Genomic DNA, 72,089 nt, shown 5'->3' with positions numbered 1-72,089 from the left:
TATATATATATACATATATGTAATATTTTTATAAAATAATATTTTAAGATTTTTAATGCCAAAATATAAAATATGAAAAATAAATTTGAAATATAGAAAAAGTATAATATAAATTCCATTCAAAACAAGATATAATTTTGTGGTGTTCTGAAAACAAATAATGGCCGAAGAAATTAGGATGAAAGAAATATTACATTAACTTCTCAACTTTTTGAAGAATTAATCACGGTATATTGATATTATAAAAAATTTAAAATTTCTTTACAAAATAGATGAACGAATATATTTTTCCAAAATCTATACGGTCTCATAGGGTTCTTTTCTTCTTTGGATGTATATGCTCTGAAATAATTATTATCGGGTCATCACTATTATTTTTTAAAAAAAAGAATTAATTGTGTTTGACATATGGTAAATTCGCCTAACTCATTTTTTTTTAATACATATGATGGGTATAACCCTTTAAAAAAGGAAAAAAAAAATTAATTCGAAACCAATAAACTTTAAAATTATTTTGTAGACTTAAAATATACCCAATAAACTTTATAACCTTCCATTCAAAAGCCATTTGAGCTAGCCCAAATTTATACTTAAGCCTTAATCATGAAAACTCATTTTGGAGTGATGCGTTGACATTTTTGTTGGGATTTTTTTAACAAATTTATCTAAATTGAAAACAAAGAATTGATAAAAAAAGAAAAAAGTGAAAAAAAAAAGGTGTCATGTTGATATTTTAACGGAAGATCAAACAAAAGTAAAAATGAGTAAAATTTATATAATTGAAAGATGAATGTATGGATGGATTAAATCTTAATTATGTATAAATATAGAATTCTTATTAAATTAAGATATTAAATAATAATTTTATTAATATAATAATATATAAATATAAAATAAAATAATTAATTAAAAATATAATTATATATATACCCAGGGCAACACGAAAGTCATTAAATCACATCAAGCTCGATCCCGATTTTTAAAACAAACAAACTTGATTTGATCTCAAATTTTTAAAAAATAGACATATATTAGATTAAATCGAATAAAAATTCTTGAAATATGGGTTTTTGTCATACCTACATCCATTATTATTTTTTTCATACAAAACTTATTTAATTTAAATTTTTAAAAAAAAAACCAAGAAAATGACAGAAAAAAAAAGAAAACTAAATAGAGATGGCCCTTGGATTCATTAAATTAAGGTCTAAAATAACAATTCTATTAATATAATACATATTTATAAATTATAAACATAAAATTAAATGAATAATAAAACATATATTTATATATATTAGGACGAGTTGAAATACTCTAAACTTTTATTTAACTTATAGACACCTTATTTTGTCTGAAAATTTTTTGAAATTCATTGAGTTTCAATTTTTAATTTTGATTGTGTATTTGGGCCTTAATTGAAAAAGTGAATTTTAGGCCCAAAGATTAAGTCCTAAATTTTCTTTGTATTTTAATTTTTTAGTTTAATTTTTGGTTTAATTTTTAGTTTTTTAATGAAAAGAGTCAAAGTTAATTGGTATAAACAATAAAAAAAATAAAAATAAAAAGAAAAATGTGGGATTTTGCATGAAAAATCTTGGATTTGATTCAACTCTTAGATTCTATCTCAGATTTTAATTTTAATGGTTGAATAATTTTGGAAAGACTTTGGGCTCAATCTATTGAAAAATAAAAGATTACACAAAGAATAAAATTTAGAGAGAAATCCTAAATTTGGTTGAATTAATTCTTTCAAATTGAAAAGGATTCAACCTCTATATAAGGACTTTGAATCTAAGATCAAAAGAGGAAGCATGAGAGAAATTCACTTTAAGATAAATAGGAGGTCATTTAAAAGAGAAAAAATTTGGGCAAAATTTTGAATTAACAAGGAATAAACAATCAAGCAAAAAAAAAATTGCCCGAACATCCAGTTGAAGTTTTTGGAAGGAAAGCTTAGATTTATAGTAAAAACATCAATTTGTGAAAAGTGAAAGATTGTTGGAACTCGTGATCCATTGAGGTAGTATTTACTTCCTTTTATTTTTGTGATTTTTGCATAACTTTTATAATATTTAATTGCCTATTCTTGTTTTTATATTTATTACATGATATTTATTGTTTTCATGAATTTGCATGAATAATATTATATTTGTATGATTATATATTTAATTGCATATTTCACATGGTTTATATATTATTATTTACATGATTGCATGATTTATATATTATTATTTGCATGTTTATTTGCACAGTTTATATATTACTATTTGCATAATTATATATTTAATTGCATATTTATTTGTAAGGTTTATATATTTATTTGCATGATTTATAAATTTAATTGCATGTTTATTTGCATGATTTACATTGTTAATTGCATGATTATATATTTATTTGCATGATTATTAATTATTTATTTGTGTGATTGTATGATTATTAATATATATTTTCATAGTTATTTATTCATTCATTAGTATTATTGCATGATATGATATTTTATTAATGTTGAATGATATCTAATTGCATGTTTTTATATTTATTTTGTGCATAATTGCATGATTATACATCATTACTAATATATTTATGTGATTATATCTGATTTCAAGATTATATACTTGCATAAATGGTTATTAATATATTTGCATGGTATTTTATATTATTGTATGATAATATATTTGTATGATATTATATATTTATATGATTGTTATTATTGCATGATAATTAGTATATTTGCATGACATTCTTGCATGAATATTTTAACAGATCAAGGTATGATATTATTACATAATATTTGGTATGATTTATAGTATTATATTTGTATGATAATTTTTGCATGGTATGATTTAATATTTATTGCATGATTGCTTGATATTTTGATAGAAATTTTGCATCACCATGTTATGATTTTGATTTGCATGATAAAACTATCTTTGATAAGGCTTAGATAAGATAACACATAATTAACTTCGTATCAATTTTGGTCGTAAATGGGTGCTAATACCTTCCTTACATGTAATTAACTCTCGAACCTTAGTTCTGTTGATGTAAACCAGAACCTATTCTTTTTAGGGACTCTTAGCTTAAGCTTAGGATAACCTTAAAAAGGATAAACTCATATAGGTGACTAATCACACCTAACTAAAAAAGATTAGTGGTGACTTCATGATTTTTGTGTCTAATGGGTAAGTTCTTCCAACTTGGATGTTATGACAGTTTGGTGACTTCACTGTGGATATTAGAGAGTCAAATTATTAGTTAGTTATATGTTATCTTAAGCCTTACTTTAATAGTTTTTATTATGTAATTATTTATGTAGACTAACCTATTTATTTGTGACTTCTTATTTGTTTGTTTTGTAGATATTATTTTTTATTTACACTTATTTATTTGATTACTTGGCATGTTCCTTTACACACACCACACTTGCATTTATGCATAAGCTCTACACCTGGGTTTTATCTTTTATTACGAGGGAGCAAGTACCTATACTCTCATGAGATGATAACTTTTGTGTGAGCTAGTAAAAATTTTCACTCAAATTGAACCGTTTCTTTTTGAGTCTATAATGGTGGGCAAAGATTAGGAGTGCCCTACTAGTCTATAATGGACGATGATATAGGGAACAATTTGGGAGCCTTTACATTATCAAGCTTTTGAACCCAATATGTACATGAATCCTAAGAATCCAATCCTAGGCTAGTGCCTTGGTTTCCTTTTGCTAGAAAATCCTAAATAAGACACATGATGGCACAATTACTATTCTTGTAAATTTATTCCTTGCATACTAACCTTTTATATTGTTCCTTGTATGTATTGTATGTATATATTATATTATGTCAACTAACATTTTTTCTCTATTTTATTTTGCATGCATGCATCATTAGATTTACATAAGGAGTGATTACCACAAAAATAATCTTAACAAAGAGAATCTTAATTACATCTATAGTGAGCCTATCAAAATTCTCTATGAGCCTAAGAATGAAGTATGAAGAAGCTCAGTTTAAAGGAGTTGATTGTTTGTCAGCCAATTATATAACTATTTTGCTTGCTAAATTTCATCTCAATCTCCAATGAAGTGAATAAAATAATGTCACCTCATTAATGAATAAAGTTTTTAGAAATATTAATTTTTGTATATTTATTTTAAAAATATTTATTGATAGTATATAAAATTTATATATTGATAATGTATTAAATATAAACTTATAAAAGATTTATATATATAAAGTAATAAATAAGGGTGACGTTATAAAAAAAGGAAAGTTGATATAACTTTAAAATTTCACACGAAAAAGAAAGACATTGAATTTGAATTATAGGAAATAGAATTTACCTAGGAAGCAAAAGAAAGTTTTGTTTTTGACTTAGCATTTATATATATGTTTCAATAAATGGTGTATGTCTCATCCTATATTCATAGAGTTAGATTCAAATAGTCTTTTATCCAGTAATTTTTTTTTTTAATTTTAACTTTTCTCAAATATTGTCTTGAATGCAAATATATCATTTCTTTCTTTTTCTATTTTGTATGAGAGAAAAGATTAAAACTCAACTCTTTAGGTTAGGAATACAAGACGTACCATGGAACCAAATATTTAAGTGCAACTATCATTTATGTTTTTATAACAAAAAAAATTAATTTCCTTCGTATTGTTGCCTCTGTCCAATCTTTACATGTTGCATTATGAGCTCTATATTATTTAGCAACAATATGATAATTTATAATATAATTCTATCAGCATATTGTGCTCCATATACTTTGATCGATTCAAATTCAAAGAAATACTTCTATTCTTTTGACATGGACACTATAAAAAAAAAATAGATGCTAGATGCTATATATGTTACACCATGAGAGCATATATAGGATGGGTGAATGAATAAGCTCTCGATGACAAATTCCAGGTGCAATTGCCAGTAAAAAAAAGGTACGAGACCCTAGCTCAATCATTACTTTTTAATTTTCAAGCGAAATATGACTTTTTAGAACTGAAAAAACAAAAAGAGGAGCCACCTGAATCATGAGTTTGAACAGGAAATATTGAAACTGACATCTTTGCACAAGTCCTTTTGTTAAAAAAAAATATCTTTTATAGAATTTTACATTGACAAACAGGCTTTGGTGCAACTAGACATATTTTATTATCTTATTACTCCATTATTGCTACTTACTACTTGGAATAATAAGGCCACGTATCTATCCTAGCTTGCATTTTTTTGTCGTGCTAATTGCGGGTAATTGATTAATTAATAGAATTATTTGCTGTGGTGCCTGCAATAGGAATTAGCTTTTAACCGGTAGCTTCAATCACATATTTGAATGTTTCTTTAACGTCAGGAGCCTTCTTCCCATGTGATCTGCTACTCCTTTCCATCCAAATATAGTAACTAGTAGCACACAATGCAATCTTCAATATTGTGACCCTGAGAGATTTGCCTTTTCTGAAGCTTGATCCTGGTAGCTCTCCTTTATATTTGAAAGTTGCAATATTTTATTCCACAATCTCCTTGAGTAGGAACAATAAAAAAATATATATTCTATCCTCGTTGGCTTTGTGTAATGCTTTATAATTTCATGAGATAGTATTATGATAATTCATTATGGTATATATATAGGGATTTAAATTTAAATTTAAATTTGTGATTTTTTTGTATAATAAAATCATAACATTTTATGATAAAAACAATTAATATTTTACAAGTTAAGTATGAATTTTTTATATCAATTGTGGATATCATAACAAAATTTTAAAATATCTTGATATAAAATTGGTGTCATCGTAATGATTTTGGAGTTTGCTAAACGAATTAAAAAATATATAAAAAGTCGTTATTAAAATTTTTTTAATTATAAGTGATTGGTTACCTATGAAAACTTATTATTTTAATAAAATATTAAAATTAATTAACATTTATTAAAACAATAATTTTTAAATCTGTGAAAAATAGTTTGGATTCGAGAATATGATTAAATGTAGAGAAATATTAGCATTCAGTACCCATTTTAAAAATGGTATAAATTAATTATGTATTATTCTTTAATCTTAATAAAAATGATCTTAATTTTGATATTTAAAATTAATTTCTTTGATTCCCTTTATTTATCACTATTTTGATTTGTTTAATTTTTAAAAAAAATTCTCTTTTTGATTTTTTCTTTAAATAAAAATATTATTTTATTTTTATAAAGAAAAACTGAAATCTTATTATTGAAAAATTCTAAAAATATTTCAATACGTTGATAATATTAGAAAAAAATTTCTCACATAGAAAATTTTCATGAATTACTACTTGGATTTATCTTATTACGAAGGTTTAGATCTATTTTTTTATGATTGAGTGATACACATGCTTTGTAAATAATATTCATGCATTCTAACATGTGACTTTATTCTTAAAAAAACTCTTTTATTTTCTTTTATTTTTTTCTTTTTTAAAAAATAAAAACTTTTTTATATTAAATATCTTCCTAAATACTATAATACTTTGATAACATTATAGAAAAATATTCTCACTTAAAGATTTTTAAAGAATCACTATTTAGATTTCTTTAATATCCCATCATCGAAAAAGGTCTCCATTTTCATCTTTTAGATTATTTTACTTTTTAATATATATATATATATTTTAAAATTTTAAACATACAAAAAAAAATAAATAACTTATCAAAAATATTAAAAAATCAAAAATTAAAAAAATTACCCCAAAAATAGCTTTTCAAAACTGGTCAATGGTTCACATATCTAGCTAGTAGTTTAGTCAATCGATTCAATGCAAGGGTAGTTTTTCCTAGTTCAACTGGCGATTTGGAGCAATTATTTTTTGTTTTCTCAATGATTCGACAGTTAATCCCTATTTTAGGAGCACTTTGGTCGGTTTAGCAAACGGTCTGACTAGACTGATTCAAGGCTTATTAACAAAAGTTGAGCACTGGGTCGAGCACGTGAACCCCAAGTCGGGTCTGGGTCCATATGCAACTTAGGTAAGTTTTTTTATTTTAGCTATAAAAGAACAAACTTTTTTTAGCTCATTTTCAATTTTTCCTTAAAAGAATCCAAATTTTTTTAAAAAAATCTAACAATAGCCGGCCACCTCAAACCAATAATAGTCGACCACCTCAAACCCCAAGCTTGAGAATAGTGAAAAAGTTACAAGTATTGGTATTTCAATTTTAAATTTGTTGGATGTCACCTATATATTATTGGGGACTACATAAACTGTTGAATTAATTTTGAGTTCATAATGATTTTCTTAATGTGAATGGCAAACATTGTAATTTACTCTTTTTTATATATATAAAGAAGATCACAGGTTAAGAATAAGGGAAAAAGTTGGAAATGCTAGAAGTTAAACTCCAAATTTACTAGATGTTGACTCTTAATAATGATGGTATAAATCAACTGAATTAAACTTTAAATTTAGTTTGTAATTTACTTTAAATTTACTTTAGGCCAATTGATCTTTAGATCAGATAACATGTCATTGGAGCTTGTATTTGAAGGCTATAAATTCAAAAGAGTTTATGTGCCCAATGTTTTTTTTAACAAGTAAATATAAGGTAAGGGTTCAAAACTAGATTACATTTATATATATATATATATACACATTTTATATATGCTAAATGTAAATACGAATGGGGGGCATTTAGTTTGGAGGAAAGTTAAATTACTAATCACAGTCTTACTTTTCATGATTTGATTCTTTAGTTTGGTTCATGTAATCTAATTCCTGAGGTTTTTTAATATGCCTAACAATGTCAAAAAAAGAAGGTGATAGCTATAAATTAGAAACCTATCTTTCTTTGAGATTTTTGAAGATTATTGATGAAATGTAAAATTTATTTCACTATTACCCTCAATAATAATTTTTTACGATCTATTTTACCCTTGAAAATTAATGTAATTGCATAATAAATCGAGATCCATTTTAACATACAAAGCTGTATTCCTAACCACATGATTGGACACTTAGCAATGATCATGTGTAATTGAATTTTTATAAAGTTAAATATTTATTTTCAACTGCTGAAGTTTTAGAAAGACAATGTTTTATAATTATAAACGTAATTGATCTTGTATAAAATAAAATAAAATCAAATCAAAAAATTTCATTTACACAATATTGTTATATTAAAAATGTAGTCATATTATATAATATATTATGAAAAAAATTAATTAAAATAAAAATGTTTTAAAAAGAAAAACATAGTAGATTGTTGAAAAAAATTAATTTTGAATTTTTTATAGTTTCAAAAGCACTACAATTTTAATATATGAAACATAGCTGATTGTAAAAAATAATAACAAAAAAATTTTGATATTTCCAATATCAACAATGTTTCTTTGTATAGAAACCTAGTAATTGATAAAACATAGTAATTAAGGGATGAAAAATGATTTAGGGAGAAAATGATCTTTACTTTATATTTAAAATTTAAGAATCTACAGAATTTAAGAACATTTTAAAGATAAAAACATAGTTTTTGTTAAAAATATAAAAAATATATTTTTCAAAATTTAATAAAGAATACATTTCTATGTGTTTTTTTATTGAAAACATGAAAAAATGTTTTCCAAAATTAAACAAAAACAACGTTTCTAAGATAAAAAAATACAGTTTTTGTTGAAAAGACTACATTTCTAAGATAAAATTGTATTTTTTGTTGAAAACATGAAAAAATATTTTCTAGAATTCAACAAAGATGAGATTTCTAAGATAAAAATGTAGTTTTTGTTAAAACATGAAAAAATAATTTTCATAATTCAAGAAAAACAGTGTTTCTAAGATAAAAAAAAACATAGTTTTTATTGAAAATATAATATTTCTAAAATAAAAATGCAATATTTGTTAAAAACATGAAAAAAATATTTTTCAGAATTTAAAAAAGATGTTTCTAAGATAAAAACATAATTTTTGTTGAAAATACGAAAAATATATTTTTCAAAATTCAATGAAGATAACGTTTATAAGATAAAAACATAATTTTTGTTAAAAAGACAACTTTTTAATAGAGAAAAACTCAATCTATGTTAAAAAAATTAAAAAAATAAAAAAAATAAAAAGTAAAATATCTTTACTTGATATTATTACATATGAAATCTAAAATAAATTTACCTAATATTATTATATATAAAATTTGTTTTGAGGGCTTCCCTTTAAAAATCCTCGATAGAGGGGTTTACCATCCCTTTCCAACTCTTATGTCAACCTTACCATAAAGGTCAATTCGTATATTTTCTCTACGTAAGGCCAATCATCGTTAGGATAGTAATTAAAATTGTAAAATTATATTTGTTGAAAATATAAAAAAATATTTTTCAAAATTATTTAGTTTTAATGAAGATAACATATTATTAACGTGTCACATGTTATTCACATATCAGTATTATTAATATTATGTGTTATTCACGTGTTATTATAGATAATATAATAAAAAAACTTTAAGTGATTTTACATTTTTGTGAATCATATACAAAAATTTTGCATTCCCTACGTTAATAAAAACTCAGAATCATACATTCCCCTTTAATATCACTTTTTTTCTCGAAATCCAAGAATCCATAAACCAATTGCTCCAAAAAATAAATTTTAAATATAGAGTAAACCTTGTATTGTTACATGGTAGACAACTGTTGGCTAAGAAATATAAAGTTATGAAATGTAGAATATTGACTGCGGAAGAGAGCTTACTCAGACAACACAAATTGTTGGGATTTTGTTTTAAGCATAAACAAATTTCACAATGAGATCAACATAAAATAAATCACATGTAAGAAGCAATATTTAACGTGGTTCGACCTAATTACTTACAACCACGAATAAGAGAAAATTCATTATAAACGTAGTGCAAATGGCAACTTCCCATGCCAATCTTTATAAGTCTCGGTCATCTTCTCAAGAATTCTTTTTATGTTCTTATTGGTTGTCTCAACTACCCCATTCATTTTCGGATAGTATGGTGCCGAGTTATGATGCTTGATCTTGTATTGAGCACATATTTCTTGCATCATTTTACTATTTAGATTCTTGGCATTATCTGAAATAATTTTCTCCGAAAGTCCATATCAACAGATAATCTCTCTCTTTATGAACTTACAAACTACAGATCGTGTTACACTTGCATATGATGCTGCCTCTACCCATTTTGTGAAGTAATCTATCATCACAAAAATAAATCTATGCCCATTAGAAGCCTTTGGGGTGATAGGACCAATGACATCCATCCTCCACATTGAGAATGGCCAAGGTGGTGCCATAACATGTAAAGCAGATGGCGGAGCATGAATCTTATCAGCATATATCTGGCATTTGTGACATTTACGAGCACAGTCAATGCAATCACTCTCCATTGTCAACCAGTAGTATCCTGCTTTCATGATCTATCTCGCCATCATATGTCCATTGGCATGTGCCCCACATATTCCATCATGTACCTCTTCAATGATTTTTCTTACTTCAACCTTACTTACGCATCTTAGTAATACTTGATCACAGCTTCTTTTGTACAGAACATCCTCATCTAGGAAAAAGCTCATAGTCAATCTTCAGATGACCTTTTTATCATTTTTTGTTGCTTGAACTGGGTATTGCTGATCCTTAATATACTGTAAGATATCATAATACCAAAGTTTCCCATCTTCTTCCTCTTTTACATTGGAGCAATGAGCTGGCATATCTTTAACATCTAGCTTGATGGGCTGAATGTCAGTATTATCATTAATTCAAATCATTGCGATCAGAGTAGCCAAAGCATCGACAATCAAATTCTCCTCTTAAGGTAAATGATCAAACTAGATATCTTCAAATTATTTTATCAGTTCTAAAATATACTTATAATATGGAACGAGTTTTGAATCTCTTATCTCCCATTTCTTTTTCATCTGATATATAACTAGAGCTGAGTCTCCAAACACTTTTAATGCTTTCACTATTCTATCTATAGCAGCTTGTAAGCCCATGACACATGCTTCATATTCAGTGATATTATTTGTGCAATTAAAATTTAACCTTGCTATTACATGGCAGTATTGTTCTTCTGGAGAAATCAAAATTACCCCAATTCCATATCTCAAGGCATTGGTAGCTCTATCAAAATACATTCTCCAACACTTTTCTTCATGCTCCCCTTTCTCCAGTTGGGAAATAGTCATTAGATCTTCATCAAAAAATTCTAATCACATTGATTTATATTCTTCAGTAGCATGATCTGCAAAGAACTCCGCTATAGCACCCCCCTTTATTACTTTTTAGCTTACATATATAATGTCATATTTCGAGAGCATTACTTATCATCTAGTAATTCTTTCAGACAAAGAAAGCTTCTTAAAGATATATTTAATTGGATTCAATTTTACTATGAGTCATGTGGTATGATAAAGCATATACTATCTGAGTCTTTTGGCAATCCACGTTAATGCACAACACATTTTTTCCAATGAGGAATACTTAGATTCATATTCTGTGAACTTTTTACTCAGATAGTAAATAGCTCTCTCCTTTCGGCCAGACTCATCTTGTTACCCCAACACACATCTCATTGAATTTTCACACACTGTCAAGTGTAAAATTAAAGGTTTCTCTGGAACAAGTGGCACCAACACTAGAGGGTTTGACAAGTATTGCTTAATTTTATCAAAAGTCACTTAACATTTTTTATTCCATTTTTCAGGATTATTCTTGTGGAGAAGCTTAAATATAAGATCACATTTATAAGTAAGCTGATAGATAAATCGAGAAATATAGTTCAATCTTCTCAGAAAACCTCGAACTTCTTTTGGTGTACTCGGAGGTGACAAATTTGAATGGCCCGTATCTTATCTGGATCAACTTCAATTCCTCTTTCACTAACCATAAAGCCTAGTAACTTCTCTGACTTTAACCCAAAGGTGCACTTGGTTGAGTTTAACTTGAGCTGAAATCTTCTCAACCTCTCAAATAACTTTTTAAGGTTGGCGACATGATCTTTATTCTCACAAGATTTTACAATCATATCGTCACATACACTTCAATCTTTTTATGCATCATATCATGAAAGAGTGTTACCATGACCTTGTGATATGTTATACTTTGTAACAAAAAAGTTCCTTACATGGTCACGAAAATAGTTTTTTTCATATCATCTGTAGCTATTTTTATTTGATTATACCTTGAGAACCCATCCATAAAGAAGAAAATTGAATGTTTAACCGTGTTATCTACCAATGTGTCGATATGAGGTAAATGGAAGTTATCCTTTGGACTAGCTTTATTCAAATCATGATAGTCCACACATATTCGTACCTTTCCATCTTTCTTAAGAACTGGTACTATATTGGTTACCCACTCTGGATATTTGGTCACTTGTAGAAATCCTGCATCAACTATTTTTTCACCTCTTTTTTGATCTTTAGTAGCATTTCAGGCTTCATTCGCTGCAATTTCTATTGGACTAGCTTACATTCTGGTTTTAGGGGTAATTTGTGCTCTACTATCTCTGTGCTCAACCCTGACATATCTTGGTAAAATCAAGCGAACACATCTATGAATTCTTAAAGTAAATATACCAAACGTTGTCTATCTCTTGATGAAAGTGAAGTGTCAATTTTGACATCTTTCTTATTCTCTTCATCTCCTAGATTCACTAAGTCACCTATCTCCTGATGAGGCTCAATTGGCTTATTTTCTTATTCAATCAATCTCATTAGGTCTAAAGATATAACATATTCCTCAGAATTTTTTTCATTGTCAAGTTCATCAGTGTTAATTGAATTCTCAAAACTAACCTCTTGATTGTTATCATAATTATCTTCATGTTCATTTAAGAACCTGAAATTGGATGAAATGAGATATGTTGGCAATATGTTTTGAAAAAATGGCAATAATGAAGACACAAGAAGAAATGAATGAAAATGCATCCTTCCTAATTTTTATTAAAATAATAAAAGATAAATTGTCCAAACAAAAAAGATCACCCCAATGCCTTGAGCAATAGCTATTGAGATGTTACAATTATATTGTATTAGTTTCAAAAGTCACAGGCACTTAAATGACACTTCAATTGCTCAACTCATAATCTGACGGACAAAGACAGACCCACTCCTCTTGATTAAACTCCACTTTATCTTCAATAACATTAATGGTTAACTGGGCAAAAGCCCTTTCCACGCTTTTTCTTGTATCTGGATACATGAATTCTTCAGGTCTAAAAGTCTCGTACAAGAGTGGGATAACTATTAGTCTTGCTATTTTTCCTGTTGGCCTTCTCTTAATCTCTCATTCTACTACCTCATAGCCTAGGCCTAACCTTTCACTATTGTCTATCACTTTAGGGGTTCCTTTATTCTCTGTAAGTTTTTGCCCAGCCCTAATCCTGGATACCAGCCCTTATTGACGACTTGGCTCATCACTATTCTTGAAAAAAATTGATTTTTAAGTTTTTCACCTATAGAATTAACTAGCTCAAAAGATCGATAGGAGCATTCTACTGCTTCTTCTGTAGCCTCTACATACAGAGTATTTAACGGTTAGGTCACTAGCATGTCTACCTTCTCAACTATCACTACTAATTGATCTTTTATATTAAACTTGATCTTTTACATTAAACTTGATCTTTTGATGCAAGGTAGAAGGTACAGTACCTACCATGTGAATCCATGGCTTTTCCAGTAGACAGCTATAGAAGGGAGAGATATCCATCACTTGAAACTTCACATTAAAAGTGCACGACCCAATTTGCAAAGATATCTCAATATCCTCTAAGACTTCTCTTCTAGTCCCATCAAAAGCTCTCACAATTATTTGACTATTTTTTATATGAGAGTAGTCAATAGATAATCTTGTCAAAGTTGACATAGACATGACGTTGATAGCAAAGTCGTTATCAATAAAGACTTTGGCTATGATATGGCTCTTGCACTTGACCGTGATATGCAAAGCCTTGGCATTGCTCTTTTCCTCCGAGAAAATCTCATCATCGCTGAATGAAATATAATTCGACATGACTAGATTTCTAGCTAGGTAGTTCACATATTCAACAGATACATTATGTGTCACATATAACTGATTTAATACTTTCAGCAGGGCATTTCAATGTGGCTTCAATTTTAATAGCAGTGATAGTAGTGAGATTCACGCTGGCATCTTGTTCAACTGTTCAACAACTGAATACTCATTATGTTTTATCATCTTCAGGAATTCACAAGCTTTTTTTTTTTGACACCGATTTCGGACGATCTTTCTCAGGTTCTACTTCAAGGTTATTTCATCTTTCTTCTTCCTTGGCTTTCTTTCTTCTAACCTTCTTCAATATTTTTGGAGTGTAGCACCTTTCACTTCGAGTAATGCCTCATACACTAGTTATATTAGAGGTGTCAGCTCTAGAGACATCCCCTTCTTGCCTCTAAACTACTGTATCACAGCCATATCTTTAGGGTACAGCTTTATCATCCTTATATGGAAAGAGAGTCAAAACTTTAAAAGTTATCAGCCTAAGAATGAGTTTGTCTATGATTGACTTTAGCTTGTTCCCATAATGAATTGTCACTGGCTTTAAAAATAGCTTTATAGGCTTATCAGTCATGGATACTTCAACACTTTTTAAGTCTTCTCATCTTTCATAGACCTCCATCTGGTATGAATCCAAGAGTTTTTATACCTCTTAGTAAAACTGCTCACAAGTTTTGATAGAGTGACCCATTGCCCCGCTATGATATTTACAACTAGTGCCCGACTATATATATTCCATGATAGCTGTGTGGACTCATTGGTTGTATCATGTCAGCTTTTCATAAAATATCAAATAACTGACTAAGAGGTGTCTTAATATCTGTCACTTTTTTCTTCAAATGGCGCTCATGTTTTTCACTTAAAGCATTCACATTATGATTAGGCAAGAGATTGCCACTAACATTTGATGCAGTCACCCCTTTTGTATCAAAGCTAATCACTTCATCCTTGATCAATCGTTGCACTTTATGTTTCAGGGTTGTGCAATTTTTGGTGGAGTGACCAACAATCTCATAGTGATAGTCACAATAGGCTGTGGGATCATACCACTTAGGGTAAGGTGGCTTGAAGGGTTTTAACTTACTAGGAGTAATCAAATGACTGTTGTAAAGCTATCGATATAATTCTGTATAAGTCATTGAGATTGGGTCAAATACAAGTTTTTTACGAGTAGTTTGTTGCTTCCGTGAACCACCAATTAGGTTAGCTGGATGAGTTTGGGGTCTTAGGGTAGGCTGAGTGTTATGACTATATGTGGTATTTTGAGGCCTAAGAAGAGGTTGATATATTTGGGGATAAGATGACTGTACAAATGGTTGGTATGGGTAAAGGGAAGTGTTATTTACAAGAGAGTAATATGAAAGGTATCCTTGTGGTGAGTAGGGTTGATAACCCTCAAATTATTATCTATCAAAGCTCACAGCTTGAGCTTTGGCCTCTTTCTTTTTCGAGACTCTTTTGTTAGATGCTTCACTTCTTTTCAACTTGCCATTCTTGATGGCACTCTCGATAATTTCTCTCAAAATTACCATGTTAGCAAAATTTTTGATTGCATTCCCTATCATTATCTCATAATAGAGAGGTTTCAAAGTGCTGACAAATAGCACTGTAGTCTCTTTCTCAGTCAAAAGAGGTTGTACCTGAGAAACTACATCTGTACATCTATAGGCGTATTCTTTAAAAGACTTATTTACCTTTTTCTCCAGGTTCTGTAAAGATAAATGATCAAGAGCCAGATCAATAATATGTCAATATTGACTGATGAAGTCATGAGCCATATCGCTCCAAGAGTGAATGCGGGTTCTGTCTAGCTGGACATACCACCTGGCAGCAGAGCCTGTAAAGCTATCTTGAAAAACATGCATTAATAATTTTTCATTATGAGCATGGGCTGTCATTTTCTGACAATACATGGTGATATGAGTTTTGGGGCACTTCGTACCATCATATTTCTCAAATTCTGGTACTTTAAACTTTGGTGGAATGACTACATCTGAAACTAAACACAGCCCAGCAGCATCAACAGAACCATAAAATCTAATCCCTTCTATGACCCGTAATCTTTGTTCCAGCATACTAATTTTTGGATTTTCCTGAGACTCTACCACTTTTGCTTTCTTCTTATTTTTCAAGTCATTTAGATCAAGAACTAGTTATATTGCCTTTTCAGTAAAGACAGGATTTACATAGCTATGGTAATGTCCTGGATTTGAGGCTGATGACATTCTAGGATATGTAGAATATGCGAAGTGTTATGGTGGAACCTCTTGTGCAGACTGGGTTTGAGGTGGACCAAAACTTGAAGGATATAAAGGGTCAGCCACTTCTTGTAATAGGAAAATTTATTGGCTTGTATTTTTTTCTACTCATTTTCCTTTGTTCAGCTTAGTGAGAGCATCTAGAATCTTGCTCAACTCATTTTCAATCTTTTTCTATGTTTTTTCTAGCTTTTCAAATCTGTGAGAGTTTTTTTGCTCCATTTGTCTGGCTCTGGCTCTTGTATTGTATCGATGGATAGGGTTCTTGTTAGATGAAGCTATCATTGAACCTTGAGTACCATATCTTAAAATTAGTAAATTTACATGACTATCTCATGGTTACTTTGTTAAGTGTAATGAGTGAGAATACAATGAATGAGAATACATATATGCAAAGAACATTTACCTTAAAGACGGTATTTAACTAAAAGATTTCATTTATTCCAAAAAAATTTTATTTACATTGAGTTTATCATCCTAGAATTATAACCATAAAATTGTTTGATCTATTCATACTGGGCCTTGGCTTTTTCAATGAAGTTTAATAGACGTTGCCTATGCTCTCCTACTAGGGTTACCACTTGTTTCAATGCCTCTGCCTCTTTCACCATCTCTCTTACTTTACATACCATTTTACAAATTTGGGTTGTTAGGTGCTTAATGTATTTCTATCTTTCTAAGTTCTCTCTTTTACCACACCAGACTTGGTATGATAATTCTCTATGCTCCCTAACCAATGCAGCAATATGGTTTTCTTGTTCATTCAACTTTTATCTCAGCCTGCTTAGATAGCTATTCAGCATGTTATTCTCTGTCTGTACTTGGGTACTTTCTTCTTCCAATTCAGCATACTTTTGCTTTAATCTTACGTTCTCTTCAGTCAACTCAACAATGGTTATCTCTTTGGCCCTTTTTCTCACACATAACCTTTTATGTTCTTGGTGTAGCTCTGCTAAGTCTTCAACAACTGTATCATGTTCTCTAGTAATCTTGTGAACTTTGGCTTCAAGACTTTCAGCTCTAACTTTCCATCGATCTTTTTCTTCTCGAAGCTTCTGAATTTCTTACTTTAACTTACCCTTTTCAGACTCAAATTATTTTGTCGCAAGCTCTAATTCTAATGGTGTCTCTTCAAGCTTTCCTTCTGTTGGCGGTTGAAAGCTTTCATAAGTGAATACCATTTTTTATCTTTGTTTTACTTTCCAAACCAAATATCCTAGAGTGACTTTATCAGTGAATGGTCTAGGACTCACTCTTCGAAGATTTTTCCATGTTTTAATCATCTCATTCATCCTTTAAAATACTTTCGACTTACTATAAGAAAAATTTAACTGATGAAGCCCATGCGTTATAGGAATAAACTGTTCTACCCTAAACTACCTTCTCACTATGAGTGGTGCATAATTTATCGCTCTTCATAAACCCAGAAGTGGGACACTGTATTATCCCCATATTGATACAATATAGGCTTACGATTTATCCATGGGGCCAACAATCTTACTTTGACACTGATCAATTTTTGTAGGAAAGTTATCCATTCCATTTTAGACTTTCGTTCTGACCACCCACTTTCACAGAATTTCTTGATTGGAGCTCGATTGCAAACATAAAGCTTCAAGAAAGCACATTTTCCTCATTCGAAATGACTTTTCATCCATAAGTATAATAACTGTATGCAGCCTATAAAGTGCCCTCCATTCTGACGACAGTAACTCAAAGATCTGATAATCTCTACTAATATTACCGTTGAAGGGTTACAGCCATTGATCACACTCTCGAAGAAGTCAACCACCACAATCTTAATATAACCTAAAACCTTTGGGAAGATTACCATTCCGTATATGGTTAAGGCAAATATATCTAACCCCCATTCTTCATTGGCATGTTGCACTAGAAACTCATGAAAAAACTTTCAAGATAGACAAACCTGTTCTTGTTTCTTCTTTGTATGAGAATCCATAACTTCTTTGTCTATCCCCATGAGTTGAGCCAAACCCTTACAAAATCCTGACTTGTGTTTTTTGACATATATCTTATTAGGAGCTTTAAGGTGCAAACCCAATAAAATTGAATATTCTTCGATGATTGGTGTCATATCAATTTCATTGAAGATGAAACACTTATATGCAGGATCCCAGAATTACGTTACAGCTCTGATTAGTTGATCGTCGACAACTACTGCAAGAAGGTGTGTTATATGCCCATGTCTCTTGTAAAACTACTCTTGTCTTGACGGACTTATTTTCTTCCATATGTCAACCAAATCCCCTAGATTATTTTGTTTGAAGAGGATAAATGTTTCTTGAGACAAGGTAGAATCATATCTGATTGGTAAACAATCCTCCATCTTCGGTTGAATCTTTTCTGACTGGACCCTTACTTCGTTGGGTGACTCACAAGGTGCTAATACAGATGAAGAATAAACTAGTTGAAGTCCATGAAAAATTTTTGTTGAAGACCATCTTTCAAGCAAATGTTCTTTATGAAACTTTATGATATGAGTATGAACCAATGCAAAAGAATGAGAGAAAAGGTTAGTATACCCAGAAAAAAAGAAATAAATAAATAGCTAAGTAAATTAAAACATCACACAGAATAAGAGGAATGAATCATATGCTTTTGATTAATTCTAAAAAGGAAGAGTGATGGCTCTATCTATAGGTTAGGCAGTCTTAAGGTTCACTATATGTGGTTTAAGGTTAAAGTCTAAAGGTTCCCAAATTATTCCTTACATCATTGTCCATCACAGACTAGTAAGGCACCCTAATTCTCACACATTACAGGCTACAAGCGAAAAAGGTTCAATTTGAGTGGGAGTATTTCGCTAACCACTGTGGAGGCATTAAACCTCACGAAAGTAATAGGTACTTTACTCTCTCCTAGAGGGACGGAGCTCGGGTATAGAGCTAATGTTATGCATATGCATATGAATGACATAATTAATAAAGTAAATAAACATGAATGAATAAAAGAATTTATACAAAAGATTCAATTTTATTAGGTTTTCGGATAACACAAATTTATTTGCTAGCCTGACTCTCAGACATTCCCAGTGGAGTCGCCAAGCAATCATAACGTCTAGATCCGGGGATCTATCATTAGACATTGACTTAAGGAGTCGCCACCAATCTTTTTTATCTAGGTGCGATTGGCCACCTAAAGAATCTATCCTTTCAAGGAACACCTAAGCTTAAGGGTCCCTAAAAGAATAGGTTTAGGTCTACTAACCAGAACAGGGTTCGGGAGTTCAGTTACGTGTGAGGAAGGTTATAGCACCCTTACAACGCCCATCGAAAGATGGTACCAGCTTAATTTTGTGTTATCCAATAAGCCTTAAAAATTTACCAAGTAATTAACTATTGAAAATTATTTTCAATTGACTCTAATACTTTTAGCAAAAAATTGAGAAAATTCTCTCACCTCAAGAGTATGCAAGGAGACTATTGTTTCATTTGTAGAGGCTCCATCGTCGGATTATTTAACATTAAAGAAAATTCAAGAAAATAAAAAGGAAAAGAAATAAAAATAATTTAATTTTAGATATAAATCCTTTCCTTTTCAAAAATTCATTGCTTTTGTACAAGAAAAATTGATACTTTCAACTTTTTCTCAAAATATTTTTTAGAAACTTTAATTTCGAGAAAAATTGATACTTTCAACTTTTCCTCAAAAATATTTTTTAGAAAAATTATTTTCAAGGAAAATTGATACTTTCAACTTTTCCTTAAAAATATTTTTTGAAGACTTATTCTCAAGAAAAATTGATACTTTCAACTTTTTCTCAAAAATATTTTTTAGAAAGCTTATTTTCAAAAAAAATTGATGCTTTCAACTTTTCCTCAAAAATATTTTTTAGAAAAACTTATTTTCAAAGAAAATTGATACTTTCAACTATTCCTCAAAAATATTTTTTTAAAAAGCTTATTTTCAAGAAAAATTGATACTTTCAACTTTTCTTTAAAAATATTTTTTTTTGAATTTTATTTAAAGAAAATAAATAAAATAAAAATAAAGAAAATAAAATAAAAAGTACTAAACAATTCTAATCTAATCAATAAATAATAACAATAATAATAATAATAAATAATAAATGAAAAAAAAACCTGAGAACGGCTCGGCTCAGCTTCGAAAACGGCTCACACTCGGGTCGCACGAGTGTCAAAAGCGGGTTGACTCTCGGGTCTGGTTGCCCGATTTCAAAACACGCGGATCCTCTGAGAACAGTAACACCAAAACGACGTCGTTTTCAGCGAGTATAAAAGGCTATCCCTTCTGTTTTTCCATTAGATCTCTCATCCCCTCTCTCTCTCTCTTCCCTTCCTTTTCTCCTCCCTCTCTCTAAATCAACGAAGAACTCCGGTTGAATCTCGTCAGATTCTGAAAAATGTCACCGAAATCTGGGTTTTTTGTCGAAAGTTCAACGGAAAGTTGATCGGTTTCTGAAAATGATCGTCAAAAAATGGGCAGCTGACCAGAAAATTCAAACTTAACCAGAAATGTCGTCGAAAAATTCAAACTTCGCTGAAAAATTCAACCGAAATTTGAAAATTTTTCAAAAATTTTTAGAAAAAAATTCACCAAAAAATTTTAAAAAATTTCCACCGATTCCTAGAGCTATTCTAACGCACAAAAACCCTTTTTTTAACTTTTGTTTCTTCTCTGTGTCTGCGTTTCTGTGTGTTCTGGTCTTTGTGATTCTCTCTATTTATAGGGATTGATCAGAAGAGTTTCTGATCAATCCCAACTCCTCCTTGGATTGGGATTCAATCCTTGAATCCAATATGGACTCTGATTGAATCCCAAATTCACAGTAAGATTCCAAATTTCCATCCAATCTCAACCGAAAAAAAGAAAATAAAATCAAATAAAATAAAAAAATGTTAATAGATAATTAAAAGAAAATAATTAGATAAATAAAAATATTAGTAGATAAATAATAATAATAATAATAATAATAATAATAATAGATAAATAATAATATATAAATAGATAAATAATAATAAATACATATATATAATAATATATAAATAATAAAAAATATATATTAATAAATAGTAATAATAAATAAATAAATAATAAATACACAAGATACAAAAAATAAATAAATAATATAAATAAAAATATAAAATACAAAAATAAAAAAAATGGGCCTACTCATTTGGACCAGGCCCAATTGATCCGGGCCTAAATCAAATTGGGTGTCTACACCTTTCTAGGCAGATTCATGCAAAGCAAGTAGGTTTTTTGAAAAATCTGACCAAGATCCGAGATGACGAGACTGAGAAGAGTCTCACGACAAGTTTCAGAGCAAACCAGTGATTGAACGTTCATCCGTAAGTGGTCGATGACGATCGGAGATGACGGCGATTGTGGCATTTCGTCGAAATCTTGTGGAGTTTCTAACCAACGCTCGCCTTTTCTTAGAGAAAGAGACAAAGCAAAAATTGTAAAGAGAGAAGAAGGACTTGTAACATGAAGAGGAAAGCTTAAAAAAAGGCTTTTATAGCTTTGATAAAATAGTGCCATTTTAGCCAAAGAAAATGGGTTCTCTTTGACCCGTTTCAAGGATCCGCATGTCAAAAACTGGGTGATCCTACCCGGTTGCTTGAACCGATCCCTGTCCCAGTCCAATTCTATGCCATTTAAGCTAAAAGTCGAGTCGTGGCGAGTTCTAGGAGTCGAGCTGTGAATTGCTTTGGGGTATTCTTTTTTCATTTTTGTTAGTTTACTCATTATTTATCAATTATTTTTACGAATGAATAAAAAAAGGTAAATAAATAAAGAAAATATTTCGAAAAAGATATTTTTGAGAAAAAATTGAAAGTATCAATTTTTCTTAAAAATAAAAATTTTAAAAATGATATTTTTTAGGAAAAGTTAAAAGTATCAATTTTCCTTGAAAATAAATATTTCAAAAAGATATTTTTGAGGAAAAATTGAAAGTATCAATTTTTCTTAGAAATAAAAACTTCAAAAAAATATTTTTGAGAAAAAGTTGAAAATATCAATTTTCCTTGGAAATAAAATTTTTTAAAAAATATATTTGAGGAAAAGTTGAAAGTATCAATTTTCCTTGATAATACAATTTTCAGAACAACATTTTTGGAGAAAAATTTGAAAGTATCAATTTTTCTTGAAAATAAAATTTTCAAGAACAATATTTTTTAAAGAAAAGTTAAAAGTATCAATTTTTCTTGTATAAAAACATAAGTTTTTTTATAAAACAACATAATAAAAAAGAGATCTCTATCAAAAGTTGAAGCATTATTCCTTCTTCTTTTCCTTTTTATTTTTTTTTTTAAATGTTAAATAATCCGACGACGGAGCCTTTACAAAAAAAACAGTAGTTTTCTTGTACACTCTTAAGATGAGATAATTTTCTTAATTTTTTGTCAAAAGTATTAGAGTCAATTAAGAATAATTTTCAATAATTAATTACTTGGTAAAGTTTTTAAGGGTTAATGGATAATACGAAATTGAGCTGGTATCATTCTTCGATGGGCGCTGTGAGGGTGCTATATCTTTTGTCATACGTAACCATACTCTTGGGTTTGGTTTCGTAGACATTAAATCTACCTTTTAAAGATACCTAAGTCAAACTTAGGATTTTTCTTTAAAAAGAAACAGATTCAGTTAGGTGATCAATCGTACCTAAACAAAAAAGATTGGTCGTAACTCCTCAAGTCAATGTCTAGCGATAGATATACTAATCTAGACGTTATGACACCCTATAACTAAGCATGAAAGGATTAAGAAATCCTTGATGAATGGGCTTTAGTTTAGGCCACCTCTCCATAGAGGAAACCAAGCCCAACACAAATGTCTATAAAAGGGTAGCAGACACTGCAAACTATGATATAATACATCACTTCCATTTAATAGCTAATAACTAATTCTAGACTATATCAGAGAAAAAATTGTGAGAAATGTCGTCTCTAATTGGTAAGGTTGAGACTGATGTAGAGCTCAAAGCTTCTGCCGAGAAGTTTCATGATATGTTCTGCAACAGACCTCACCATATATCCAATGCTAGCTCCGATAAGGTACAAGCATGTTCTTTACATGAGGGTAACTGGGGGAAGGAGGGTTCCATCATCTGCTGGAATTACGTTCATGGTAAGATTCGAATTTCTTTTTTTTTTTTTTTTCATTTTTTCCTTTAAAAATTGAGGGAAAGATGATTAATTTTCTAGTTGAATTAAGAGTAAAGTTTTGTTCCATATATATATGAACCATAAATAATTACAGATGGGGAGGCTAAAGTTTTAAAAGAGATAGTTGAATCGGTTGATCCAAAGAACAACTCACTCTGTCTCAGAGCGATTGAAGGAGACCTTTTGAAGGAGTACAAGAGCTTCCTAATCAAACTTCAAGTTTCCCCAAAGAGCAACGGTCCGGGCAGTATAGCACACTGGACTATGGAGTACGAAAAGCTGCACGAGGGTATTGCACATCCAGAGACTCTTCTGGAGCTCGCAGTCCAAGTCTCCAAAGATGTCGATTCCCACCTCATCCAAGGAAACTAAATAACTAAGCCAGGATCCATGATCGAGATTGAAATCTGTGTTTGATATGTGTAAGAATAAATAAACAGTGTGAGATATATATCATCTGTTGATGTCTTGAGCTTTTAAGTGTGTGGAATGCCTAATCTCTCTCTGTATATTTTCTTATCTTTGGTGTATCAAGTGAATCTGTATGTTTTGCTTCTATTTTTGTGATCATATATATGTTCACAAACATACCTTCTATTTATATATAATATTCCAAAACAGATTCAATATTCCTCTACCCTTTGCCTTATTGCAGGTTTTGTTCACTTCAAGCAAAGAAAAAAAAAAAGTTTCATTTTTTTCCTCAAATCCCATCCACTCTTTAACATACTTTAATTCTAATCTTATTCTTAAAGTATATCTACTTAAAATTTTACAAATCTCAAATTTTATCTTAAATATTTTTTTTATTTGGAAATAGGTCTAGAGTGTCCTTAATTAAATTTTACATAAGCGTGTTCTTTTTTTTAAAATAATTTTAAGAGTACACTTTCCAAATCAATTTAATGTATTCAAAATTTTAAGTTAAAAATATTTTTGACATAAATAGAATCTTAATTGATATATAAATAAAAGTTTATATTTGATACATTGTCAGTGTATAAATTTTATATATTATTAGTAAATCAGATGCCACCACTTTATTAATGAGCAAATATCAATATTTAAAATAAATATATAAAAATTAATATTTCTAAAAACTTACTTATTAATGTGATGGTATCATCTGATTCATTTCATTAATGAAATGGTATCATCATATTCATTAACAGTGTATAAAATTTATACTCTGATAGTGTATCAAATATAAATTCAAATCATCTCTCTCTCTCTATATATATATATATATACATATTGTTGGGCTAAAAGCCTCCAATCCAATCACACCAACGGAAACAAAATCAAACAATAAACCAAACACACAAGAGACAATAATTTAACGTGGTTCGGTCCAACTGACCTACATCCACGGATGAGAAACAAGATCCACTAGTTGTAGAGAATTACAAACATACATCAAATCATCAATCTCACTCAACAATCAATACTCATAAGACACTCTTAATCTCCTCTAGTCTTATGGAGTATTCTCAACCCAAACAAACACAAACTCAAACCCTTGTGCACCCTTTCAACATAACCAAACACATACCCATATGCTCCCATACACCATACTTATGTGGACCCTCTCAATCTCTTCTAGTCCACTCACAAACAAACCTACACACTCATAAGACGTACAGCCACAATACTCTTATGGGGTGTCTATCCCACAAAACCCTACAACTCTCTTACATCTTTTTCTCATACCTAACCCTGTAGAAACTTCACCTATTTATAACCATACAAACTTGCCTATTAAAAATCCCTCTCCTCTTAGAATTCTTCTCCTGTAAGTCAAACTTGCCTATTAAGAATCCCTTTCCTTTTAAAATTCTTCTCTTGCAAGTAAAACTTACCTATTAAGAATCCTCTTTCTCTTGAAATTCTTCTTTTGCAAGTCTTCTTGTCCATCAAGCAATATCTGACAAATCCCAAACAAATCTCTAACAAATCTCAAACAAATCTCTTATGGGATTTGAGTCAATATTCTTAACAATCTCTACCTTGACTTAAATTCCATTAATCATCTGTCTTCATGCTAGACATGCTTAGCTCCACCTGCAATGAAAGTCTCACAATCATCTTCTCTTGTGTCTTCACGCTTCATACAAACCAATCCTCAATCTTAAACTCGAACTCTTCTCTTGAATCGAGCTCCTCTATGCTTACTTCTTCCCATATCTCAAACCAATCTCTTCCCATATCTTGAACTGTCAACTATTCCCATGTCTCGAACCATCGACTCTTCCCACATCTTGAATCTTCAACTCTTCTCACGTTTTAAACCTTCAACTCTGATACCACTTGTTGGGGATCACCATAGCTCTGATACCATTTGTTGGGCTAAAAGCCTCCAATCCAATCACACCAACGGAAGTAAAATCAAACAATAAACCAAACACACAAGAGACAATAATTTAACGTGGTTCGATCCAACTGACCTACATCCACGGATGAGAAACAAGATCCACTAGTTGTAGAGAATTACAAACATACATCAAATCATCAATCTCACTCAACAATCAATACTCATAAGACACTCTTAATCTCTTCTAGTCTTATGGAGTATTCTCAACCCAAACAAACACAAACTCAAACCCTTGTGCACCCTTTCAACATAACCAAACACATACCCATATGCTCCCATACATAATACTTATGTGGACCCTCTCAATCTCTTCTAGTCCACTCACAAACAAACCTACACACTCATAAGACGTACAGCCACAATACTCTTATGGGGTGTCTATCCCACAAAACCCTACAACTCTCTTACATCTTTTTCTCATACCTAACCCTGTAGAAACTTCACCTATTTATAACCATACAAACTTGCCTATTAAAAATCCCTCTCCTCTTAGAATTCTTCTCCTGTAAGTCAAACTTGCCTATTAAGAATCCCTTTTCTTTTAAAATTCTTCTCTTGCAAGTAAAACTTACCTATTAAGAATCCTCTTTCTCTTGAAATTCTTCTTTTGCAAGTCTTCTTGTCCATCAAGCAATATCTGACAAATCCCAAACAAATCTCTAACAAATCTCAAACAAATCTCTTATGGGATTTGAGTCAATATTCTTAACAATCTCTACCTTGACTTAAATTCCATTAATCATCTGTCTTCATGCTAGACATGCTTAGCTCCACCTGCAATGAAAGTCTCACAATCATCTTCTCTTGTGTCTTCACGCTTCATACAAACCAATCCTCAATCTTAAACTCGAACTCTTCTCTTGAATCGAGCTCCTCTATGCTTACTTCTTCCCATATCTCAAACCAATCTCTTCCCATATCTTGAACTGTCAACTATTCCCATGTCTTGAACCATCGACTCTTCCCACATCTTGAATCTTCAACTCTTCTCACGTTTTAAACCTTCAACTCTGATACCACTTGTTGGGGATCACCATAGCTCTGATACCATTTGTTGGGCTAAAAGCCTCCAATCCAATCACACTAACGGAAGCAAAATCAAACAATAAACCAAACACACAAGAGACAATAATTTAACGTGGTTCGGTCCAACTGACCTACATCCACGGATGAGAAACAAGATCCACTAGTTGTAGAGAATTACAAACATACATCAAATCATCAATCTCACTCAACAATCAATACTCATAAGACACTCTTAATCTCCTCTAGTCTTATGGAGTATTCTCAACCCAAACAAACACAAACTCAAACCCTTGTGCACCCTTTCAACATAACCAAACACATACCCATATGCTCTCATACACCATACTTATGTGGACCCTCTCAATCTCTTCTAGTCCACTCACAAACAAACATACACACTCATAAGACGTAGAGCCACAATACTCTTATGGGGTGTCTATCCCACAAAACCCTACAACTCTCTTACATCTTTTTCTCATACCTAACCCTGTAGAAACTTCACCTATTTATAACCATACAAACTTGCCTATTAAAAATCCCTCTCCTCTTAGAATTCTTCTCCTGTAAGTCAAACTTGCCTATTAAGAATCCCTTTCCTTTTAAAATTCTTCTCTTGCAAGTAAAACTTACCTATTAAGAATCCTCTTTCTCTTGAAATTCTTTTTTTGCAAGTCTTCTTGTCCATCAAGCAATATCTGACAAATCCCAAACAAATCTCTAACAAATCTCAAACAAATCTCTTATGGGATTTGAGTCAATATTCGTAACACATATATGTAATATTTTTATAAAATAATATTCCAAGATTTTTAATGCCAAAATATAAAATATGAAAAATAAATTTGAAATATAGAAAAAGTATAATATAAATTCCATTCAAAAGAAGATATAATTTTGTGGTGTTCTGAAAACAAATAATGGCCGAAGAAATTAGGATGAAAGAAATATTACATAACTTCTCAACTTTTTGAAGAATTAATCATGGTATATTGATATTATAAAAAAATTAAAATTTCTTTACAAAATAGATGAACGAATATATTTTTCCAAAATCTATACGGTATCATAGGGTTCTTTTCTTCTTTGGATGTATATGCTCTGAAATAATTATTATCGGGTCATCACTATTATTTTTTTATTTTTTTATAAAAATAATTAATTGTGTTTGACATATGGTAAATTCGCCTAACTCATTTTTTTTTATATACATATGATGGGTATAACCCATAAAAAAAGGAAAAAAAAATTAATTCGAAACCAATAAACTTTAAAATTATTTTGTAGACTTAAAATATACCCAATAAACTTTATAACCTTCCATTCAAAAGCCATTTGAGCTAGCCCAAATTTATACTTAAGCCTTAATCATGAAAACTCATTTTCTTGTCTTGTTTTCCAACGTCTCTGCATCTCCTTCAACTTCGTCTTATTCATTAGCTGCTGCATGCATCTTCACCTATACCATCTTTTCACCTTCTTTTCTTCTGTCTCTCTTTCAATTTCGGGACCCATTTTTTGAGATCCAGATCGTGTACTGGATCCCACAAATTGGTTCGCGGATCCCGGAGGGAACAAATTTGGTAAATATGTATCTATATCACAACCAGTCATTCAGCCACATCATTGCACACGATCAATATCTTACTTGTACTTACAGTGCTACTGCAATGTTGTAGTTACATGAAATTAGATTAGAAAATTCTGCGCTACTGCTTGCCACGGACCTTAACGTAAAACAAAAGCAGGTGAAAGTTTACCAAGATTAGAAACCAAAACCTTTACTCCGATCATATTAGAGGGAGGCAGAGGGAGACGCATCTTTTCTAAATTGATTCCCTGAAAATGCATATGAAAAAAGAATTCGGCATATAAAGAAAAAAATACGAACGTTAATCAAAGCTATGTTTGGTAAATGGTTTTGTTTATTTTTTTTTTCTAAAAATGAATAGAAAAACATAAAATATAAAAATAACAAAAATTAAAAATAGAAAGTAAAAAGTAAAATGTAAAAGCATCTATTAAACAGAGCTTAACACATATTTAGTTAAAATGGAGACATTACATGCATCTTTACACTCCCTTTTTCGATTTTTTTTTCAACTTCATTGTCCTTTATATAGGATATATAATAATTTACACAAACACACACGTATATATTATACAATGTTATTAGAAAAAACACTACTATCTTATTACATTCAATCATTTGATTCAGCCCTTGAACTTACGAGAACTAGTCATGTGAGACATTAATGCATGTAAAAGTACAAATTTAGTTGGAGGATCTTTTAGATGGGAAACTCTTAATCCTTATTTTGGATGAGAAATAGATTTACCTTTTAGTTCCCAAATAAATAGAGAAATAAAACAAAGAGAATTGAATTTACCAAGGAACAAAAATTATAAACATATCACATTAATAGAAGCACAACATGCATAAATTTGATAGTTGATACACTAAACATAAGAAACATAGAGAGATTTTCAGTCCCAAGTACAAGGAATAATATTCCATACACTTAAAACGCCTAGGAAAGCTGTCAACAACCGGCAATATCTCCTGGCGTTTATATTTATTCTTAGACGTAAACCAGAGATTTCAATCTCAATCATCATGGCTTAAGTATTTAATTAATTTCCTTGGATGAGGTGAGAATCGACAACTCTGGAGACTTTGATTGCGAGCTCCAGCAAAGTCTCTGGATGTGCAATACCCTCGCGCGGCTTTTCGTTCTCCATACTCTAGTATGCTATACTGCCCTGACCGTTGCTCTTTGGAGAAACTTCAAGTTTGATTAGGCAGCTCTTGTACTCCTTCAAAAGGTCTCCTTCAATCATTCTATAAGAGATTGACTTGTTCTTTCGACCAATTGATTCAACTATCTATTTTGCAACTTTAGGCTTTCCATCTGTTTATGGTTCATGATTTTTAAAACGAAACATTACTCTTAAATCAACCAGAATAATAACTTATCTTTTTTTTTTTTTGAAGTTTGTGTTGGGGAAAAATTAAAAAAACAAAAGAGAAATTCCACTCTCACCATGAACATAATTCCAGAAGATGATGGAACCCTCATTCCCCCAATCACCGTCATGTAAATCACATTCTTTACCCTATCAGAGCTGGCATTAGATACATGGTGAGGTCTGTCGCAGAATATATCATGAAACTGCTCGGCAGAAGCCATGAGCTCTACATCAGTCGCAACCTTACCAACTAGAGCCGACATTTTTCACAACTTTTTCTTGATATATTCTACAATATTAATCGGCTATTAAATGGAAGTGGTGGCATATTATATCACAGTTAGCAGTGTTTGCGGCCCATTTATAGACTGGTGTGGCGTCTGAATCAGTAACTTTTTTTTTTTTTAAATAATACTGGGGTATTAATCTCAGGCTTTGTTTAGGCATAATCTCCTCCCAACCATCTTAAAAGTAAGTATATTCCCTCGCCTCGGCCGATTTCATTGTCCATCATCTAATTGTACAAGGTTATCTCTGGGTATTTAGTATATATTTAATACTACTATTTACCTTTAGCACATATATATATTTATTTATTTATTGCTCAGCTAAAGGACACATTTTCTTTACTAAATAAAATAATTTGAAGGAGAATGAGATTTGCATGCTCCAACCATTAGCGTTGTACCATAACTGTTGTGGGAGATATATTTGGATGATGATCAGAGCTGGAAAAAAAAAAAAAAACAAAATTATTACAAAGGTTTCGAATTTATTATATGCTTATATTTTTTCTTCTTAGGTTTTATTTGATAAGAAAGATGAAAAGGGCTAAGAATGTAAAGTTTATTAATATAATGGTTAAACTATAAAGTAAAAAAGTAGTTATAAATTTTAATTATTAGGTTAATAAGTTTTTTTTTCTTTCACTCTTTGCATTCTTCCTACCAAATAAAACTTTAGTCTAAAATCATCAAAATTATATGCAAGTTGCTCCTACAGTTACCAATATAACACTCTTTTCATCACAAAATGAATATTTAAATTTAAATTTTGATATAAATATATATGTAATATAATGCTCTTGGTCTTTTATATATATATATATATTTGAGATTTTTAAGGATCAAACCTTAGTAGCTGAAGCTAAATGCTTAACGTTTCATTAACAGACCAATATTGATCTCTTAGACTCTCTATATACATTGATACATGTCTATATATATTGACATTATATTAAATATAAAAAAAATAATTTTTAGTATACATTAAAATTAATTCTAAATTTTAATTATTAGATATGAGTTGCAAAATGCATGGGAAGTAGTTTTTTTTTTGCATCCTAGAAACCCTATACTTTCCATATTCCCAATATTCAAACCTCGGGCGCCTTACGTTAATTAGGGTTAGAAGTTCTAATATGTAAACAATAGAATTTTACCAAAGTCTTTTCAATTAGAATTACACCAGTGCACATCAATCATAGAATCAGATTCAATAATTAGCTTCACCCTTCCTTTCCAACTTGTTTTTTTTTTTTTTTTGAAAAAATTGGAAATCCAAAGCATATTTAATGGCATAAACCCCATCAAAACATGTGTCCCCTCTTTATCCAGGAAAGCAAATAGGCCTTTCATCACCTGGTTACCTCCTGAATCAGGTTTCTTGAATTTAACGTGGACGGATGTACTAAAGGTAAGCTTGGACCTGCTAGTACTGGAGGAGTATTGAGAGATTCTAATTGTACGTAGTGGCTTTTATTCTCTGGCCCTTAGGGTTTGCAAGATTCGAATTAATGTGGCTGAGTTATATGCTATTAAATATGCACTGGAGATATTTTTGAAAGCAGGGAAGAAAGGTAGGAATGGGCCATGCATCAGTGAATCTTATTCTATAGTGGCTGTAAACTGGACCATGGAAGTTAAATTTTCTTTTGAAGTTGATATTCTTATGAGAACAATTGGTGCAGTAACTTTGATATGCATTTTTAGAGAAGCGAATGGTATGGCAGATGCGTTGGTAAAGGTTGGTCATGTGGACAGAGATAGTTTTTTCATGGCATGGTGGTGATTTCTGATAAAGGCGGTGGTACCTGCTCTAAATGTTTGTTTACAAACAATGGAAGAGTGTATTTTGGTGTCTTTTTTGTTCTTTTTTTAAGGTGGAAATCCTTCAAAAAAATTAAAAAAAAAAAAAAAGACAGACAAAGAAGAGCTCAGTAACATTTGACTCTTGCATTGCCAATGGCTAGAGAATAAGCTAGTACGTAGCAGTCAGAATCTTTCAACACGCCACCACAAACTAGATCGTCCAAGTTTACTTTTATCAGATCCATCCACATCAAACTTTAAAATCCTATCTCAGGAGGTGACCAAGTTGTGATAGGTCTTTTGCTTTTCTAGATAAAGAAAGAACACATGCCACTAGTTCGACCCTCCACAAGAATCCGAGAACAATCTATCCTCATTTATCGCCTTTATCCAAAACACAGACCTGAGTTTTACCAATAACGACTGCTCTTCCACTGTCCATCTCTTCTTCTCAAAAAATTGACATGACTCTTTAATTTCTTTACATTGAAGATGATGTTAAAAAAAATAAGGTGGAGATGATGCTTAACCGGGAAACTATGAATGTGGTAATCAAGGAGAGTCAGATCTTGAACATTTGGGGGAATGGGAATTTTGTCTGGTTATTTGCTACTTCTATAGGTCATTTGGGTGGATTATTAGCGATTTGGGAGAATAGTTTAAAAAATAAAGGGGAGATTGGGTGCTGTTGGTGACTAGCAGGTTATTTTAATGCTAGTATAGGGACAGTTCAGAGAGGAAAGGCATGCTTATCTGTTGGGAATCCCATTTCTCTGGTGTTATTAAAAAAAATGGTGGCTGGCTTAATATACTTCTGCTTTTGGTCCCTATGGTTAGCTAGAACGGAAAATGTTTTTTGTAAGAAATTGAAGGTAGTCGATTTTATTTTCTTGGTAAAGCTTCGACCCATGTCCTGGACTAAGGCTATAAAGGAAGACTAATTTTTTCCTTTTTCAGATTCCTTGTGGTGGATGGTTCCTCTAGGTTGTACACTTCCCAGGTATAATAAGACTTTAAGATCCCTCTCGTGCCGGTCTTTCCCTATTTTTGGTTGCCTTAAGTTCAGTGTAGATGGATAAGAAAAAGGAATACCTGGGTCGACAGGATGGGGGGTTTAGAGGCTTAAAAGGTTGCATTACTGCCCTGTTTTCAGGTCTTTTACAGCACCAAGATGCAAAGGTTGCAGAGTTATTTGGCATTAAACATGCATTGAAGGTCTTATTGTGAAAGCTAGTAGGGCTGGATGTGTGAATGTTATTATAAAAACTGATCATATGGTGGCAATCAATTGGTGTAAGAATAGGACGTGTAGACCTTGGAAGGTTTGGGACGTTTTATTGGAAATCGATAGGTTGGTGAGGAAACTAGGCGAAGTAAAGTGGTCTGATGTTCCTAGGGAATCTAATGAGATGACAGGTGCATTGGCCAATGCAAGAGTTGAAAGGGATGAATTCTTAATGCAAGGTGTTTCTAGGAGTAAAGCAGTGGCATGATAATCTTAGTGCTGGTGCCTGTGTGTCTAAGCTATCGGTTTTCTGATTTTTTTTTTTTCTATTTGTTTGGATTTGAGGTGATATGTTATGGAACTATGAAGCATGTTTTGTGAGGATTACCTCATTTTTCTCTAATGAAATTTGGCTTAGCAAAAAAAATTTCTTGCCAGCCACAAGGACCTGAAAGCTGCAGCAGATGATTCAAGATTCCCCCAAATGGGGCCTCAAAATAATTCAAAATACAGAGGTACAGGGATGGTGGTTGACATCCCATTTCAAATTCCACCAAATCAAGAAGCCAGGCCAAAATCGAAACACCCAAAGGACATGTGAACAGAACATGATGATTAGTATCTTCTTCTAATGAGTTGGGACAAAATTATTATGTTATAGTTATTGCTGATGAGTGTTACAATTTAAGAAAATATTTTTGTTAAATAATTAAAGTATATACAAATTTATTGATTAACTGAGAGGCAAAAAGGATGAACCAAATGATATTAATCCTTGTGGAAACAATCAGTTATCAAAGAATTTGAAAAGTGGCGTTGGAGATTTTATTGATTAAATGGATAAATCAACTGTTTAACTTGGTTGAAGGCATAATTTGGGAAAAATCAAATTAACATATTAACAATAAAGAAAAATTAGTTGATTCATGCATCCAACAAAAAATGGGGTTTAAATCGCAATATTTACAAGCCATTTCCTTTTCTTTGTTGCCTCTTTTACACCAAAAAAAAATTTCACTGTTCAAAAAATTTTTAATCTTTTTAGAGATTTTGGTAAACGAAGAAAATCCCCTACATAGTAGGAAATAAAAATCTTTCCAGTCCTAGTTGGGAATTTAGGATCATTGCAGCACATTAATTTATTGTTATGAGGCGGTGCATAGAGTTGTTAGGATCTCATGCCATATTAGGTTTAGTTTATCTCATACTGTGTTAATATATTGGGCTTTGGGAACTAAAAATGGATTAATCAATAGAGGTGAATCATTAATTCATTTAAAACCGAGATTAAAGTGCAACTTTATAAAAAAAATGGATTAAATAAGACTGAAGTACCAATATGAACTCCACTTTTAGAAGTTAATATTTAATAAATTTAAAATTTAAATTTCAATATTTAACACTTTTTCTCCTATCTTCATATCATCTTTGTAAAGAGAAGTTAAACAATTGATAGACCCTTTAAAATAATACAAAAGATACAAAATATATAGTTTTTTTAATAAATGAATGTTATTTTATTTGTCTAAAAGTAAGACAAAAAATTTAAAATATACAATCATAGCTTCTAAAAAAAAATGAAGATGAGAAAGAATTATCAAGATACCTATTACTATAAAGAGATCGATTAACAGAAATATCATTAGCTGATAAGTTTTGTTATTTAAAAAAAAATACACGACCAAGTTTTGAATGACAAAAGAAAAACAAAAGGTTGAATGATAGCTTGTATTACCATCGCTTAGAAAAGAAAAAAAAAAACTCGTATTACGTACCATTGGTAGTTTAATATGGTAGATAGACAATTCAAGAGGTGAAGTGAATTGGATTAATTCCAAAATTTTGAAATGTTTGTGGATGAGAAAGTAGCAATAAAAATGAAGGGATATAGAAAAATCAAACACCATGGTTTATAAAGATGCAACCCTTCCACAACGTATAAAGTGGGTATGCCCATGTGTTAATGTCTTAAAGTTCAATGTGGATGGATCCGCTAGGGGCAAACCTCGTCCAGCGGGTTGCAGTGGGGTGCTAAGCGATTGACAGGGAATATCAGAAGTTTATTTTACGGTCCTCTTGGGGAACAAGAATGCAAATATGCAATTCTGCTGAAATATTGGCCATCAAAAACAGCTTTGGAGGTATTTTCCTCCTCTTCATGATGCAAACAACAGGCTTTAATTATAGAATAAGACTCTTAAGGAAGCTATCAATTCCGTGCTAAATAAGGACTCTTGGCCTTGGAATGAATGGAAAGTATTTGTTGAGATTGATAGGCTTGGAGAAATTATTAGAGAGGTGGATTTTGTTCATATTTACAGGGAAGCTAACTCTTTTGCTGACTCCTTGGCAAAAATGGATGTTGTCTCCTCTGTTTTATGTCATGACTGGGTATGAATATGATTGCTATTCGGTGGTTTGGACTTGGAAAACAAGATTGGGAGATGTAATGTTTCAAAGCTTTCCTTTCCTGTTAGGAGGAAGCTTACTGTTCTGTCTCTTTTCTTCAATTAAAGAATATTATCGGTTGAGAAAAAAAAAAAAAAACCATCCACAAGGGAAGAATATTGACCTAAAGTTATCAATCTAATAATCTAAAAGTTATTTATAGATTGATGCTCTATTTATGTATAATTGTTTCTTTGACATACGGAAAATTAACCCCTATTTATATGTGTGTTTATGTATATAACATACACATCACAACACACAAACAAAAACAGAAGCATTAGTTGACATGCATCATAGCTATAGGTATTTATTAAATACAAGATTGATTTTGTAGAAAGAATGTATTAACAGTTTTTCTTTCTTTTATGGGAAATCCCGAATTAATTTTTTTACTGAATTCTATGATATTATACATTTTCAATTTTTTGAAATTTTTTGACATTAAAAATCAAGAATTATTAATTAAATATAAGAGCTCTGTTAGCCAAGAATGGTGCGCAAAGATCCCAATAACTATTTGCTTTTTTTTTTTTAATTTCATTTTGTTGTTTTTCCATTTATTGCTCTGTTTGCTCTGGGTTTCCTGACGTTCCTACATGAACTCTATACTTCTCCTTTTGCTTCATTAATATAATCTGCCTTCCCAAAAAAAAAAAAAGAAAAGTTCTCTTCGCTTCTTGATTTATGAAGAGAAAAAATAATAATAATGAAGCCGCAATGATTCAATCCAACTTGAAAGTTATTGTGTTCTTTTGGTCAAATATTGAGCCTCGCTGCCACAAAATTTTATCTTTAATAAGCACTTTTTGTATAGGTTTAATTTGTTCAAAATCCTCTATATATTGTACAAAATATGAGATAAATTACTTCTGTATAACAATTATTTTTGAAAGAAAATTGAAAGATGATATTTATAGAAGTGAATAGCTTTAAGATAAATATATCTAATGGTATAATTTGGAGATCATCATTTTCAAAAATTCTTGTGAATTAGTATGATATAATTGCCAAATACTGCATTCTGAAACATATACATATATATATATATATATATATATGTTTTAAAAGATAAAAGCGATAACACACTCTCAATGTTGTCACTTTAATATCTGGTCTCAAGTCTCTTAATTATTTTGAACGCGGAAATTCACTTCTGTAGTTATGAAATAAGGAGAAATTAACAGATGAGAGGGAGTGATACATAGAGTGAATTAATTTTCCATAGATATATAATTTATTTTCCATTGATATACATAGATCGATCGCTGGCTAGTTTTGAAATTCAGCTTTTATTTAATACACACAGAGACACAGAGAGAGAGACACACACACACACACATATATATATATATGGCTGTTTTTAGGCGTTCAGAAGGTAAGCATCAATATTCTTGCTCCAACTGACTAAAAAGTCATTGTACTTGATAGGAGCAGGGATGCTTTCGTTTTTCTTTTCGTATTCCAAAGTCCATTTCACCAAGCATCCCTGACCCAATGCTGTGACATTAAGAATCGGCTTGAAAGTATTGTAGTATTTCATCACATCTCCATCCAGCATATTGAAAGTGATGGTCTTGCTTTCATCGTCAATGGCTTCAATGCTTTCCTTAATAGTCTCAGTATTACCTGCAAGAGTAACAAACCTCACGACTATCTAGCTGCTGCAGGTTTATTTCATGTTTAAGTAATTAAAATTTTATTTCAAGTCCATAAATTTATTAGAGAAAATGCAATGAAAAATGTCATAAATGGTAGTACTATTTATTATTTATTGAACCCCTCGTTCTGGTGTGATATATTACCTCGATTTCTGGGTGACTATTAAAATGCAGAAGAAGAAATTAAATGATTGTTACTTAATTACCTGCAACAGCATAACACCATTCTCTGACAGAGCCCACACTCTTCCAGTCACCATCAACAAGCTTTCCGTCCTTAAATTCCTGAGGGCAGATCTTCGGCATGAGGTGCATTTTGGACCTGAAGATGTCATAGAACTTGTCTGCTGGGGACTTGATCTCTGTTTGGACCTCCATCTTTGCAATTTGTGCCATTGTTTTTGTCTCCTAAGGAACCAATTACTAGCTATCTAAGAGTATAACCAATCCAATAGGACCTGCCTGCAGAATGTTGTGCTTACCAATTAGCCTTTTATAGGAAGGTTCGAAGATATAAAAGAGCAGAAAAAAGAATAAAGGATAAAGGGTTGGAAAGTAGTAACTGAGAATATTGCATAACATGCCATCAAGCTTTATGAATTATTCTTATCAACTTTATTCTAGTGGTTTTCTTGATCATTCCCCTGCATTATCTGCAAAAAAATCTCACCGACTTCTAGTTTTGCTTACTCTGTTATCAATTCTGACTCACATTTTCGGTTCATTTCAAACTTTTTCCATCATTAAAGGATGTCTTTTGTCACTCTTCATCGCTATTATGGGAATTAATAAGATAAAAATATGTGCAGAAACAAAAAAAAAAAAAATTCTGCTTCAAGTTAAATGGTAAAAGAGAAATTTATATACATTGGGTAAACAGTAAACAAATTAACACAAAAAACTTGGCTTAAAGGCAAAACTAGAAATTTTATAATGAGGGTCGACACATACAAAACAGACATTTTGAAAAAACTATATGGAAAAAGTGTAAAAAAGTAATAAGCTATGCTTTATTTACATATTAAAAGTTTCCTTGCATGAAAAAGAATTAATCCGGATCATAAATTTCAAAAAGTAAGATTTATATGGACACACACACGCGCGCGCACACACACATATATATATATATATATATGTTTATGTATTTATTTATATGAACAAAAGGTCCAACTGATGGAGTTTCTTTATTCCCTAATACAAGCATTTTTAATCTTATTTCCTTACTAAAGGTATTTTATGACACATAATCATTTTGATTTTTTTTTTTTTTTTGTTTTCATTGTCAGTGTTGCTCATCTCTCTCTATAACAAAAATGAAAATCATTTATAAAAAATGGAAATTCAAAAAAAAAAAAAAAGACTTTTAAATCGTGTCCTTTTTAGCAATGTTAATTCACTCCTCGTTTTCTATTTAGAAAGCAAACTTAAACGAAGCTCTGCAAATTTTGATTGGGGTTACACTTTGGAGTTGAACTGTAGAGCAAAGAAAGGTAAAGAATATTAAAGACTTATTTTATATAATAAAATAATAAAAAAATGTTGAAATTATATTTTAATTAAGATGAACAACACAAATGTAATCTATCAACGTATAAACAAAATTTGAAAACAAGGGTCTAAACGTGGGAGTAATAAAGCAGAACGTCTACTTAACAGTCTTCTCAAGTACTGCATAGCGATCCAACCAACAGCAATCAGCTGACTCAACAGTCTCATCGTATAGTCTTTGAAGTTCTCTTGAACTGCCTACCCGCAACACTACTGTCACTCTGTCAGAATAACTCCACAACCCCAGACTTCAAAACTGCCTAACACAATGCCTGTAGAACCCCACTTAATCACACAATTTTCATATTGTCACAAAGCAAATCAAGTGAAATTCCCATTCCACTTTTAGCAGGTGTACACAGGTTCATGAATGTGAAGCTGTTCAAAGTTGTGCATTGCTTTCGATTAATGAAAGGTCGGTTCACACAAACAACATTTAAAATAACATCAACTATAATTCCCTTTCTAAATTTATTTGGCAATTATTATCCACCGGAGCAAAATAAACAACAAATGCAAAGGCTAAAGAGAAAACCATACCTAGCAGGCATCACCATCAACTGTTCCCTAGCTGCAATTCTTGGCTAAGAAAAAGCCAGAGGTAGTTGGGGTTTTTTCTGGAATTTTGATTGAGAGGAATAAAGTAACGTGTATAAAGTTATAAACTAACAAACGAAATGGAAGATGCTTTGTGAATAGATAATTTTCGTTGTTTTTTTTTTGCCGATTAAAAATTTGTATTGTTTAGCCGCTTTTCAGAATGGAAACAGAGGAGGAAGGAGGAAGAATTTTCGTAGTTTAATTGCTTGTCGGTGACTTTGATCGGCCTGCCATCAAGAAGCAAAGCAATTTAGCTACAAGGAAGTTCTGAATTACCATATCGAACTGGTCAGTGGAAAGATGAGAAACATTGACAATGAAGAGATAAAAAATAATAACCAACACCTATTGATCCAAGTAATTAAAGAGCTCGATTCTTCTTAAATAATGTTTTCATTTTAAATCTTGTAAATGAAAAAGATAAGTGCTGAAAAAGTTTACTTTCTTTTTCTTATGATATCTGACTTAACTCAATTCTAAATTAATCGAGATTTAAAATTATTATTAGACATTAAAAAGTTTCAGATAAATAATAATAATAATAATAATAAAACGATAACATGGCATGAAGTATATCGTAGAGAAACAAGATTAAAAATATCCTTATTAAGGAATAAAGATTTTATTTTACCATGGCACAGGAGAAAACTCCCAGCTGATGATAAAGCATAGTACATATTATAATTTTAATCGTGAACAATAATACACAAACTTCACGATCATGGTTTCTCGTGACAGAGTGAGCGACGTTATTTTACATATTTAAGAGCTTTCATTATGCTTTTTATTTATAATATTTTCTTAATTACTTCATTAGGTGTTGCAAAGGAAAGCGTCGATATTCTTGGTCCAGATGGTCAAGAAGACGGCGTACTTGACAGGATCAGGGATGTCCTCGTTTTGCTGTTCAAATTCCAGGGTCCATTTCACCAAGCCTCTCTCACACATTGGCGTGACGTTCAGGATGGTCTTCCAGCTCTTGTAGGAATTCATGATTTCACCCTCCACCGCTTTGAAAACAAGTGTCATGTTTTTATCGTCCACGGTTTCCAAAATCTCCTTAGCAGTCTCAGGCTTACCTAGAACAGAGCAACAGAGCAGTATTACTTAGTTATAGAGCTTCTTTTTCTTTTTATTTGTTTTTATGACAATTTTTTAATAGACATCTCTCGAGTTAGAATTTGGGACGTAATTATCTTGAAGATTTTTGCTTCGAATTTTGGGATAGGGTTAAGGTCCATAGAAAAAGAATCATATGTTCCATTTCAGAGTTAGGGTCCATTTTAACCCAACCAGTGAACTGAGAAAAAGGAAAGAGGAGTAAAAGCAAAATGGAAAGTTTGTTTATATTATGTGTTTGTGAGATGGAGGCGACTTAATTACCTTCAACAACATAAGACCACAGCCTGACAGCGCCCTGGCAGTCCCAGTCACCCTGAAGAAGTTTTACATCAGTTATTACATGATTGGACATCTTTGGCATCAGTTGGACTTTGTTCCTGAAGACATCATAGAACTTATCAGCTGAGGACTTGATCTCAACTTGGAAATCCATCTTCCTAATTTGAGCCATACTTTAGACGTTGTTGCTAGCTATGAAACCAAGAAACTACAATTGATGAGCAACTAATAGGACTTGCAGAATTAATGTTGCGTTGAGCGGTTTAGGTTATATATAGATGAATATATAAGAGAAAAAACTTACATGAAATTTTACGGATGAAGTTTGTGAAATTTTTTATAAAAAAAAAAAATTAAAATTAAAATTGATATATTAAAAAATCTTATAACGTATATCAAATATATAAATTTTTAAAAAATTTTAATATATTTATTAAATAAATATTTTTAATAAAAATATTTTAAAAATTTTTATCATTAAATAAATATTAATTAAATTAAAATTATAAATAATATTTTTAAAAATTGTTTATATATTATTAATTTTTTTATCAATTTTTATTTATTTATTTTTAATAAAAAATTTGATGAATTTCACCTTCACCCAATTTTTTTTCGTACATAATATGATTGTAACCGGCCATGACGACTCGATAAAACATTAATGTGGTCTCAGCTCTATAGCCAATCCTATGAATTAGATTCTGGATGCGATATGTTTGTTTTCTTGTGGAGCATAGTAAAGTTGTATTTTTTGATATTGTATTAGCTTTTGAATATTATTGGTTGATGAATTGAACTTCTTATCTCTTGATGTGGTTTATCTTAATTAGAGTGTGGTTTATCTTAAATTAAAGAATTTCATTAGTGGAATATCCAATGGGCTTGGAACTCCTATTTTGCTAGGGATTATTAGCAAGAATGGGGTTGATCACTAATCCATTGATGATTTCTCTTTGAATTTTAGCGGTTTGAACTGCTTCGCCATGCGCTTCACACATCTCAGCTGAACTTCCTCAAAATAGTAGCATATATATGAACCTAATACATATCTGATACAGTTGAGCTAACCACCCAATGCCTTTTCTCTCTTTTCTTACCCATATTTGCCACCTCTGTTTCTAAAACAATCTTTTTTGCAACCTTCGAAATTACATAAAACCAGAAACATGAACCCAGAAAATCTCAATTACATCGATCCAAAACTCCTGATTATACTCGACATGTAAAAATTGAATTGCCAATATATATATAAATATTTATATATATGTATGTATTATATGAATGAAATAAATTTTTATGAATCAACTACTTAATCACATTAATTTAATAAAAATTTTATTTTTAAAAAATGCACAAAATTTTAAAATAAAAAAAAATACTTTTTCATTAATAATTTGATATCATATAATTTATTGAATATGAATAAAATTAATACATTAATAATACGTCAAATATAAATTCTATATAAATATAATTTTTATGTCTTCTTTCATGAAAGAATTAGTAGAATAATCGCAAGCCAAATGGATTGTGTTTATATTTTGGCCAAAATGGACTGTGCTCTTTAATTCCCTTTACTTTCCTCTACCCACTCATTCCCATTCAATATCTAAAAATAATCCAATTAATAGAATCTAAAGAAGATAGAGTCCCTTTGGAAAAGCAAAATGGAACATTCCAATACCAGTAAAAACAAAAAAGTTGCTCTTTAGTTTCGTGTAAAGTCAAAGCAATGACCTAAAGGAAAAACAAAACGAAAACCAGAGTTCATACGTTGCATGGAATAACGAAATGGACCTCAAGAAACTTTTGTTGAGAATTTAATTAGGACAAATGGAAATTGATGAAAATGATTTTATTTTGCAGCGGAGTCAGAAATTCTTTCTAATAGGGCTTAGTTTAAATATATTAAATTTAAAAAAAAAAAAAAAAAACAACAACAATAATATCATAATAGTAATAAAAAATTAAAACTTTTAAATCTAATTATAATTGTTAAAAATTTTACAATTGTCTTTGACTTGATTTCTTATTTTGAAAATATGGTACAATATCAATCTTTTTGAACACATCGTTTTTAATATACAAAATTAAGCTAGCATTTAACCATTAGTTTTTCATTCGATTATACAAATGAATTTTCAAAAATATTTATTATAAATTTTTTTTTCTAATGTAACAGTCATAACTAATAGAATCAATGCTAATCTCAAAAACAAATAAATTGGATCCATGAAAGTTCTTTGAATTTTATGTAAAACATATGTGATTTCAAAAAAAATTTTAGTTATATAAAACATAAGTGATTTTAGATTTTTTTTTTAATTTTATTTTCAACGGAGGCTATAACTCCGCCCCAGATATACGAGGAAAAAGATTTGAACTTTCACTTTGTTTGGTAAAGAGATAAAAGAGAAAGGAAGCGAAAGCATGGAAGATTGCTTTTTCTTTATTTGGTAATTTATTTGGTAAGAGACAAATCGCATATGCATATTATAACCCACGAGTATTACACTAGACGTTATTGACAAAATTCTCTAAGCTAAGATAATCCTATATACCCCCTCGAGAACGGAAATCCTCTGCCCACAATTTGTACCCTGTTTGGTGCCCATCAATGAAATTACACCACATGTCAAGCTAGCCACATTTATCGGCCTAATTAGAGTTTGATTTCGAAAGATGTTGAATGAGTTGCAGAGTTTGAGGGCTTTGAAACCCACTTTGACATCAATGTTAAGACAGACCAGGAGGAGCTTTCTTATGTGTATAATTCTTTGTTGGGGCAGTTTGACCCTAACTCCAATGGGATGGTAGATTAATTTGGAGGAGTGCAAGGCAGAGACAAGCAAATGCTGCTAGCCATGGCTGATGGAATAGGATTCTTGCTTGTCCAAATGGTGCTTGAAGAAGGCAGTAATTAATTCCTTAAGAAAGTAGTTGACAGGAAGTTCACCAAAGCTTAAATTAGTCTTTTCTTCAGTCGATTTGGCTCTTTTTGTTAATTTCTTTTTTCGAATTTTTCTCAATTGTGATGAAACTAATTTGAATTACGTTACATGTTAAAGTCCAGGCTTGTAATCTACCCACGAAATTACCAAGTATAGGATAACCATGCATGTGTCTATGGCTCCGTTTGGTGATGGCCACCAAAGCGTGGTTATTGGCGTCAAACGGTATTCCAGTGCGGGGAGAATATATGCCCATTATACACATACTTCACGATCAAGCTGAGGAAGCGAATTTATTTTACAAATTCAATAGCTTTTATGATGATTTTATTTATGTTACAATGACAAATATGCCATCAATTTCTGATATATGTCTTGTCTTAATTACTTAATTAGGCGTTAAGAAGGTAAGCATCGACATTCTTGGTCAAAATGGTCAAGAAGTCGGCATACTAATCGACAGGATCAGGGATGTTCTCGTTTTGCTTTTCAAATACCATGGTCCATTTCACCAAGCTTCCCTCACCCATTGGCGTGACGTTAACGCTGGACTGCCTGTTCTTGTAGGAATTCACGACGTCAACCTCCACCAATCCGTGAGCAATTGTCTTGTTTTTGTCGTCCATTATTTCCAAGATCCCCTTAACAGTTTCAGACTTACCTAGAAGAAAGCAACAGAGCATTACCATTGATTAGTCATTTCACCAAGCTAAAAGAAGTTTTTTACAATAAGACTTTTATTGTAATATTTTGTATGCTATAAATAATTTTAATATTTCTATGTTCATATTCTTATTGAGAAATATTATAGTTTATAACAGTTTATTTCAAACATAATATTTTGTATGCTACAAAATTTCAACATTAAAAAGATCGTTGCTAAAACAAAATTTTGAATAGAGGGAACACCATAATAGTTAATAATTTGAAATTCCAAATTAAAAGTCTCAATTTCAAATTTTAGAATAGAAAGACAGACTGGGATTTATAGACAAGGGAAAACTAATTTCTATTTTGGAGCTTGAAATCATATGCTCCAAAAAAGAATAAAAATACAATTGGAAGAGAAAAAGAAGAGATAGAGCTAACGTCCATTTTAATCCAACCAGTGAAACATAAAAAAAAAGGGGCAGAAACAAAAATGGAAAGTTTGTTTATATGTAATTGTGTTATGAAGAAGGCCATATATTTGATGCCTTACCTCCGGTAACTTAAGACCACAGCCTTACAGCGCCAAGAGAGTTCCAGTCACCCTCAAGAAGTTTTATATCTGTTATTACTTGACTGGACTTTTTTGGCATCAGATGGGCTTTGTTCTTGATGTCATCATAGAACTTATCAGCTGGGACTTGATCTTTACTTGGCAATCCATCTTCCTAATTTGAGCCATGATTTATATACTACGTCTGCTAGTATTTGTCAATTGATGAGTAACTAGTAGGATTTGCAGAATGTTGTGTTCAGCGGATTGCCTTATATTTCCTCCAGAGCATAATAAGTCATTTTCAGTAAATTCCACTTGTCCTTAAATACTCGACAAAAGCTTCTTGAGTTCCATTTTTTGTTATTCATCTTATGTAATGTATGAACAGCTGGTTTCTGTTTAATATGGTTCAGCTTTTGATCAATGCTTTAACTTGAATATACCAAAGACTGCTTTGCAACTTCTTCAGAATTGGAATGTTCCATTTACCCTTTCCAAAGGGACTTTTATCTTTTGTAGATTCTATATTGGATTATTTTTAGATCTTGAATGGGAATGAGTAAAGAGAATAAAAGAACAATCTATTCGGTTATATGGTGACTTATGATTATGCATGAGAAAGAGCACACAAATGTTTATTTAGTTTGTGATTAACATGCCAATTTTCTTGTAAGAATCAGGCACACCAAAAACCTTGTTTGGTCGGATCGTCATTGATATTTTTAGTATGATGCAAGACCTTTCCAACAAATGTAAGATTCCGTCCATAACCCTTTTGTAGTGAGAAAACAGAAGCCTTGAAATAGGCTTCATGGAAACCGAACTTTTGGAAAATCTGAAAAAAAAAATGAAGGGAATGATGAACAATGTTGAAATTGCAAAGCTCACTCTCGGCTGAAGCAGGGACGGACGAACTGTGTAGTTCACCCCTAGCTTCGATGACCATCGTTTTCAGGGAAAAGTTCTTAATACTAATATTGATTATCCATTACAAAATGAATGAAGGAGAGAACATTAAGAGCAAGCTTCTGCCATAGATCAAATTTATTGGATAATTCCAGTAGGGTTTCAAAGAAGCCAAATTACCGAAAAAGGATGTAAAAGTGAAAGGCCTTCGGTATCAAAATATGGTTGTTAGCTATACGAAACAGTTTCGGAGTTGTTTTAAATATCTTCTTGGGTTTTAAGAAAAGAACCTTGTTATTGTATTAGTCTGCAAAATGGCTATTTCTTGGATGTGTAAGGAGCTTTCTAGACCGTGGGATGATGAGGATATCTTCAAAGAAAATAGACAAATTAAACAGGATTGTTGGCTTGGTGTCTTTTGTGAATATTGAATTCTTAACTTTTAAGATTAAAATTAAGAAAATATAGCAATTCATAAATTTAAAACCCTTGGTATTGCAATTCCGTACCAACATTTAACTTTTTCCAAATGAAACTCAATGATCACACAACAAGTGTTGCATGCATATGCAGAAAAGTTACAGATAGTAAACCTGTACATGGAATTTCAGTAGTGCATTTATATGGATACATGAACAAAGAAGAACCAGTACTGTAACAACATATTGTTTTTTAATTTTAGAAAGAGATTTGAATCTATTTTTTAAGAAAGAGATTTTCGCACCTACCTATAATTTTGCTGTCATCTTTGCCCAAGTCTTATAGGCCTTTAGTTCAGACTGTGTTGGTAGGCAGGTCTACTTTGAAGTTGGATGATGTGACTGCCCTGTTGCGTGAGAATGAAAGGTTTATGGGAGCTCAGAACTCATCACCTGGGGGGAGTACACTAGCTGTAGAGGGTTTTGATCGAGGGAGGACTCAAAAGAGGATTGATGGATCAAGATGGAGATCTAAGTCAAGAGACAGAGATTACAGTGATGTAGAATGTTATTATTGTGGTGAGAAGGGACATATCCAAGTGCGCTGCAGGAAGCTGAGAAGGGATATAGCTGCTTTCAAAAGGGCGAATGATGAGAAGAAATCAGATGAAGAAAAGAGTGATACTGCTGCTGTCGTGTCTGATGATGATGATGTTGTTTTGACAACTTGTGTGGATGAGACCCAAACTTTGAAAAGTAATAAAGGTTGGGTTTTAGATTCAGCTGTTACAGTTCATGTTTGCAATGATAGGAGCTGCTTTGTAGAGTTGAATGAGAATGAAAAGTATGGGGATATTGTGGTTGCTAACAAAGAAAAGGTGCAGATTCAAGGTATTGGGAGTGTTCGCCTTAGATCTCACAATGGTGTTATTAGGACACTTCGTCATGTAAGGTATGTACCAAATTGTCACTACAATTTGATTGCTTTGGGTGAGTTAGCTTCGCGGGGTACACATTTTATGGTAGTAATGATTGGTTGAAAGTGTATAAGAATGATAGTGTGATCCTACAAGGGAATAGGGTCAATCACTTGTACATGTTTGATGGAGGCTCAGTTGCTGGAATGCCTGTGATGAAAGAAAAGAAGAAAGGTAAGCATGTTAGCTTTGCAGATACTGTTGAAGTGTTTGGAGATTCAAGTCAAGGGAGGATTTGTTGAGATTTGCTTTGAATCTCAGAATCCCACATCAAAAGTTAAGTAAATTTGAGTTTGTCTTGTATCCCACATCGAAAGTTTAGTAAAAGTATAAAGGGTGAAACCCTTATAAATAAGATGTTTTGGCTTTAGTTTAGTAACCCCAGAGAGTTAGACACCAAGAGAATAGCTAAGTGAGTAGGCTATTAAAGGGTGTAATTGGGTTTTGGGTTAAGTTTTAAGTAAAGAGTTTTAGGAGACTTTTCTCATTCTAAAAGTCTCACAATTGTAAAGATTTATTTGATAGTGGATTAGATTTGGAGTAGGCCATTTTGAGTTGGGCTGAACCAAATATATTTATGTTTTCTTATTCTTGATTTGAGCTTGTTATTTTGTGTGTGATTGCTGCGCGTGGTATTGTTGTTTTTCCCAACAAAGAGCATATATAGCTTTGCTATGAAATTTCATCAGCTAGCCATATTTGATTACATGATATGCAGAATTTTAACTGACTACAAACATAGAATTACATTTAAAAGCTAAGACAGAGCAGTTTTTGCTGACATCTTCTCCTATTGTTTGAGAAGGTAAGCATCCACAGCCATGGTTACAGCGGTGGTAAACTCCAAGTATTTCTTAGGATCAGGGACGTTCTGGTTTTGCTTTTTGGTCTCCGAGACATTCTCAGAAATTCCTAGAAGAGGGGCAGTCGAGCCCAAAATCATCAGTTAGTTGTTGATTCAGTTGTTTCAAATAGATCATCAACATTGAAGATTTCTGTTAACTTGTTTAACCTCGTCTGATTAATACTTATGCTTTTTTTCTTTTTACAAATGATTAAAAATGAAAAGACAAAAATAGTCAATCAAATTAGTAGGGATATATCATTGGTTTACCAGCAACATCTTTCCACAGTCTCCCAGTCACCCTGAGCAACTTATATCTTTCACCAGATCAGGGCAGATTTTCGGCAAAAGGTACATTCTGCGCTTGAAAATATCGTAAACCTTATCAGCAGAGGACCTAACCTCCGTTTGGACCTCAATTTTTTGAATCTGAGCCATTTTTTTTTCTACTAAAATACAAGAAACTAGAAATGAATATGGGAGATATAGGTGCATCAATGGCCTTATATAAAAGGAGAGAGCATCAAAACCAATATTCTTCCATGGCCAGGATATTCAGCAATTAATAATTTGCATCCAGTGGCGTCAGTTCTTATCAAAGCTAATAGATTAGATTCTTCCAGTGGTCCATGCCAACTTGCCGAAATGGATCTAAATTGAAAGTCCTTTTTCTCAAATGCAGTTAACAATATCACCGAGTTGAGCCGGAATTAATGTCTAAATCCAAATAAAAGCTTGACGAATTATCTTCATATATATTCATGTTCAGTTGTTTGTTGTTTCTTTCTAACACTAATACGTTCGAATACGATCATTTCTACTCCTAACGCTAAATGTAAATATATATGACATGTCATTTAAAAATTATTACTCACATAATATATAGAACTCTTTAGTTTTAAAGGATTCTCATTTTGAAGGGATTGAGCTTTTGAGTACATATCCTGAAGCTTTTTTGTAACTTAATTATCTACTAAAGTGTTCCTAGAGATGCCGTAGCTTTATTTTTAATATTTTTTTTGCAAAGGAGGTTAGGTGTTGGATTTCTCAATGCTTAAACTTGTTGAATATTACTTTATAAAAGTGATAACATAAACAATATCAGATCTTGACATATAATTTTGAAGAGATCAATTAATAATATATAATGTACTTTTTTTTGCCTAAGGATATTTTATCATACTTATATATATATATATATATGCAAACAATATCCTAATAGAAAAAAAATAAGCTCATAAAATTATAAAACACAAATATTATTACAATAACATTATACTTTTAACAATAACATGATTTATAATTAATCGTTGAATAATTAATTACACAATCTATCAAAAAATTATGGGAGTTTTTTTATTTTTTTAACAAGTTAAAATTGAAATAAAAATGTATGAATAAATCAATCATATTTAAACATTTTATCAAAACAAGAAAATTAATTTTTTTTGAAATAAAAATAAAATTTTGATACTAGGAGTTTAGTGTTTTCTGTCCTTTTATAAAATAGTTTCAATATGATTTATTTGTTGGAAAAGGAATTATAATAACATGTAATAGAGATTTTAAAGTAAAAATAAAACTAAAAAATATATATGGAGAAAAGGAATTGTAGTAAGCTAAATCTCCATTTTCCTTCAGTTAAATCTCCTAAACTTTGACCTCATTTGTACTAAAAAAAAAAAAAGGAAAAACACATTCGGTACTTATTGATTATAAACTTTAATCTTGATGAGAAAGTTGAAAAATTAATTTAACTTTTGTTAAATTCATTTGATTATAAATTAAAATTAAAATTTATTTAATATAAATATATATATATGATATTAGGTGTTTCAAAATTTTTGGGAGGGCCAAGGCCCCCTCTTGGCTATTATTACCAACTGCCCCCGAACATGAATCAATTGAACTAAATTGATTCATTTTAGCTTTATTTTTTCCCTGACGGTTTTTTGGTCAATTAGTTTGGGGTACAAATACAAACGAAGCCAAACTAGCTATTATTAGGAACTTGAGTCCATTACACGGCGAAATAATACAAGAACTTATTAACACACTTACATAAAATAGTGATGAAACATTGACACATGCTACTAGACAAAGTGATGAAACCCAGAAATATATTCTCTTTGAGAGGAGACAGCAAGATGATTATTAATGCAACTGGACACTAAATCCAGAGCTCTTATTTTAAAGGACTAAAGGAGAAAGTAGAGCATTTCCTTGAATTTCACTATGCCTTGGAGAAGGTGCGCTTCAATGTCTTTGGTGACATTCACCACAAACTGCAGGTACTTATTTGGATCAGGGATATTCTCGTTAAGTTTCTTATATTCCACTCCAATTTTCACCAAGCTGCTCTCGTCACTCTTAGGTAAAACGCTATAAACTATCTTGTAGCTCTTAAATTGTTCCAGAAGATGTGATACTTCCAAGGCAATTGAAGTTATGCAATTGTTTGCATTGTCCACCCGAATCTTTTTCCTTCAAAATCTCGACTTTTCTTTTTGTAGATTGTCATAACGTATAAATCTGTAAATTTATAACTAAACTTAATAAGAAGAGTTGTCATCAATTTTTTTATTTATGTGCGATTAATCACTTAATAAATTCATGTCTACAAAATCAAAACTAAATTCGAGCATACGATTACGTATGAAAAAAATTATAACACTTCCGTATTGTCCACCTAAAAGATGGTACCAATTTAATTTCATATTATCCAAAAGCCTAAAAAACTTATCAAGTAATTTAATATGAAAAATTATTCCTAATTACTTTAATATGTTGGTAATAATTTAAGAATATCCCTTCACCTTAAGAGTATTCAATGAAACTATTTGTCATACTTTGGAGAGGTTTTGTAGTTGATTTATTTAATTTAAAAAAAAAAAAACTGAGTGTGATAATCAAATTAGATTTAGAATCTTGATATAAAAAATTCCTATTTAAATTCTTCAATATGTTAGTAAAATTTAAAAAATATCTCTTAAGAATTTACATAAAAATTGTTATTTACAACGCTTTTAGTAATTCCATCATTAAATATTCAAATTCTAACTTTGTAAAAAGACTCTTTATTTTCAAAAATATCCTTTAGTATGTTAGTAAAATTTTTTGCTAGAAATTATTCTCCAATATGTTAATAGGATTTTATGAACATTATTTCTTTTCTAAAAATTAATTTTTATTTAAAAATCATAAAGTTTTTCAACATACAGGTAAAACCTTATTTTAAAAAATTACCTTCCAATATGTTGGTAAGATTTTTTATTTTATTTAAAACAATTTTTTCTATTTTTTAAAAAATTATTTACAGGTAAACAAATAAATAAAATAATAGATGAAGAACAACTAAACAGATAAATAAATAATTAAACATAAAATAAACAAATAAATAAATAAGAAAAAAATAGAAATAGAAATACAAGAAAAATGGCTCAGCTTGGGCAGCTCACAAGATGCGGCTCAAGACACAAAAGGGACGGCTCGAGAGGCATAGCTCTACACTCAGCTTGGCTCAGCGGCTCTGTTGGCTCAACAGGGAACCATCTTTAGGCACACGAGTCGGGCGTTGCATAGGCGGACTATTCAGTTGAAAATGCATGAATCACTTTTTTGTTTTAACAGTTGAAACAGCGTCGTATAGATTAACTATAAAAACCCAAAATTTTTTTATGTCCTCAAATATCCTCTGCCTATTCTCTCTCTCTCCTTTCTTTTCTCTGTCTCTCTCTAAAACGTTGTTGAATGTCGATAGCTAAATTCAACAAAACCTAGATCATGGTGAATAAATGCAAATTCTGACTGAAAGTCTCTAAAAAACTCAAACTTGGTCGTCGAAATGTTCAAAAACTCATATATTTTCTAGATTTTCTCAGATTTTCCTAGATTTTCCCCAGATACCCAAAAACAAAAAAAAAAAAACTAAACTAAACTAAATCCCTTTTTTTCTTTCCCAACTCTCTTAATTCCTATAATCTAAATGACAACTTTTCCCTCAATCCTAAACAATGCTACCCATATTTTTTTCTTACAATTCTTCTAACTTTTTTTGCCTTCAAATTTTTATGCCTATTACTTCCTCTACTAATTTTTTGTTTTTTTTTCTCTACTAATTCTTATTACTTTTTTTTATGTTGAATCTGGGTTCATATTTATAAGGTTTAAATTATAAGAAGACTAAATTAAAAAAAGTTTTTATTTCACTTCAATTCCAACTTCAACTTTTAATTTTAACTTAAACTTCACAATCCCAAAAGAAGCATAAAGTTTTTTAATATATTGTAAAACTTTATTTTAAAAATTTATCTTTCGATATGTTAATAAGATTTTTTATTTTATTTAAAATAATTATTTTTTTTTTTTAATATTTATAGATAAACAAATAAATAAAATAATAAAAAACATAGATAAAAAACAACTAAACAGGTAAATAAATAATTAAACAAAAGATAAATAAATAAATAAAAATAAAAATACCAGGAAAACGGCTCAGCTTGGGCGGCTCACAGGATGCGACTCAAGGCACAAAAGGGATGGCTCAAGAGGCACGGCTTTAGGCTCAGCTTGGCTCGGTGGCTCAACAAGGAACCAGTTTCAGGCACGCAGGTCGGGCGTGGCACGAGCAGACTATCCAGTTGAAAATGCTTGGAACCCTTTTTTGTTTTAACAGTTGAAATGGCATCATATAGAATAACTATAAAAGCCCAAATTTTTTTATTTCCTCAAATTTCCCCTACCCACTCTCTCTCCTCCCTTTCTTTTCTCTGTTTCTCACTTTAAAAAGCTATTGAAATCGACCGATAAATTCAACAAAACCCAAATCACGGTGAATAAATGCAAAATCCAACCCAAAATTGTCGAAAAACTCAAACTTGGTCGCCGAAATCTTCAAGAAACCCAGATTTTTCTCAGATTTTCTTAGATATCCCTAAATTTTCCCCAGATTCCCAAAAACAGAAAAAAAAAAATAAATCCCCCTTATTTTTTTGTTTTTCCTAGCTCTCGTAATTGCTATAATCTAAATGACAACTCTTCCCCCAATCCTAAACAATGCTGCCTATATTTTTCCTTACAATTCTTCTTACTTTTCTTGCCTTCAGATTTTTCTGCCTATTGCTTCCTCTGCTAATTCATTGTTTTTCTTTCTTTGCTAATTCTTGTTGTTTTTTTTTATTGAATCTGGGTTCATATTTATAGGGTTTAAATTATGAGAACCATAAATAAAAAAAGATTTTAATTTCACTTCAATTCCAACTGCAAGTTTTGATTTTAACCTAAACTTCACAATCCCAAAAGAAGCAATCCTAGACAAACTCAATCACCCCTGATTTTTCCTTTTTCATTTTTTTTTTAAATTAACAAAAAACAATAGAAACAATAGAATCAAATCCTAGACAAAATGGAGTATCTACATAGATTATTTATAAGTTATACTCAGACTCAGACCTTTAAGATTTATGGGTAGCAGAGGCAAATCTCAGATAAAAGAAAAACACTTAAGAAAAACAATGGTACATAAGATCAATTGACACAAATTAAAGAAAAGGGTTCAATGTAAAAGGACTGAACTAAAAACTAGGAAATCAATATATAATATATGTTCAACTTGTTTCGTATTTAAAAACGGTTGGATCAATGTTTTCTTACCAACGGTATATTTCCCGAGCTTGATAGAGCCATCAGCCTCCCAATCACCTTCATGCATTTCAACATTGTGTATTTTGTCAGATGTAGCATTTGGTATTTGATGACTTTCACTCCTGACGATGCTGAAGAACTCGTCGGCAGGGGCTTTGACCTCTACTTCAGCTTTTAGTTTGCCTGTTAGAGCCATGTTTTTGCTTACAAGTTTTTTGGAACTTTGACTGTGATCAATCCAATAAGGTACAGACGATGAATGCTGCCGGCGAGTTTTAGTTGGAGGAAGGCATCATGCTTATCCTTTTATATATATATAGAAAATGAGTTTATATTTAATTCATCTAACCATCCAATTGTAATTAAATTACAAAGTACCTAAATTATTATAAACCCACAAACATTAAAATGATTTAACAATCTAACAAACATCCAACAGTTTATATCAAATTTTGAATTATATCAATCTAACACAGTTAAAACTTAAGTAATAACAATACAAAAATATAACTTTCTACCATATTATTTAAGCAATTATTAATATTTAAATACACAATGTTGAAGTGCATGAAGGTAATAAAACTTAATTTAATTTAAAATTAAGGTTTGAAAGGTTTACACACTTCAGATATAGAATTCACTTTCCCTTTCGGCTTTGTTTAATGCACCAAAATAATCGTTTATGGACGATTACAATTTACAAGCAGAAAAAAATTTCCCCTATTCTTGCATCTCTTTCTCTTTACTTTCCTTTTTTTTTTTCTCTAGTTGCTCTAATGTTTTAGCTTCCTTAACATGTTAATGACATAGAAAATACCAAAATTATATGTTTATTTTATTTTAAGTTGATGAGAAAAGTATAAGAGCCAAAGCTTTTCCTTCTTCTCAATTTCATATAAAACAAAAGTTTTTGCTAACTAATGTCGTAATTCGGATATTCTTTAAGATCAAATAATAAACTATTTATAATAATAATTTTGTATTAAATATAATAATTGACAACTTTATTTATAATTTAATGTATTAAGAGATATTACTATATATAATAATTACTTTAAAGAATGCTTTGAGAATACACGTCAGCGAAATCTTAAAAAAAAAAAGAAAAATAATAACATTTTTTTTCAAAAAGAGAAACCATGTTATGAATCGCACTACTTACTAATTATTAAAAATTATGAAAATTGACTTAAATTTAAAGACTTATAAACATTTGTTGCAATTCTTTAATATTATATTTCGACCCCTATTGCATTCTAAATCTGCGGGATCCCACTAGGGCACCAACCGATATGTCCCCCATTGCATTCTAAATCTCAATGCCCCCTACTCACCTGACACATGATTCACCAAGAGTAACCATTTATCAATTTCAGTCGCTGTTAGATCGCTCCAAGCAACGTTATTTAATGTCCTATCAAAGCTCGCCAAAAGTAAGTGGCGATACTATATGCACGTCGATCACTTTTCTGCTATGTCCCCGCAAATCTATGATTGGAAGATACAAGATGAAAATAGTAGAACAAACAGTAGATGCTTCGATTTTCGCGTTTGCAAATTTTTTCATTGGCCAAAAATGAGAGTCCATAAATTTTAAGGGGTTGTATGTTCTTTTTATTTTATAAATTATCAGTAACATTTCTAACCCACAAACATGCAGTTAAAATGTTTTACGTCGCTTTATTTATATATTTTTTATTTTTTTCTAATATATCCTAAAATTGCATGCTGTAACCCTAATCCCGTTTGGTAAAATCCGAAATTTCTTGATAAGATAATTTTCCACTATAATATATATATATATATATCATTAATTTTGAGAACTTCAGTGCTACATATATATATATATATATATATATATATGTATTTGCATAACTTCCATGCTATCTATATATACTATAAATCTATGAAAACATATATACATACATTATGTACCAAAAACAAATAAATGCATACATACATTAGGCAATAAGCATCAGGCCTCACATGACTGCTCAAAACTAGGCGTGATTCAATGCTGTATGCTCGTACAACTACATCACATTGATTTTGAGAAGAAACAAGACAAGCTGCGGCTTACTTCTTGAAATGCTTCGGCATATCCTTCCTGGAACTAATGATCACTGGAGAGGCAGAAAAACCATTTTGCTTTTCCGAAATTATTACATGATCTACTTTTCTACTTCTCTTTTCTTCACACGACTTAGCAGGGGATGATGATCCAAATATCTGCACTGTTAAGCTTCCGCCTACGCAGGAAAGAATTATATCAAGTAAATAAAAATGCAAAGGCTTGGTAAAAACAAGTTAAACTTGATGAGTAAAATATTTTGGTAAAAGTCAAGGCAAATGATTCGGTAGAGAACAAGTATGTCAAAACTCCAGCAAGTATTTGATCACTTGGTTCAATCCACAACCAAGATGAGAGATAATCAAGAATTTTAAGTTTACAGCTGGTGAACTAAGTTTAAGCTTAAGCCTAACTAAGCTTTCAGGTTGAGAAACTTAAAAGTTTAAGCTTATCTTGATTGAAATTTGTTAAGTTGTCAAGCTTGACAATCTCAACGTGTATTAATACAAGGTTGAACACTCTTCTTAGTTCTTGCCACATCTATCTCTCAAGCTGGGCACTCCATTATTTTGAAAATGCTTAATGGGAGTTCATAGCCGCCCATGATCAACTAACTTTAAATAAACACAAGAAGAGCAACAATGTTAACATGCCTAGCATCTAGCTAATGCCCTAACTTTAAAGTTTAAAGTCTCAAGTTTAGCTTTCCTAGCTTGGCCCTGATTTTATTAGTTTAGTATTCTCTTAGGCCATCAACTCAACCTAAACTTGTACGGCTTACTTTGCTTATGTGATACTTGAACTTGTAAAGCACAAACTAATTAAAAAGTTTAATTAAGGCAAGTTTAGACTCTTAAGCTCACCTACTTGTAAGTTCAGCAAAACTTAGGTTATCAAGCTTTGGTAACTTGCAAGTTCAAGATTCATGTTGTCAAGTTTGGTAATTTGCAAGCCTAGTAACTTAGTTGTCAAGCTTGTCATTATGCTAACTTAAACTTTCAGTCTTGCCTAACTGTAACTTCAATGGAGCCTAGATTATCAAGTTTGGCACCTTACAAGCTTAAAACTTAGGTTGTCAAGCTTGGCACCTTGTAAGCTCAAGACTTAGGTTGTCAAGCTTTGAGTGTCAAGCTTACCTACCAATAAATTCGATAAAGTGTTAAGTGTCAAACTTGAAAACTAGCAAACTTTAGCCAAGAAAGACTTAGGCTTCCAGGTTTACATACATACAAACTCCATAGTTGTCAAGCCTAACAACTTGCAAGCTTGCCTACCTGTCAATTCAGTAAAGCCTGAGTAATCAAGCCTAAGAACTTATACAAAGCCTAGGCTTAGCTGGACTGACTATGCTTCCCTCCCAAGTTACCATGCTTGCTTACTTGTCTTCCTACATTTAGGCCAAGACAAAACTTCTTTTCTTGTTTGTTTGGTAAAGGATGACATAGAGTCTTTTTACTTGACAATGTTAAACCTTTTGTTTACTTTGCTTGCTTAACTTCTAAACACCAAATAAAAGTTTATTATTTGGTTCGGTAAAATCCACACTACCAAAGTTATTAAGAGTTTGATGTATTCCTTACAAAATTATTTCTTCAGTTTATACCTAATGATCTTTTTCAAAAAGCTCAAGCTAGACAACCTAAGCTCTACTGAATTTAAAGGAAGGCAAGCTTGAGACTCTAAGCTTGAAATTTGCCAAGCTTCACAAGCTATGCGTCTAGCTTCCGAGTTCCCAAGCTTGACAACTTAAACTTGCAAGATGCCTAACTTGATAACATAAGCCCTATTGAATTTACAAGTAAACTAATGAGTCTAAGCTAACATCTTATCTTTCCACTGCTATTTCATGGTAGGAAAGATGGCAAAGTGGATGAAAAGTGAGAGGAAAGAAAATAAAAATAACATGATTTTACCCATTATATCCTTTGCATGTGGAGACAAAGTATAACTTAAAAAAAAAAAGATGGACAATACTGCAAATTCACAAGACATAACCCACAATCTAACATATCTCCCCTATTTTCTCTCCCCTGGTTTTTGTTAAAAATAGATGGAAAATGGCGATCTTTCCTTTTTTTCTCTCAATTTGCTTGCTTATCAAGCATGACTCAAAATCATTTTCTTTCCACTTTTACGGTCACTTCCTTCCATCCTCCCCCATTTCTCCACTTTGCCTTAATCTGTACTCAAGAACCTAAACCAATATTGAAATTCTGAAAAACAGATCTCTTTGCACAACAGTGTCGCTTCCAGATTAGATTATAAACTAGCCTCCACTAAGGTAGGTATTCCAAAAATAGGAAATAGAAAAGGATTAGTGACCAGATGATATCAGTTACATTACCTAGCACAAGGGCAGCTCCAATCCAACCAGTGACACCCCATCTCTCACCAAGGAGAAGCCATGCAAAACCAGCACCCCAAACAGGCTCCAACCCATAAATTATAGCTGTTTCTGTGGCTGATACATCACGCATGGCAGCCATCTGCAAGACTATGATGGTTAAGAGAAATGATGTTTCAATATTTTATCACAAAAACAGTGGATAAATGGAGGCTGTATAATTGTATCATGTGAGGAAGAAAAGAAAAGGTATAAAGCTAAACTATCATGCAAGTAGAAAATGCCTTTTTTGCATTTAGGATTCTCAGCTAAAAGCTTATAATGATGCATTTAAAGTTACTTTTCAACCCTTTTTGACTAAATTCGTCACTTCTATAAATAAGCACACAAAAGTTCAAAATGCTAGGGCAATTGAACCATACAACAGTTCAAGTAAACTCAGGTTGTGATGATTCCCCATTTGGAGTACACCAAAACAAACAGCTAGTCAGCAGCTATGATGAAAGTTGTGCGTTACTTCATACCAAAGAATTGGAAGTTCGAACAACATCCCAATAAGATATTTATCGCTTGACCTAAATTATGAGATGCACCAAGCTCACAGCATCTATATGAATGTTTTTGAGTAATTGAATGAAGTTACTTTAGTGAGAAAACCATGCAAACATTTAGTTGATGAACTGAAAGGAAAGAAAGGTGTGGGTTATTTACAAAGGGTAGACTTAAAACCAGATACAGTCATCAAACTTATAATGATAAATACAACAAGTCAACAACAACAACAAACATAAAATTAAACATAAAAATAGACATAATAATAATAAGTAAAACTAATAGGGGCTTTAGCATGTATAATGATAATCAACAAATGCACATAGGCAGGAATATGATCCAGGGACCAAGGCAAAAAGAATGTAAGTTGCAGTAGTTTGATAAAAAAACACAATGCTTATCAATCAACAAAAACAAGAGTGGATGGTAGGAAGATGTTGCATAGCCAGTTGTTAACACAATGAGGTTCCACTGAGTGCAGTTGCAGAAACATAATAGGTAGTTAGAAATGGTGGCTCTTCTGTCAGAGCTAAAAGCTAAGAGACTTACCTCCACCCATAAGCACAATCCAGTAGAGAAAATGCCTGTATAAAGTGCAGGTATCCATGGAAATGTTAACATTGAATCCCAAGATATTGCCCAAGACCAAGATGATGGTTTGAACTCCAAGCTTCCGTCAAGCCAGCCTCCAAGAAAGTACCAAAGAGTTGACAAAAGAGCAACAATGCATACCTAAATGGGCCTTCAAGATTTTCAAACCATGTACAAAGATAAACAAATTGCATTATTTAAAATGTTTAACATACATATAAAAAACATTCAGACCTCATATCCAAGGAGGGGTAAGAAGTTCTCTTTATTAGTGCTTCTTGAAATATGCTCAGTTCTTAGCATATGGACACCAAAAAATACTGCACTTAAGAAGTTCAACAAATCTCCAACCTGTAAAAATATTTTTTTAACGTTTAACAAAATAAATAAGGTAGGTCAAACAACCATATAGTATAATATACACAACTCAAAATATAGTTGTATCTTGCGTCACCCATCCAAAGATAAGCAGAATGAAAGAAGAAACAGATAATAAACATAAATGAGCACTAACACATGGAGGAGAGCCACTGGATTCCAACATTGCAACTCCTAGGACAGACATAAGAGCACCGAACCACGTAAGGGCAGGAACTACAGCTCCTAACATACCATCAAGCAAGGGAACCACAATTACCTGAAAAATTCACCCACAATATACCAAATTGCACCTTTAGGTGCTCCAATAGAGCAGGCAACTTCCTTTGATGTATATAGAATGGACTCAGGAAACTTACAGTGAACATAGATAAGAATGATGCACGCCCAGCATCAGAGGTTAATAGTCCAAGTGCCTGTGTTAAGTATCCCAAACTGACCCAAATACCCAATTCCATCCCTGCATTGCGGGTGCAAACATCACTTCGTGCTCGCACTACAAATGGGATGAATGGTATTGCTGACACTATAAATCGCACAACCGTGAAGGCTGATGGATCCATGATAGCTTCAACCTCTTTTATAACAGGAATATCACTAGCTACAAGACGAAAGTAAACCAGATTCAGGAATGAGTTTAGACAGTAAGCAATTATTTAGTTACTCTTACTCATATTGCCAAAAATATGGTTCAATAATCAACTCAACATGTCTTCTAAAAGCTTAACACATGACAGCATCCTATTTCAAAAGTTTTTGCAGACCCACTTAGGTTATCATTGAAAGAAGTTTCAATAGCCACTTGAGCTTAGCTTAAGTGGTAAGTAGAAATCTTAGGTTTGAGCCGTACTGCTCTCTCTTGTACCAAAGGAAAAAAGAATTTCAATAATAATATGTGACCCAAAAATTGAACAGCTGGTACTCAAACTAAGTGCATCAAGGATACTCTTCCTCTGCAAGTCCTTGAATTTTGCAAGCAATCACACCAGTGTAATTATTAAGTCATACAACTAAATCTAAGGAATTGTATGGCAACAACTTTTGCTTTTCGCTTTTTTGCTTGGTTTAGTTTGAAACTTAAGAGATTCGTTATTGCATATCAGAAAGCAAAAATTTTCCTTCCAATAAAAGGTAAACTTTTAACGCTTTGCTTCAAATGAAACTTTTTGTTTCCTACATTTATGTCATCAAAAGAAAAAATTCTACCAAAACACAATTACATCCCAAATCTATTAAAGCAAAAACTCTAAAACCACAAGTTAAATGAAATTAAAAAAAATCTAACAAACACAAAGGGAAAATATCCTTCAAAAACATTTAGTTACTATAATGTTTATTTTTATCCACCTTAAGTGGGCTCTTAATAAATGAACAGTAAAACAAACTCAAGAACAAGTTTTGAATCATCTATTCACGATTCCCACTCACAACTTAAATGGATTGACCAGCCTTGTCTAAAGGCTGGCTCCATTATCAGTTTTACGCAATAGATTAATCAACTTTGCAAACTCCAAAGCAAAAAGTTGTCAACTGTCATTTGCCAGTGAATTAAACATAATTCCACCGCTAAGTTACATAGGCTCAGGTTTGCGCTGTTCCAACTTGCTTCTAGCAATTTGGAATTTTAATTCCTCAAAATTTTGCATTTTACTGATAACCAAAGGAAACTATAATCAAACAATTGTAACAATTTTGGTGTATTACTGTAAATTCGCAACAAAAGATTTAATAAAAACAAAAAATAAAGGAAATGAAATGAAAGAAAAATCTAACCATAAATGAGAGTGACGACATTAAGCAAAATAATGCTCCTAACTTTCTTCGAAGCAAACAATATCCTCTTCCACAAGTATCGCTTCCCAAACAGATACTCAAAATTTAGGGTTTCTGGCTTCTTCGGAGAAGGTGCCAAAACGACATTGTTTTCACCATAATCAGCGATGATAACGGGTTTTGAACTGGAACCGCGTGCATGTACAGACTTGCTTTGAGAATCAGTTGAAGAAACAGAAGAAGAATCGCGTAAAGAAAAGGCGGCGAACCGAAGCCGTTTAAAACGAAACGTAAAGAAAATAGAGGAAGTAGAAGGAAAATTAGCCAGATTAATTGAGGAATTAGTCGAAGCAGAGTTCCATGGCCATCTGTAAGCAGATGGTGAAGCCATGGCGCAGAATCTTCGAGCGATCGAGGATGAAGACAGAAGAAGAAGGAGCTGGAGCTCTCCTTTGCTATTGTTTCAGCCACGAATTCTCTGTTTAATATTTAATAATCGTGGGACCACAGGATGCTGGACACGTTGCAAAAGGCCAACACATTTTTCTACGGTTTAGGGTAACGTGGCTTGTTGTGGTTGCATAGTGCCATGTTCGATATCTTTTTGAAGGAAATCAGTCGCCGGCGGACCCGTGACAAAAAGTGGCCACCGCCGTTCCCCGGTGGACATTGCTGTATATTTACACACGTTCACTTTTTTGTCAAAAGAAAAAAAAATTCAAAACATAAAAATTAGTTTAAATCATAATTTTGTTTTTATCTGAAAGAAAAATAATTTTAAAAAAATACATTTATTATTCAATTAAATGAAAAACCGCAATCTTTAAAATTTTAGTCTTGTTTTATATCATTTTAATCTTTATCTTAAAAAAGATAAAAGTTATTTTATTGATATTTATTTTGAAATTTTAAATATGCCCATTTAATGATATATATATATCTCACATTTAAATATATCTCGAATTCAAAATTCATTTTTCTATTTTTATTTAATAAATCTCAACTCTCATTTTTTATTTTTCATTCATATTATTTTTCTCTTTTCACTTTTGAAAATTTAACTTCTTAAAAATAAATATCCAAAAATTTTTTAAACTTTTAAAAAATAATACCCAAAAAACTTTAAAAATTATTAAATATTTATTTTCGAAAAGTTTCAAAATTCATTGGATATTTATTTTTGAGAAACCTAAAAGCTTTTCAAATATTTTTTTTTTGGAAAAGCCCAAAAGTTTTTGTAAATAGAAAAAATTTGAAATTTTTAAGTTCAAATTTATTTTTAATGAAAAACTTTTAATTATACACTTATGAACCATTTATATGATTATGTGTGTGAATAAAATTGAAATCAATGTTCTCAATATGCATGACATAATTGAAATCGTTTTCTGAGCTCAAGATAAAAACAATTTTATTTCATGCATACTTGAAAACTTGATCTCTTTCATTCGTACATTTAATCAAGTAAAAATGGACACATTGATAACTCATATATGTGTACATATGTTAATCTGAGCTTAAACACCTTATAAAACATTATCGCTAACAATATTATTGACAAATTGACAAATTTGACAATCTAATCTTTAAGCCACAATTATTATTATCGAATTTACTAATCTATTAATGATATTTTTCAATGACACAAATATTAGAGATCATAATTTTTTTTTATTAAAAGTTTATAATTAAATATATATTTTTTAAATATATATTATCAAAAATAAATTTTCGAAAACGGATTTTCAAGAGCATATGATAAATCTCAAAATTTTATTTTCGAGAAAATAATATAATTATCATAAATAAATTTTTCGACACTTGTGTTTTGTTTTGGATAATTCATTTTTGAAAATTATATTACTTTTTCAAAAAAAGACTTTTGAGAATACAATATAACTGTTGAAAATCCATTGTTGAAAAATACAATATGGCTTTTGGATGTATAAGCTATTTAGGGTCTTTTTATCTTTACTGAATATTAAAATTTATATTTGATATATGAGTATTTTTTGAAAGAAAATTTTAGAGGTGTATAGAGAAAATTTGATTGTGTATTTAGAGTACCCTATTTATTTTTGGGTAAATTTCATTAATAGTCCTTACTCTTTTATTTCAATTTTTTTTATTTGAGTCTAATTTTTTAAAAGTAACTTTATATTAATTCTTTCATCCAATTATTACATCAAATTATTACAATTTACAACGTAATGTTCATGTTGTAAATTACATGGCACGTTCCGTGAACATTCACTTTGCATTTCTCATTAATGTTTTTCTCTCAATTGTTATCAAAATAACTCAACAAAAATAGAAAAAAAATCATTTTAAAATTTTAAAAACTCAAATTGAATAATTCAAAATTGAATAATTCAAAAGTTAAGAGATTAAATGAAATTAGAATAAAAATTTAAGAACCATAACAAAATTTATCATATATATTTCAATATCCTAATAGAAAGACCTTTTTGTTTGTATAAACATCTGACTTAATTATCTATCAATTCTATCATATACTTCTACATTTCATGCATCATATTTAAATTTAGATGGAAGAGATATAAAAAAAATTTATTATATATTGATAATTGATTACTGAACATCTCAAATAACTCTGAAACCACTTGTTAATAAAAGAAAAAAACTACTACTAAATTAGAAGCAAATTTATTTAAAACTTATAGGCAAATATAAAGATTTTCTAATGATAAAAAGAACTACAAAATATTAACTAATTGTTGAAATTTAGAGTTACACCTCAATCTCTTTAGGTGTTTTTTCTTTCTTTTTTCTATGTACATAAATCTCAAAAGTAAACACATCTTTATACCCAAAAAATAAGATTAAAAAGAGCTTAAATATAAAAAAAAATTACTCAACTAAAATTAAATAATCATTTAAGCTTCTATCATTTTATTACAAATAACTCAATTCTCATATTTTTATTTTTGTCCAATTAACCTTTAATTAAATGGAAATTGGTTAATAACTATCATCAATTTCTATCAAATTAAGAATTAAATTGATTGAAAATAAAATGTTTGAAGGTTTAATTAGATGAAATAAATTTTTGATGAATCAATTGACTGTAATAAATCGAAATTTAAATTATTATTTAATGTTTATTAAAAAATATTTTATGTTTAAGCAATTAAAAAAAAATTCTGAATTATTCAATTGTATCATTATCAGAAGTGGTCCTTTGTGACCAAAATCAAATACCCATTTCTCCATTCATTGATATTTATAATAGACTCAAATTCCTGGCAGTAGGGGGGGAAAATCATTACCAAATCTGGGAGTGGACCGGACCCCGATTATATCTGGTAAGAGCAAGAAATTATGTTGACAAGGAAGTCTGATATTAGTCCCTAGCAGTGTTCTTCTCGGGAAATACCTGACCCACCACTCCCCCTATATCCCTGCTTATATTACCATTTTCTTCCAAAATCTCGACAGTTTGAAATAAGATTGGCGTGGTTGCTCAAACCTCCAGTAGGATTTTTCTTTCCTTATTACTCCGGTCCTTTCCCGGCCTTAATTTCGTCTGTGGTTTTGCACTTGTGCTTGGTTTAGTATTCATGTTTTGGATCTGATCATGCAAGTCGATAATGTTACAAAGCCGTTATGGAAATTTTTTTCCTATAAAGAGATTTTTTTAAATCTTTATTCCTTAACAAAGATGTCATATTTTTTAATTTTTTAATTTTTTAATTTTTAAAATCATCTAAATTTTTTATAAAAGAAATATAGGCTACTAAGTAAAATAAAATCATGGCTTTTGCCCACAAGTTTAATTCTACGGGAATGAAATATTCTGATGAAAAGCAATGGAAAGCAAGACACGGAAAAATGATGAGTTCTTATCAAGTGCTTACTTCTTTTTTTTTTTTTCTTTGGGTTTGGGCTCTTCATCTATGTGTCTATTTTTTTTTTAGTCATTGTCAATTGGAAATTAAACTTTTGTATTTTTTTTCTATTAATCATGAATAATTATATATATACATATGTTGTAAAGAAATTTGTGATTAACAAACATGAGTGAAGTGAATTTTGTAAGCAATCTATTAGTCAAGTCTTTAAAAGGAAAATAACTGTATTAATTTGTACATACCTATACGTGTTTGTAGTTATTCCCCAATAAAGAATTGGTTTAGTAATTAATTTTTTGGGTGCTGTATATACGCATAGTTATTACTAAACAGTGACTACATTGACTACATTTTCTTTGAAATAAACACATATTTGTAGTTGATTCATGGAAAGTAGATAATTATGTAAGCTCAAAAAATTTAGATCATATTTGTTCTTGTTGCTTCTAAACAAATCATGTCAAATCATAAAACTTTTATGAAACTACAAAATGATGAGGCTCATGTTTTGGAAAGAAAAATAATACAATAGCTCATTAAAGCTACTTGATTATCATTCCGTTCACTAATTTTGAATAGGAATCTTCTTGGATATCTTGAAAACCTTGAAAACATCAAACAAAGGCATGAATCAAATAATTTTTATCTCGAGAACAAAAAGAATTTAACCATTAATAATTAAGCATATTTAAGAATGATTACTAACCAATATACATATTCTTTAAGGAATAACTACAAGCACTTGGAGGTAGATACAAACTAATAAAGCCATTTACCTTGAAAAAGACTAGAATGATAGATTGCATGCAAAACTCATGTCAATCGTGTGTGTTAATCACTCTTTTTTTTTACAATATATCTAATTATCCATGATAATAAATACACAATGAATCCAAAAAAAAAAAAAAAGTTAAATACATGGATGAGGAGTTTAAAAGTTTAAATTCAAAGTAGAAAAAAAAAAAAAAAGCAATTAAGTACATAAATGAAAATTCACCCAGATTATTCTCATGTTTATTACGTGTCGTGATTGGAGAATAAAATTTGTGAGAGAAAAAAAGTCAAAAAAAAAAAAAAAAACATAGCATTTATTTTAGTTAATAATGCCGTCGTATTTTTTGTCTTACTTTTCATTGCTTTTCACTGGTAATCTTTCATTCCATAGAATTAAACATGTTTGCAAAAACCCATTATTTAGACAAATTTAAAATTATCATGTATTTCTTTTGTGAAAATTTAGATGCATTAAAAAAATAAAAAATAAAAAATATGATATGGCATTAATTTGGCATAAATACTCCATCAAAAAAATAAATTTAAAACTATACCTCTATTGAAGAATAAAAATTTCATGGGTGCAAGCATGGTTCAAAATTAAAACACTGCTAGCGATTGGAGAATATAATTGCCAATTAGGCCCACTGAACTTATTGTCTTCGGCTGTCATCTTTCCGGCACAAGATAAAACGAATCCAGACATTGATTTCTCAGACTACTTGACTGCAATTTGCTGATGAAGTCGAACCCCAAACTTGACTACAATTCCCATTTTAAGGGTCAAGAACAGTTGAGCCAAGTTAATTTGGGTTCTTGATCGTGGATATGGGTTTGAGTTCAAGGCTTCAAGCAAAAACTAGGCAGGTGGTACAGATTTATTTTTCATCCGTATTTAGTAATCAGATCAATGAATGAATAATGTTTAATTTCCGTTTGTGTGAAATGCCTTAATTTGTGTTTCTGTTTATTCTTTTAAGCGTTCACCTGGAGGGAAAACCGTCAAGGAAGAGGAGGAACTAATCCTGGCATATGTCAGTCGGGTGGTTGGCTTCAAGTTGTTCGGGCAGAGCAATAAAGGGCTGGCTGAAGCATATGCTGGCGCAGAAAGGTGTCAAAATAACGGATTTTTACTAATGCACACGCCTCTATCACCTTTTGACTTACGAATGGTGCTCCCTTCATACCTAGTTGTGACTTATCAAAGTAATACTATTAATTCATGGCCATGGGAGAAGACAGAAGAGTATCCCTGGCTGGAAGCATGCTGCATTTCCCATTAGTAATGATTGATCATTTTACTGTCCTAATCAGTGGCTTTACCACTGGAATTAGCATTTACCCGCTCTAGCATGTTAATCTGTTAGTACAAATGAACTTAGAATCCTTCTTATTTACTATATTATTTTTGTGCTTGTCTGTTTTTCTAAACATGAACTTGACACACGAATCTTGGGTTTATCAGAGAAACTTGCAAGTTGCCATGAAAATCCCTGACTAATTCGTTAACCAAAGACCTTAATTTACATAAATATACTGTGAGAGCTAATTATATGCTTGCAAAAAGAGAAACATCACTCACTTCCGGTTATTAATACATACCGTTCAGTTACATTACATGAAGATCCTAACAGCTGCCTACTTTCAAGTTTTAAGAACCCTTTAGCGAGGTCCTGAGACAGGCACAGACATATAAATCTTTCCTGTCTCTGAGTATTAAAAACCCTTCACTGTTTCCATTTTGTATCACCACCTCAATGTTATTGCGGTTTTTTTTTTTTTTTTAAGTTTACTCTATATATAGACGCCAGTTTTGTTCTCTTCCAATGCTTCAATGTTATGGTTTTTGTGTCTAAAGTGCAAAAACCAGCAGCTTGTTTTCCGACATTAAAAAAGCTGTGAGACACATTCGAATTAAAAATTTAGTCCCTTTGGACTTTACAGCCATGGTTTTTGTTCTGTATATTTGTTTTGTTTGATAGTTCATTGGTCAATATAGAGAGTTGCCGCTTGAACTATTTATATTTCCTCCAAGTAAAAGCAGATCTAGGAGTGCCTATTGCCCAACTCAATTTGCAGTGTTACGACAAATTCAAGCACTCTATTTTTTTAGTTTGTTCAGAAAAACGAGAATTCGAACTTAAATGTTTATATACCGATCGTTCAATAAGCCAATTAAAGCAATACTCTTTTTTCTTTTTAGCCAGGCTGTTGGTTAGTTTAGAGTTTGAAGATACGAGTGAGTCTATGGTAAACATGCACATCAAATGTATCATTGTCTACCAAAATTTTGAAGTCAAAGTATAAGAATTCCTCATAAGAGAAATGGGGAAAAATCTCATCACAAAGTACTTTCATGGAAAAGCTGACCAGATGAAAATATGCCTTTGCAAAGAATCATGATAAAAAAATTTTAAAAAAATCATCCACTTCAGTATGCAATACTGGAGGAGCAGCATGAATGCGACCTACATTGATTAGCATTAATTCAAGGTCATTGGGTGGTTGATGTTGTGATGAATTTAGCATTCCAGCCAAGGTCATTGGGTGGCTGATGTTGTGATGAATTTAGCATTCCAGCTAAGTATGAAATTCACGTGGGACCTCCTTTTATTAGCCATGGTTTCTATATTGGTGATAACAATTAAAAATGTTATAGCAATGCGAAGAAGATGTTTGGGCTCCAAATATTTAAGAAAATGAAAATAATGCAAAATAAAGCAAGCAAGCCAAGAAGAACAAGGCCGGGGGTGGGTGAAAGCAATAAACAAGGGATTTTATGGAAGTTGAGAAAGAAAGAGATAAGGTAGCTGCACTGTCATCAAACCTTCTTTAACTCACTCTTTTAAATGCCCCTCCCTCTATAATGGCTCCCAAGCAAACATTCATTTTATGGGGAATGCCATACTTTCCTTGCAGAAACTAATGGCTTGCCTTAATATCTGCTTCTTCTCATACTTCCACAGAACCTTTTGAATTTATCAAAACCTAATACAATATTAGTTACAGAAGAAAGATCTCTCTTTTCTCCGGCCAATAATATATCTCAAAAGTTGTTTTTATTTAATGGGTTTAGTTGACAAAACTGATTCCAAGGAAGTTTCTATGACTTCTTTATAGAAATCTCTGATCTCTCCTCCTTGAGAGCTTGGGCTCTGCTTTGTCTATAGGTGACATTGAAACAAAAAGCTAATACATATTTAAAATATTAATTGGAGTTGCTGCACTTAGCATTTGGTTTTTTTTGTAAAATTACTATGCTAATGTAATCACCGAAGTAATTTTATTCTTAACACAATCTTGTCACTCTAAATTAAAATTACTTTATTCTATTAACAATATTTCTTAGTTCTTAAAAATTAAAGATTGTTGTATTTAGTATTATTAAAAATCAAATATTGTCTTGTTTAAAAGTATAAAAATAATCATATATATTATAATAATTATATAAGTTAATAATTTAAATGTTGTTTAAAGATAATAATTTATAAAATATTAATAACATTTATTTATTTTATAATAAAATATAATTAATTAAGAAATTAATAAATATATATTGATAGGTAAATTGATTTTTACAAAATAAATCATGTCAAAAATATTTGAATTAGAAAATAAAACTAATCTATTAAATTATAATAAAAATATATATTGTATATCAAAATATAAAAAAACACAAATTATTTTAAAACTTTTTACAATGAAATTAGTTTTAAAATATAAAATTTTATAATATAAAATAATTACAATTAAAAAATAAAATTTTAATTCACCTATTAAATAAGTAATGTTAATTATTATTAATTTTATATATCACTTCATTTTTAATAATAAAAGTTTTTCACTATTTTATATAAGAATTAAATCACATTTCAAAATAATGATCTGATAACTTTCAATGATTCAAGAGTACTCACGATGTAAAATTATTAAATGCTTATCAAATATAATAATCTAATAACTATATGTAAATCACTATAAATTTTAAAATGATCTCCTTATACTAAATACTACCTAAAGGTATAAAAGAAGTTTCTATTAGGGCACACCCCATCACCAAAGAGGGAGAGCTTAAATGACCAGCTAGAATGCGAAAGTTTTTTTTTTTTCCACCATAGAATATGTATACCAATTAATATGTTGGAAGGGTGCAGTGTCCCAAGTTTTGAGAAAGCGTGTTGGCCTAGCGAGACAGGCATCCTCTTTGACAAATGTGGACGCATTTAAGTCAATAAAACCAGATGGTTGGGACTTCTAGGAATAATAATCAATCAAAACCCCGCAAAACCATTAGAGCCTAGCTAGGGAAAGTCGTTCCCAACTTTCACATCTCCTGATCAGCTGAGTTTCTCTAAACGAGTTACCGTGGCCAACCTAGTAGCCGTCAGATCATCTCCTGTCACTCTCATTCTTCATGTTACTATGTTAGAGAATGTGCCAGTTAACATGTTAGATGATAAGGGTGATTATTAATCAAGCGAATTAAGAATTTAATTAACATTATATATGTGAATAACCCACATGACACACTTTATTAATTGCTACTATCTATCAACTAAGATCAGTTTGGATTATGAAAACTATAGCCTACACCCTAGGCTAAAACCCTAGTTATAGTATTCACATGGTCTGAATTCTTCAGCTTCGACATGTTTCAATTTTTTATATTTTCCTTTAGCAGAGTAAAAAAAATTGTCTCTGTTTGTCCCATAGTTTTCATGTATATGAAATCTTTAGATTAAATGATTCACTTAATTGAATGGTGAAGCATGGCAGCATGCCTATTTAGTTTAATTTTGGGGACGGTTTGGTAAATTTGAAGCTCTCCAATCCCATGGCAGAAAGGAAGAAAAGAAGTGAAGGGGGGAAGGGGGGGCATGGGCTGGCACAACAGTTGCAGAACAAAGCAATGTAGATGACTGAAAGCAACTGCACCAATTTAATTCAAAAGACAATTGAATCTTAGCATTAACAGAGAAGGTACAGAAGAAGAAAACACAAGAAAATAAACAAGAGCATTAACACTAGCCTTTCCTCTGTCTTCCTTTTCTCATTCTCTTGACCATTTGCAAAAGCTACACTGTCTTAAAAGCCTCATTTAAACATCACTGAAAAGGCTAAAGCCAATGCTCTCTCATTCACTATAATAATTCAAAAAAGAAACAAAAGCTGGTAACACAAAAAAAAAAAATTCTTACAGTCATTTTCTTACTTGAATTCTAGCATTAAAAACATTGTAGTAACTGAGACAGTACAAAGAAAAAAAAAAAAAAAACCTACCACCGGTTTTCTCCCTAGTTGTGCAGAGGATTAGGACCTGTATGAACTATCCTCTTATCATCTCCATGTACAGTATCTGGATCACCTTCATTTCCACCAAACTGAGCTGAGCTTGACGGAGCATGAAAAGAAGTAGTGTCGAAAAACCGGGCTTTCCTTGGGGGAGACCTAAAAGAATGATGAGCACTTCTGGCTTCTTCATGAACAGCAAAATGCAGACCGAACTGAGAAAAAATCAAGATAATCCACAAGAAGAAAACTCTAGCTCTAGCTCCACTATATCTGCCCCCTCTTGTTTTGACTCCTCTAAAAATTGTCATTGCACTCACCGTTCAGTTCAGTCGTGGTGGCGCCCAACTGGAGAAACAGTATAGCTTTGGAGCTTTAGACTTTGAAAGAGAGGACCATTAAAGGCCAAATGGGATTATCCTAACTTGCTTTATATAGTGTAAAAAAGAAGTGGGCTTTGAGTTACTTCTCTGAATCTCTCAAAGCAGTAGAAACTTGGTTAGCTAATAAGCTATAGCTAGAGGCTACCTCTCTTTTGAGTCTGCGAATTTGAGAAATTTGAGAGAAAAACTTTTGAACTTTGGGTGCTCCTTATCTTATGGGGCTGGCCACATGATCTTGGCCCTTGATTCCTGGAACCTTCTTTATATATATATATATATATATATACACACACACACACACACACACACATATATTTCCCTTCTGAAATCTTTGGACTTTGCACCTTTAACTCTCACACCACCACTGCTCGCGTTTTCTT

At 31.1% G+C, this 72,089-nt stretch overlaps 5 protein-coding genes, 2 long non-coding RNA genes and 2 pseudogenes across 9 annotated transcripts; 2 read left to right on the top strand and 7 right to left on the bottom strand.

Annotated features, from left to right (window-relative positions):
- Positions 1–22,934: 22,934 nt before the first annotated feature.
- Positions 22,935–23,895, top strand: LOC149520166 (MLP-like protein 31). Its single transcript, XM_089754048.1, has 2 exons — positions 22,935–23,360; positions 23,493–23,895. Exons 1-2 carry the CDS (start codon positions 23,171–23,173, stop codon positions 23,768–23,770), a joined length of 468 nt encoding a protein of 155 aa, XP_089610174.1. The 5' UTR covers positions 22,935–23,170; the 3' UTR covers positions 23,771–23,895.
- Positions 23,896–29,496: 5,601 nt separating this feature from the next.
- On the bottom strand, positions 29,497–30,496 carry LOC149520165 (MLP-like protein 43 pseudogene; annotated as a pseudogene).
- Positions 30,497–36,728: 6,232 nt separating this feature from the next.
- Positions 36,729–39,437, bottom strand: LOC111317704 (kirola-like). The gene is made up of 3 exons (XM_089754037.1): positions 39,275–39,437; positions 37,393–37,648; positions 36,729–37,154 (listed from the first exon to the last, which is right to left on the bottom strand). The coding sequence occupies exons 2-3, from the start codon at positions 37,580–37,582 to the stop codon at positions 36,889–36,891; spliced, it is 456 nt and encodes a 151-aa protein (XP_089610163.1). The 5' UTR covers positions 37,583–37,648; positions 39,275–39,437; the 3' UTR covers positions 36,729–36,888.
- A 488-nt stretch (positions 39,438–39,925) lies between these two features.
- Positions 39,926–41,002, bottom strand: LOC149520164 (kirola-like). Its single transcript, XM_089754032.1, has 2 exons — positions 40,718–41,002; positions 39,926–40,413 (listed from the first exon to the last, which is right to left on the bottom strand). The coding sequence occupies exons 1-2, from the start codon at positions 40,905–40,907 to the stop codon at positions 40,148–40,150; spliced, it is 456 nt and encodes a 151-aa protein (XP_089610158.1). The 5' UTR covers positions 40,908–41,002; the 3' UTR covers positions 39,926–40,147.
- Positions 41,003–43,967: 2,965 nt separating this feature from the next.
- LOC149520163 (MLP-like protein 165) lies at positions 43,968–45,894 on the bottom strand (annotated as a pseudogene). The gene is made up of 2 exons (XR_016333425.1): positions 44,891–45,894; positions 43,968–44,350 (listed from the first exon to the last, which is right to left on the bottom strand). The product of XR_016333425.1 is annotated as an MLP-like protein 165 (transcript).
- A 4,248-nt stretch (positions 45,895–50,142) lies between these two features.
- Positions 50,143–54,207, bottom strand: LOC111317703 (MLP-like protein 43). Its single transcript, XM_089753979.1, has 2 exons — positions 53,595–54,207; positions 50,143–50,523 (listed from the first exon to the last, which is right to left on the bottom strand). The coding sequence occupies exons 1-2, from the start codon at positions 53,876–53,878 to the stop codon at positions 50,238–50,240; spliced, it is 570 nt and encodes a 189-aa protein (XP_089610105.1). The 5' UTR covers positions 53,879–54,207; the 3' UTR covers positions 50,143–50,237.
- On the bottom strand, positions 51,373–53,519 carry LOC149520162 (uncharacterized). Its single transcript, XR_016333440.1, has 2 exons — positions 52,522–53,519; positions 51,373–51,626 (listed from the first exon to the last, which is right to left on the bottom strand). It is a non-coding gene; the product is annotated as an uncharacterized LOC149520162 (long non-coding RNA).
- Positions 54,208–55,548: 1,341 nt separating the features above from the next.
- LOC111318054 (uncharacterized) lies at positions 55,549–62,171 on the bottom strand. Of its 2 annotated transcripts, none has more exons than XM_022920690.2 (7): positions 61,392–62,139; positions 59,978–60,219; positions 59,755–59,877; positions 59,475–59,591; positions 59,199–59,381; positions 58,098–58,239; positions 55,549–55,931 (listed from the first exon to the last, which is right to left on the bottom strand). In XM_022920690.2, exons 1-7 carry the CDS (start codon positions 61,780–61,782, stop codon positions 55,759–55,761), a joined length of 1,371 nt encoding a protein of 456 aa, XP_022776425.2. In that variant the 5' UTR covers positions 61,783–62,139; the 3' UTR covers positions 55,549–55,758. The 2 variants fall into 2 exon arrangements, 1 of the variants encoding a protein (XP_022776425.2); XR_002693603.2 differs by having other exon boundaries at positions 55,794–55,931; positions 58,098–58,247; positions 61,392–62,171.
- A 4,439-nt stretch (positions 62,172–66,610) lies between these two features.
- Positions 66,611–67,424, top strand: LOC149520161 (uncharacterized). The gene is made up of 2 exons (XR_016327313.1): positions 66,611–66,904; positions 67,018–67,424. It is a non-coding gene; the product is annotated as an uncharacterized LOC149520161 (long non-coding RNA).
- Positions 67,425–72,089: the final 4,665 nt, after the last annotated feature.

This window comes from Durio zibethinus, chromosome 2 (assembly GCF_047325235.1).
Source record: "Durio zibethinus cultivar Kanyao isolate XHJ-2024 chromosome 2, ASM4732523v1, whole genome shotgun sequence".
In the NCBI taxonomy this organism is placed as follows: Eukaryota; Viridiplantae; Streptophyta; class Magnoliopsida; order Malvales; family Malvaceae; genus Durio; species Durio zibethinus.
The sequence above is the reverse complement of the archived record's forward strand: the minus strand, read 5'-3'. Positions and strand labels throughout refer to the sequence as shown.

Excerpts from the sequence above, each read along its gene's own strand:
- LOC111317704 (XM_089754037.1), bottom strand. The coding sequence starts at position 37,582 with ATGGCACAAATTGCAAAGATGGAGGTCCAAACAGAGATCAAGTCCCCA. Across the intron at positions 37,155-37,392 it reads ATGGTGTTATGCTGTTGCAG|GTAATACTGAGACTATTAAG; the intron begins GTAATTAAGTAA and ends TTACTCTTGCAG.
- LOC111318054 (XM_022920690.2), bottom strand. The coding sequence starts at position 61,782 with ATGGCTTCACCATCTGCTTACAGATGGCCATGGAACTCTGCTTCGACT. Across the intron at positions 60,220-61,391 it reads TGTCGTCACTCTCATTTATG|CTAGTGATATTCCTGTTATA; the intron begins GTTAGATTTTTC and ends TTCGTCTTGTAG. Across the intron at positions 59,592-59,754 it reads CCAGTGGCTCTCCTCCATGT|GTTGGAGATTTGTTGAACTT; the intron begins GTTAGTGCTCAT and ends ATATTTTTACAG.
- LOC111317703 (XM_089753979.1), bottom strand. The coding sequence starts at position 53,878 with ATGGCTCTAACAGGCAAACTAAAAGCTGAAGTAGAGGTCAAAGCCCCT. Across the intron at positions 50,524-53,594 it reads AGTTCAGTCCTTTTACATTG|GAAAAAGATTCGGGTGGACA; the intron begins AACCCTTTTCTT and ends GAGATTTTGAAG.
- LOC149520164 (XM_089754032.1), bottom strand. The coding sequence starts at position 40,907 with ATGGCTCAAATTAGGAAGATGGATTTCCAAGTTGAGATCAAGTCCTCA. Across the intron at positions 40,414-40,717 it reads GTGGTCTTATGTTGTTGAAG|GTAAGCCTGAGACTGCTAAG; the intron begins GTAATTAAGTCG and ends GCTCTGTTCTAG.
- LOC149520166 (XM_089754048.1), top strand. The coding sequence starts at position 23,171 with ATGTCGTCTCTAATTGGTAAGGTTGAGACTGATGTAGAGCTCAAAGCT. Across the intron at positions 23,361-23,492 it reads CTGCTGGAATTACGTTCATG|ATGGGGAGGCTAAAGTTTTA; the intron begins GTAAGATTCGAA and ends AAATAATTACAG.